Raw genomic sequence first — 72,089 nt, forward strand, 5'->3', positions numbered from 1 at the left:
AGGACCCAACTGACAAGTTAACTAGGGTCATGACAAAATTGAAAATATCAGAAAGTGAGTTGAAGAAGTTGCAGAAAGATCTGGATGACACCAAGGAGCAACTAAAACACAAGGAGAGGCAATTAAATATGGCAAGGGAGACTACAAATCAGAATAATACAAAATATCAGTCAGCATGTGATGAGGTCAAGGAATTAAAAGAGAAGCTTAAAGGAAACATGTCCTTGATCCAAGCAAGGGGAATTATATGGGGTGACATAATCCAACAAATTCGAGTAGTCTGGGATCATATGGTTATCATTGTTGAAGAAAAATCTATGATTAAGGCCTCTGAAGTGATTATCCACACAAATAAATACCAAGTACAAGAAGATGCACAGAGGTCAAAGAAAATTATTGATTATCTAAATGCTAAATCCTCCCAAGAACTCAAAGCAGTGGATATTTCAAACATGACAACTGTGGTATTAGAAATAAGCAAAATGGTCCAAAGAAACATGTATAGAAAGCAGGCAGAGAGCAGGTTAGAAGAAGTCAGAGAATCAGTTACATCTTTTAATTCTAACTTTGACAAAAGGATTAGAGCAGGGCTGCCAACATGTTGGGATCAGCAAGGGAACCTTCTCTCCTAGGAGTAGTATGAAACACTATTGGTGGAAGCTAAAATCAATATTAACTCCTCACATGAAAATACTACAGCATTAAAGGGATCAACAATTGTCAACTACCTGCAAAGAGATTTTCAATTGTTGTGGTTAGTTAAGACTTTATTCACTGATAAACCAAGCTACACCAAATTAACAAATTTGAGGATGGCCTACAGTAGGATGCTTCAGTGCCTAGTCCCTAATTTAGTGCTTTGGAAGAAGTGTCAAAATCTAGTCACACCATTGAATGTTCGAGTCGTTGAGCCTGGGACTTCATCAAATGAAGCATAAGCATTGAGAGCACAAGAGTCCCAAATTTCTAAATAGTCCATTTTTGGAAAAATAAAAAATATTTTGTAATTTTGTAAAAGTCTGGAATTATTTTAGTATTTAAATGTTTTAAAAGAACTGAGTAGTTTAAAGTAGTTAAGGCAGTTAACATTTTTCATAACTGCCTCTCAATGTAAACTTTCTTTAAAAGAAGACCAAGGGACTAGTTTTGGGGGTTCCGATTTTTGGCCTGGAGATCAAATTTTGTTGTGTAATGTGCAAATTTTCTTGGAGAATCAATAAAGATTTTTCAAATGATTCCATATGTGTTGGTTATAACATGTTTTTCTTATCTCTATAAGTCATTCATTGTGTTCATTCTTCTATTGAAATATGTGTAATGAAGTTGTTGGTTACTTTTCATCAACAGATTTACTAATGTTGTGATAATAGCAGAAAGTACCTATAGTTTTTATTTAAAGAAACCTTAAACTGCGCTCCACATTTTTCATTAGTTCATTTTCTTGCATTCCATTATTTTCAACTAAGGTTTTGTGTAAATGATTTTGTCTCAGCCCTCTACATTGAATATTTTCTTAGTATTCTTTCCTGCCATACTACAACTTCAGTGAGTTGTATCCACAGACATCTTGGCCATCTTGAAGGGTTTTGTCATTTTCTCCAAGAACAAAAATTACATTACACTTTAAGGAAATATCTCTGGGAAATAATGTTTACAATCATAAAAGAAATTTTATTTATTTATTTTGAATAGATGTCCTAGGCATTGGCCTCCTCTTAGCCAAAGGTTGTCCCTAGGGTTACAACACACCCTATGGTCCAAGTGGCACCTTATAACCCTTGATGGGATGGGAGGGTCCCACCTCCTTTGGCACCCACTCATTAGCTATGACAATGGGTAGGTACCACCCCACACCTTTATCCTTTGGGGCATAACTTTCCATGCTCACAATATTTGATAGTTGAGATCTATTATAAATCAACCACAATCATTTTTGGATTCCCAAGTGCTTGATCCATAACCAAGTAACTTACCTCCAAAGAATATGATTGTTATTATTGACATGATCCAATGACATTGATTTTAGATTTAGAAGTGCTCACCTGCTAATTTTTTTCCCCAAGTGCTCACCTGCTAATTAACTAACTTGTCTCTAAAAGATCTAATGATGGAGGATAATTGTGATCTACAATCCCATTCATTTTGGGTTTGGAAATTCTCGATTGATAACAAGTTCCTTCCACTCTGAATGAACCTCATGATTACATATATTCTCCTCAACATGTCAACTTAGCTACCACTTGACATCTCAACATTAGCGCTTGTGTCACCAATATGAAAATTCCAAATTTTTTAAATAAATCCCAATTTTCCAATTTTGTTAATAACACCCATTTTCTAGAAATTTTTCATCTATTGTAAAACTTGTAGCTCAACCCTATAATTAATCCAATGCTTTGTTAAGTTGAAATATGCAACTATCATTTCAACATATTATACTTGTCAATTTGTCATTTTTGAGTTAATTTCTCCTCTAGATCTTGCCCAAAATTAGGGATTTCACCCAACTTCACAATTTACTTCCATGAATAACTCTACAAATTCATAATTGTTCCAATACTACCAATTTGTATATACACATTTGAAAAATTCATGTTGTACTCATCTACCATTTAAATTCAACCACTTATGTGCAATTTCTAACCTATGATTTCTTAATTCAAAATTTCTCCCTAGTTCCTCTCCTTAATGAATTTTGTTGAACAATTAGTAGGAAACCTAAAACTTTTCTTTTGTATGCTCATTTATGTTCCATATAGTTCGAGTAATATATCCCTTGATCTAATACCACTCTATCATGTCCCCAACCACCCCAGGCTCATGTATTTTGTTGGGTAGTTGGCATTGCCTGGATGGCCAGTGACAGGAGTGCGTTGGCAATTATGTCAACCAGATTAGTATTAATGTTGGTGGCAATATATGTGTTGGAATTGATGTTAACCAGGTTGGAATTGATGTTAACCAGGTTATAATTGATGTCTAATGGGCTAACATTGATATGCATGGTGTGTCAAGCTCAAGGGGAGCCCTATGGTTGTTGTAGTCTTTGGTAGAGAACCATCATAGTAGCAGGATGAGGTAAGAAGCTAAAATATTGTACCTATGATGGTTAAGAAGTCTTTGAATTTGAATGAGTTTCTACATCATGAGTTTAACTTAAAGGCTCATGGAAGTGGCATGGTTGGTTTTTTCTTGGAAAGATATTTCCAATGGTATGTGGAAATCCACAAATGGCCTCCTGGAATAGAATTTATTGCCAATTAAAGTTAAGGTGCGCCAAAAGTCAAAGTTGTAGTGCTATATTGGTAAAGGACCCTTTAGTGGCATGTTAGTTTGGCATTTTTCCAAAAGTGACAAAGTAAGTTGGCGGACCTTTTTAGCGGAGCAATTAATAAAGGATTGGGTGAATGTGACCTGACAAAGTTGCAGCGGGAAGATTTTTTATTGGCATATGGTGGAGCCCACTACATAACACATCCCAACGAAGTTTACCCTAGAAGGTTCAAACCGAGCACAGTAGTGAGAAACAAGGATGATGTCAGGTCGGGGGGAGCCAGCAAGTGTCAGTGAGCAGTGATTGGTGCACAGGAGCAATGGGAGGTTGCCACAAAACACATCATCTTGACTGACTATTCCCCAGAAGATTAAAAGGTGCACACAAGGGAACCGCAGGGATGACGCAAGTCAAGGATGATGTTATCCTGGAGGGAGTACCCTAGAAGTTTCAAAGAGAATGCAAGGGCGAAGGACCAGGATGGAAGCATCAAGAAATGTGGTAGCAACGCAGCAATGGAGAGTGACGTAGTGTTAAATAGTTGGTCGGGACCCTTAGAAATTTAATAAAGGAATTTGTTGAAAAACATAAGGCCCTAAATTTTTTCTCTCTCCTCGTGGTATATGCGTGGCAACATTTAATTGGTTGAGGTGAAATTAGCATGACGTTAGTATGGAGGACAAGTGACATGCGAATTTAGCTTTTTTGGGTACCCAAGTGGGCAAAAAATGTGTGACATGTGGGACCAGTCCTATGGTGCACATGGAAACGTGATGTAAGCAACATCATCCTTGATGATGCATCTCAGTTAGTTATAAAGTGCAAAGGCAAAAACTATGAGATGACTAGGAATCGGGATCATTTGGAATACAACTGAACCTGACTTGTAGATGATTGGTCCATGATTTCAACAATGGTCCCACCGGGACACGTCATCCCTGAGGCCTTGATCCTAGGAAGTTTAAAAGGGGCACAAGCGGAAGCAGCAGGATAAAAAGGCATCGGGCCAATGCAACATAGCACAAAGCCAATGAAAAGGGCTTCAGGTAGACCCACGAGACACATCATCCCTGGGGCTTGACCCAAAAGGTTTTAAAAAGGCATAAGGGATAAAGTTGTGGATGTGTATGTGTATGTTTCTATTGGTGTGTGTGTTTATGTGTTGATTCATTCATTTGATACACATGTTTTGACAATGGTTTCTCACATTATGAATGCCAAGTTCGAATGATAATATAAATTGGCATAAAATTAAAATTATCATAAATAATGATTCACCTCCCCCTCTCAGTATTTAACATTGTTTCCAACATATTCTCACTCTAAATACTTGGAATTTTAAAATTATATTATTTCAGGCTCTTAATTCCATGAATAAGAACTCTTATACCAATTTCATCAAATATGCACTATAATATGAACAATGTATAGGCATACTACAATAACATATCTAAAATATGCATAACTAACAAAGACATAAAAGGTGACATACATGAAATCAACAACAACAATTATCACATAGAATTTCACATGATAAACACATGAGAGCAACATAAGCATAGAACACTTATATTGATGAATTCACCAACTGGTTGTTGATTAAGAACATTCCTCCCAACCTTATCCATTGTTATTCTATAACTCTTAATAATAGGCCACCCCCAAGTTGGGTCTATGACACAATAAGGGCAAACTATACCTCTAAAACTCAGTCGAAAATCCCACTAAATACTCAACTAAACACTCACATAGCCATCCCAATATCTAACTCTTTTTTTCTTTCATCCTACAAAACCCAAGAGGGGATCCCCTTCTCTGTAATGTAGTACCTTAGGCTATCTCACCTCTTACCAAGGCTACAATGCAAGTTGGGCAAGAAAATCTCGATGTTAGTGCTCAAGGATGTCCTAAATATTATTACCCATCATTTTCATATGCCTATCAACTACTCGTACATGCTCAAGTTCTTTCCTCTATCACACATACCTTATAGGTAGTTTTAATAGTGCACACAAGAATGATAGGAGATAATAATACTTCTTAACTCACAAAACCCAAACATGTATGGGAATGCTTCCTTCTTGCTACTTTGCATTCTAGGAACTCTTTTTGCAACCACTAAGACACCAATCCCAAACTTGAACCCGTTTACGTCATCTAAGGTAATGTTCTTAAGCTTGTACTTTGGCTTATGATAAAAATAATGATTGTTTTGACTTTAGCCCCTTTAGGCCCCATTATCCCCCCTCCTTCCCCTCTTATGAAATCATAACAAGCCCTATTTTAGTCCCTCTCTCATGTAGCAAACAATGCATTTTATTAATAATATTATGTACATTATTTACAATACATAGTTTTTTTCCTTGGCAATGTGATCTAGCTCACCAACCTATGTGGCATGTCTATACAATTACATTAAAATATAGGGGTTTTATATGGAACTCATAACTAAGTTCCCCTCCATTCTCGGTTCTATGACCCAAACATCATTCTTCAAGATGGAGGTGTACTCCTCCATAATGGCATACTGCCATACTCACTAATATGTTTCTTCTTGAAAACTAGAATGCTCAAAATATGGAATAATCAATACTATATATGCTAGAAATTTATTTAGAGGTTTTCTCTCTCTAAATGTGCTCCTAGGAGTCTCAACATGCTCCTAAGCATCCTTCAATGTTTTAGTGAACCATTAAGGTCTCTTTAAAAAAGTGGAAGGGGCTATTGTCTCCTCCTCTTCACCTGAAGTGTGTTGCACTACTCTATTAATATTTGGTGATCCAAGCTCAATATTTAAAGGTTCTTACTCCTCATCATTTTCCACTAAGTCTAAATCTACTTAGACCTATGCTCATTACTTAGGAAATAAGACTTGGCATGATTTCCAAGCACGAACCCTTTGCATACACCAGTATGCTCAATACTAAGCACTGGAAAAAAGTGCCTTATTCTCATGTGCCACAACTTGTAAAAGTTGTCACTATTGTGCACTAGGTCTCAAATTGGTTCACCCTTCAACCTATACAAATTACCTTCTCTAAACCCTATTTCCTGAGTTGTGTCTCAGATAGATTCCTTCCATATGATGACTTGTAGGTTCTTGATTTCAATTGTAAATCACGTGTTTTCCATAACTAATACTGAATCAAAATTCTTCTCAAATCCAAGAACAAACAAATCATCTTCAGAATACAAAGAATTATCTAACTCACTCTAGAAAGGAAGAGTACCGACTCCTACTACTAGGTGTCACATGCTTAGTTCCCTCAATGATTTATACAGGTGACAGGGTAGCCAAAATTTTATTTTTTCCTTTTACTAGCTTGATAATAAGCTTTGATACCACTTCATCACATAACCCTACTAAATTTATCCTAACCACACTTGCAAAAATATGATTTTCATCTCTCATACATTTTGTCAAACACATTACATGTAAACCTTTCCTCAAATACTTTGTATATAACCAATTAAGTAGTATTTTTCTTATAGAATTTGTCAAAAATTTTGTATGAAATCAAATAAGAAACATTTATTTGATTCCACTTGTAACATACTAATTCAAATATACCACTTAATCATGCAACTTTTGATTTATGTCTTTGAGGTATTTTATCAAATTATTTTTATGCAAATTGTAATAAAAAACCTTTAATGCATTTATTCAAATGCTTTGCATGCAAATAGGCATAGATAAACTACAATACTACTATCATACATCAATGTTAACATACAACAATACTATCCCCATCCAAAAAACAACGTTTTCATTGGGGAATTTCATCAAACAGTTCATATGCAATGAATCATTAAACCATTTAGACACTTCTTCAAACACTTCGCATGCAAATTAATATAGAAAATTCCTTAGGCCGTATCTCCTCAATTATAGCAGTCCAAGTTTTGAAAACAGAACCAGATGATTAGTGGGACTTCCCCTCACTATGGCCAAATTTCAGCCCCTGGAACCTCCCAGATCAAAATTTATAATAGAAATTCCAACATGACATGTTTGATGCATGATTTTAGGAGCATCTGGGAAGCTCGACTTCCTGTGATAACATGTCCTAAAATATCACGACCCAAGATATGAAAGTTGGACAAGATGATCAACATGATTTTACCTCACTATGATCTAAGTTTCATCTTATGAAACCTCCTAGAAGAAAAGTTTAGCAAAAATGCCAACATGACCTATTTGATGCATGATTTTAGGAGCATCGAGGAAGCTCAATCAGCTGGACCAGATGATCAAATGGATTTCCTATTATCATATCGCCTAAATATTGTGACCCAAGATATAAAAGTTGGACAAGCTCACTAATGATGTATGCAAATTGAAAGTAGAAGATTTCTGCATCAATGACCAAACTAGGCCACAATTATCCCTTAATGGAGTTTAATAACACAAAGATTAATTTAAGCCAATGTAAATCAACTCATTGGAAAATGGGAGGCCCTAGAGGCCTTATGGCAACCAAAAGAGATCTATGTCATGCAGGGAGGTCAAGAGCATCCAAATTAACCCCTCATTCCATTTGTGCAATTATGAAGGATAATGGTAATAAGATCTGACGAATATGTGGGGATTTTACATGGTGGTGGCCTGTCATCTAGAAGTCGCCACCCTCAGAGGCATACTTGCATGCCTGCAAATTATAGGTTCATTCTAATCTAAGAAAATAAATTGTGGTATTATTGAAGTGACGCTAAGTCTTGTCTTCTTTGGTCTGATTCCACATTTTGCAAGAACACAAAACTTCACCTCTTTGCATAGTGTCTGAGGGTAATCTAAATTTTCTATATACTCATAGTATGGATGTTGAAAGAGAGTTGGTTTACATTGGTTTTGTGAATGTTAATTTTTATTATATATGTCTGCAAGCTAACAGAGCTCTGTCGAAGAAGGATATTATGGTTGTAATTAAGGTGGCCAATTGTGTCTATCTTTGTGGTGTGCATTCTGAAAAGGAGACTGGCCTTGTTGTTTTTGTGACTGACACCACTATTGATTATGCAATTGATGTAAGTTTAAAGCTTTCGATGCATAATTCTCGTGGTAAGAACTCGGCTGAACCTCTTGGCCTCGAGTGGGCTCCTTCAATAGGAAGGGCACTCATTAGCAATTAGGTAGATGCAATCCAACTAGATATTTTCATTGTTCAGCTGAAACAGAATGATTAAGGAGTAACAATAAACAATGAGAAGGATAAAGTTCAATGCCTGAAAAGAAAAGTAGGTCGCCATGAGGATGAAATGGATGCCCCGCGACAAGAAATTGAGGAGCTAAAGGATCAACTCAAACATTTAACGACTATTTTCAATGAAGTAACAAGCTCAAGCTCATAACCAACTGTCAATGTCTGCCTTTAAATGAGCCTCCTCAGGACTACAACGCGTTCATAGCCATCAAGGACTTTATTATCAATCAATAGTTTTATGTTTTATAAATGTTGTGTTTTTTCGGGGCAATTATATAAGGTGTACACCTACAACAACCCCATTTTTGTCGCTCAGTAGTATGCTCCTTAAGAAATTTTTGTATATCCCTTGGATAAGAGAAAAATAATAGAATTTTTGAAGTTGTTATGCACTTCTTGATGTATTTGCCACGATCCAAGCACAAATTTATATAATATAAATATTCTCTCCCCTTTAAAAAACTAAAAAATTACGTATATATTTTTTTAATTCCTTTTTTAATATAAATATTTTAATCATGTAGTTTAACTAGTAGACGAAGTGGCTCTTTCCAAGCACTATTTTTGGTCAATTTTGTCCAAAATCTGGTAGAGATTTTAAGAATCATAGGTTTAAGTTGTTTAATCTACAAAGTTCAAGTGCTTCATGGGTTTTTTATGGCACTCGATCCATTTATGCATTTAACAATGCATTTTAAATAATAAGAAATATCAAGCTTGCTCAAAATTGTATTATTGATTGTGGCAAAAAAAGCCTTTTCGTCTATTAGTTAGATTGTGCATATTTTAATTAGCATTTAGTATTATTATTACCATCCTAGATCCATCTTAACTCGAGATCTACCAAACGTAGAGAGGGATCCAATCTCTTTTCACTCGAAAAGAGGTTTGTATCTCAAGATATTTGATCTTGCTCGGCTCTTGGTAAATATGGAGTTAAGATGGATCTATGCCGGTTTGATTATTAATTACAAATATAATTATTATTTTTCATTTTTATTTTATTTTATTTTCAGTTTTCGTTTTATGTAATTTGATAGAGTCAAAATATTTTATTGATAATTATAATTATAAATTTAATTATTTTATGTTTATTTTTATTTTTATGTAATTTGACTGAGTCAAAATGTTAAACAAAACATTACATTACAACATCTCTATCATACTGAGTTGGAGAGTGCCTCTAAGCGCAATTATATTATTTTTATATATGTATTTTAGTTTTTTTTTTTTTTAATTATATATTATTTTCCCAAATTACTCTAAAATTAAATTATGTTTTTTAATCATTTTGTATTGATTTTTTAAAATTCCATGAGAAAAGTGCTTTTTAAACCTATATAATTTGATTTTTTCCAAAATGAATAGAATTTTCATTTTTTTTTATTAATTGTGTATGCTCTATTTTTTATTTTTTTTTAAATAATGTTTTTTATGATTTTGTTTATACTAATAATGATTGTATACACCATAGTTTAAAAAAATGTTGCAGTTCTAATCTCTCATTGAAAAATGGGTCTAGTTATCTTATGTTGAGATTATAAATGAGCTATAATTTTAACCTTAAAAAAAAAAAAAAACTCGGTAGAATCACTCATTTAGGTGTTGAATTTTAAAGTTATTTGTAATCATGATATTGAGTCTTGAATGCCATGGTTGAAAAATGTCGAAATTTTAACCCCAAAAAGGGGTAATGCTGCATCCCATTTTTGCATTCCCTAATGCTTTTTCACGTTTTCTATAGTCATGATATTTTGTTTTTAATGCCATGGTTGGAAAATGTTGGAATTTAAACCATGAAATGAAAAAATGGTGTTGTTTCATCACAACTTTTACATTTTGATGTGTTTTTTCATGTTTTTGTATGCAAAAATATGGAATTTTAAGGCTAGAGTTCTTGATTTTATGTCACAATTCTCGTTAAGTTGATAACTTTGTTTAAATTTGACATGAAAGATCTTGATGCTACATATTTTATTTTGGCCATCAAAATTAAAAGAGCTCAGAGGAATAAGAAACCTTAGTTGAACCAAAGGAAATATGTTGGGGCAATATTGCAGAGGTTTAATATTGAGGAATGTAAACTAGTCAAGGTTCTTATTCATATGGGTGTAAAGTTATGTACAAATCAATGTCCTAAGCCACATGAAGAGGAAGAGGACATGTCATGTGTTCCTTATGCTAGTATTGTTGGTAGTTTGATGTATGCAATGGTCTATACTAAACCAAATATTGCACATGCAATGGGAGTCTTGAACACTAGAAATCTATAAAAAGGGTTTTAGGTATTTGTATAACACCACATATTATGGAAATTGATACCAAGGAAGACCTAGAGTATATAGAGTGTTGGATATACATGGATTTGTTGACACATACATGGCTTTTATAACTCAAACTGGGTTAGATATCTATATTTTAGAAAATCTACAAGTGGTTTGTGTTTAACCTATTTAGAGGAGCAATCAGTTGGATGACTAAGAGCTCATTTGTAGTTCCTCTCTTAACTACAAAAGTTGAATACATGGAAGCCACTCATGCAAGCAAGGAAGTTGTATGGTTATAAAGATTGTTTTATGGTATTAGGTTTGTATAGAAAGTTGTAAGGTATTAGGTTTCTGGAAAATAACCCATCTTATCACTCTAAGACAAAGCATATTGAATTTCAATATCACTTTGTGAGAGACATGGTTGAAAATAAGAAGGTATTTTTGTTGAAGATTGACACTTTAAATATTTTTTAGATTCATCAACAAAGTCTATGAGCAATGAGAATTTTTCTTGATGTAGATAAATAAGGGACTTTGTTTCACTCGATTGTTCATCATGTAATCTTGTGGCCCTTGTATGCAGAGAAAACAAGTGGGAGAGTGTTAGGTATATGTTATATCCTTTGCATGATTGGCCCCATGTGTTATACATTGATATGGGAACAAGGGGGATAGGGGCCTTGTTTAGGCTCCCATTGTTGAGAATTCTTTTTGGGTCTTATATGTTGGGCTAGTAATAGCCCATACAAAGAAGTTGATATGGGTGGTTTTAGCATTGAAGTGGTTGTCATAAATATCATGATGGGCATCACCAATGAGGTCAGTTGATTTAGTAAGATCAATGCATCATAACATAACAAAACAAACCCTCTTTTGAAGAGAAGTGCACCCATAAGGATGGAGTGGGTTACCCATACTACGAACTTTTATTTCTTGATCTATTTTTGTTATGTTTTTTGGCCTACTATAATTTAATTCTAGCCAAGGAATCTAATCTAGATCAATGGATTAGAGTTTTGGATGATGTGAGATTCATTATATTGTATTGTAAATGATGAAGAATATTAGATGTGCAACTCTAAATATTTTGTTGGTTTTCCTGATTTAGAGTTTCCAAAGTAAATATTTGAGAATTATGTATGATTGTCATTGTTTGCTTTTATGTTTATAAATAATATGTGTGTGTTTTGTTTATTAAAAAGGTTCAAAACTTACATCCAAGAACTATAGATTGCAATGTATGGAATTAGGCTCTTGGAAATTCACCCAATAAGGGTCATCCTGTTGAAGAATCAAGGGAAATTAGGTGTAGTTTGATTCTTATTAACTTGATAACAATTTGTGGAGTCTTTTATATTTTCCTTGTTAGCTTATTATTCTTCTTATTAATGCATGTGTGTGCTTCATCAAACTGCTACCAAAAACATAAGAATAAGACCACAAGATGTTGGCTCTCTGCCAGGGCCAAAACCTCTCTTCTCTTGAGAGGAAAACCCTTTAGTAAGTTTCTCTTATTGAAGCTTCTTATTGATCAATGCCAAATCCTAGACCCTTGACTAGAATGTCCTCCAAGCACAAGTCAAGTATTTTCTCCTTTCTGCACTTTGTTCCTTGGCACTTCCTTCTTCCGACACTTCGTTCTTCTTTCAATTGTTGGTAAATCTTGTTGCACTTGCTCTAGATGATATGATTCTCTTCTATACTTAGAGATATCCTTCACTTATGTAGACACCTTCCTTCAAATTAGATCCTTCTTGAGATGTAGGTGTAAACTGAAGTGACTATACAACAACCCTAGATTCTTGCACATGTGGGAGGTTTACTTGATGTTGTATACCCTTCTCTCCTTCGCTTGAGTACCCTTCTTCTACGCTTGAGTAGGAGGCCTTGTAGGCCTAGATTTAACCCCAAACAATGAGAGATAGTTGACTGTTTGTTGTTGTTTGTCATAACCGCAGAGACAACCTCCCTTTCCTTGCACGTGTGGCTATAACTAGCCCTAGAAAAGTCCTCTTAGGCTCAGTTATGTATCCTTCTTCTTCGCTGCACTTGCAGACCTCTTCTTTATCCTTCATTACCCTTTTCTTGCCTCTTTACTTCACAGATTTCATAGATGTGAATGTGTTATCTTTGGAGGAGTGGACAACCTCTATATATAGAGGACTATCCTTCCTTTAGGCTAACTTGAAGGCCGACTTGCTATATTTGCTTCAGATGGTGCTTGGAGGTGTCTTTGCTTTGGAGGAGACGTGACTTTGCTTGGAGGTGACTTCTTTGACTTTAATACATAATTATACCTATAGTAACATGCCCTTAAGGTGTTGAACATTTTGTTTTGATTATTTGACTCACCCATAACACTTTAACATGTGCTAGACCTATTTCAATGAGCAAGAAACTCATTGACATATATTATAAAAATAATATTTCTTTTCTTGAATAAATACAAATATCAAAAGTACATTTATGAAGACTGAACCTAGGTACATTTCCTTCAACGCTCCCTCTTAACTAGGGAGGTATTCATACAACATTACAGGGTGTTTCGCTATGTTTCAATCTTGAATAATTGACATAAGAGAAACCCAATTGGCAATCCATTTGTTATAGTATCATAGTAACCAACATTGTTTCCACAACAAGGCCATGACTGACAACTCTATCTCTCAATAGACCAGAGCACAATGTTGGCAAGACAAATGACTTATAGACACCTTAGTCATTGTCTATCAAGGTACATACCCACCCAAGTGTTCACTAAGTATGACCTTCTATGACTATTTTTATCCTGGGTTCCTAGCCCTCAAAGAATATTGATCCTCTTGCCTTCTCTTGTGTTGGATGACCTACACATCCTCAAAGAGAATCGGATGCCAGATGATTACCCAATCCTCCCATTCTTTCTTTCTACGTCAAGACAATAATATGGTGTCTATCACTTCCTCTCAATTGAGGAAGACATGTCCAAGTATCATTTGACAAGGTACTTATTCAAGTTCCTTTTTAATTGGGAACTTGTTATAACACCCTCTTAGCCAGGGACTTGTCCATTCATCAATGACATTTTCTATGTGGGTCCTTCGGCTACTTAATCTCCTTCCTTCCTTTGATGTCATGAAGTCTTTGTTTGAACTTCTTCTTGGTAGGGCACCATCCATCGATCACTTTCCTTCCTGGTTAGTCATGTCATTGCTTCCTTCGTAGAAAGTGGCCATTTTGTCACATATCAGGTTCTCTTGTCATCTTGTCTAAGCTTCAAACTACTCTTCACATGGATTCTTCTTTGTACTTGCTTGTTTCCATGCTTTGATCTAGTAGCCCTTCATGACTTCATCCTGATATTTCTTCAACATTAACTGGTGCTTTTTTGGATGGCTTCTTCATCATGACATCTTCGTAGAGTAGAATCATTTATCTACACCTTTCATATCTCCAATGCCTTCATAGGTGTCAAGGGTCCTTTGATCTTTTCCTTTCTTAGTCAGAGTTGTCCTTCCTTCTTTTGGGAGATGCTTCAATGGATCTTGTCAGATAGTGATTATTTGTGATCATGGTGTTCTTCACATGCTTGATCTCTTTCTTCATTTGCTTCTTCATGGATAGATTGATCAACCACCTGCTCCTTGTGATGTATTGATATGAGTCTTTGCAGTAGAAGCATATTGTTAGTAGAGATTAGATCTTTTGTGAGCTTCTTACATTGTAGTACTTGATTGAGATGTCATTGTCTTGTGACATTCTTATCCTTAGATGCATTTCATGATGAAATAGAGACTCCTACTTGATACATGTATGAGACATGACTCTGATGATACATATGATAACATGACTAAACTTGATGCATACATACCTCATCTTGATTCCCCTTTGATCATCTTAGATTCATTTGGTTGTCCTTGGTGTGGCCCTTCTTGCTTCATCTTAGCTTGCCTACATGTCATCCTTTTTCTTGAATCCCATGAATGGGATTCCCAATGAGACATCTGATTTTGTTTATGAATCTTATTTTCAAGATTCCATCATAGGATCTTGAAGACCCTTACCCTGCAAATGTTTTTTTTCTTTTGATGATGGAGGTCTCCTAAGATTCTTAATCATGATCAATTTTCTTTCATTGTGGATGAGGTCCTATACTAGGTATGCTCCTTCTACATGAATATCTTGAGCTATATCTACCATGCTCCTATATTCTAGAATATATTTCTAACCATGCATTTTGTTCTATTTATAAATGCTCCTTCTACATGAGTATTTTGAACTCTATGTATATCATGCTTATGGATGCTAGAAGATGTTTCTAGCCATGCAATTTTATTATATTCCTACCTGCTCCTATACTACTCAAAACTTTGAAAGAAGACTTTAAGTAAAGAGTTTGACTTAGTCATAGTAGAGATTCAGAGGATCTTCCTTCTTTTGCTTCTTGTCTTCTTCTTTCATTTCTTGAGTCATATGAGCTTCTTCCATTTTTTTTTTTTTGTTGTTGTCCTTCTTTAGTTTAGGACAACTCCTTTTGTAGTGTCCATATTCTTGGCATCATAGCATTGGATTTTGGACATATCTTTGTTGTTTGTTCTTCGTGGACCAAATTTTCCAAATTTTCCCTTTCTCTTGGCCATGGTAGCAAATTCTTGCTCCTTTGATCCCACATCTTCCTTTGCTTTGAGTCTTGTTTCCTCTATCTTGCATAAAGACCACATTTCACTTAGTGGGGTGGATTCCTTCTTTGCATATATGCTTGATGTGAAGTTGTCCCAATCCTCAGGTAGAGCATTAAGTACTACAATTGTCATTTCTCTATTGAACATGACTTCCCCTAGCTCTTGAAGTTGATCCCTCATCTCAGAGATCTTCATGAAGTAGGGAAATATTCCTTCCTTTGATATCTTCATCTTGTACAATTTATTTCGTAGAGATATCACTTCTCCAGTTGTGGTTACCGAGAATAGCTCTACTAGTTTATCATAGATTGCTTTTGATGTTTCAAGTTTGGAGACATAAGGAATGAGAAAGTATTTGATGTATTCTATTAGAATCCTTTGAGCTCTTGTCTCATCCTTATTGTACTTGGCTAAGGCTTGAGTTTGTTCCTTAGCAGGGATAGTGATATTCCCTTTGATGTGTTCTAGGATTTAATTCTCCTTGAGAAGTAAATCAATCCTCTTCTTCCATGCAAGAAAGTTATTGGTACCTACCAACTTGTTGCTTTCCTTGCAAAAAGACATTTATGTATATTCAGAAGGGGACATATACTTGATAGATTTTAAGATGCAATAGACTTGCTTTCTCCTTGAAGACTTGATGGCTTGCCTTCCTTAGATCTTGATGTTCTTCAAGTTGCTTTCTCCAAGTGAACTTGCTTGATGATGATATTTTCTCGTTGACTTGTAGCTTGATGTAGATCCTTCTTTGATTTTCTCTTCTTGTAGGTGCCTTTGTGTAAGGCTCTTTTTCTTGCTTTATAGTCTTCCTTGATGAATGATAGATGATAGACCTTATTGTCCTTGAAGTGATTGAGACTTATTGGCTTGATGCTTCAACTTTTGTAGATGTTCTTCCTTGATGAGTGTTCTTGAGATGCCCTTTCCTTGATGTGTAACCTTAGCTCCAATACCATGTTGAAGAATCAAGGGCAATTAACTCTAGTGTGATTCTTCTTGACTTGATAACAATTTTTGGAGTCTTTTTTATTTTTCCTTGTTAGCTTATTCTTCTTCTTATTAATGCATGTGTGTGTGCTTCATGAAAATACTACCAAAACATAAGATCAAGAACACAAGATGTTGGCTCTCTGTCAGGGCCAAAACCTCTCTTCTTCTGAGAGGAAAAACTTTTAGTAAGTTTCTCTTATTGAAGCTTCTTATTGATCAATGCCAAACCCTAGACCCTTCGCTAGAATGTCCTCCAAGCACAAGTAAAGTATTTTCTCCTTTCTGCACTTTGTTCCCCAACACTTCCTTCTTTCGGCACTTCGTCCTCCTCCTTCTGGCACTTCATTCTTCTTTCAATTGTTGGTAAACCTTGTTGCACTTGCTCTAGATGAGATGCTTCTCTTCTATACTTAGAGATATCCTTCACTTATGTAGACACCTTCCTTCAAATGAGATCCTTCTTGAGATGTAGGTGTAGACTGAAGTGACTGTACAACAACCCTAGATTCTCGCACGTGTGGGAGGTTTACTTGATGTTGTATACCCTTCTCTCCTTTGCTTGAGTACCCTTCTTCTACGCTTGAGTAGGAGGCCTTGTAGGCCTAGATTTAACCCCAAACAATGAGAGATAGTTGATTGTTTGTTGCTGTTGTCATAATCGTAGAGACAACCTTCCTTTCCTCGCACGTGTGGCTGTAACTAGCCCTATAACAATCCTCTTAGGCTTGGTTATGTATCCTTCTTATTTGCTACACTTGGAGACCTCTTCTTCATCCTTCGTTACCCTTTACTTGCCTCTTTACTTCACATATTTCAGAGATGTGAATGCGTTGTATTTAGAGGAGTGGACAACCTCTATATATAGAGGACTATCCTTCCTTTCAGCCAACTTGAAGGCCAACTTGCTGTTTGTAAGACGACTTGCTATCTTTGCTTTGGAGGAGACTTGACTTTGCTTGGAGGTGACTTCTTTCACTTTAATACATAAGTATACCTATAGTAACATGCCCTTAAGGTCTTCAACATTTTCTTTTGACTATTTGACTCACCTATAGCACTTTAACATGTGCTAGACCTATTTCAATGAGAAAGAAACTCATTGACATATATTATAAAAATAATATTTATTTTCTTGAATAAATACAAATATCAAAAGTACATTTATGAAGACCAAACCTAGTTACATTTCCTTCAACACATCCAACCACCAATGGTCTCAGTTAATTTATTTTTTTTATGTTCTTTGTAGTCAAACTTAGAAACCCCACTAAAAAATGCAACATTCAATTCATGACAACTACAAATCTCTCATCACAGAGTAAATAAGATGATGGTTAGTAATATACTTGCAAGAACAAGTAGGATGTAATAAATTTAGACATGTGCAAACTCTCTTTTATGACTCATGAGAGTTTCCAATTTTGCATGATACTCTATAACAATACTACTTGTATGCTTGTTATCTAGCTATGCTATATTTTTCTTCTTAGTATAATATTTCCCAATTTTGGTTTTAAAAAGAAAAGAAAAAAATATGACACTTTCCTAAGCAATTTATGTTACATCCATCTTTTATTATCACTTAAAATTTTGGTGCCAATTATGTAAAAGCAATTAAGAAATTTAGCTAATTTGTAGTTAATAAAGTTATGGGTAATATGAAAATTGGTCAACATTATTATGCTTTTTTTATATCCTTCTATCTTGAGAGTTTCAAAAGTACTAATGCCAGCTAAAGAATGATAGGATATGGTTAGAGAAATCTCTTTTTTTGAGAGGTTTCCACTTCTTGTTCTTCTTCCACTTCACAATCTTTGTAAAATAGTCTTCTCACTATGTTTATGCTCTTTATTGTGCTTGTTACCATAATTGAAACATTGTCCTTTGCTCTTCTTTCATACAATTGCTAAGGTGTCAACCTTATAGGTTGATTGAGGTTAGGAGTGGTAATGTGGAACTCACTATAGGTGTTAGGAAAAACCCTTTTCGTGGCCATATTTTTACTTTTAATGTTCCTTGTCATGGCAAAACACATTTCCAATGATTCAGGCTTAAAATTTGCACCTCAAGTTGAATGCTTTTCATTAATTTCTCTATAAAGACATCCAACAAATTATCCTCCGAAAATTCTCTTTTGACTCCAAGATCAAATTTTGAAAAACATTAAATGTGCTTTATAATTAGACCTTCTAATATTTTCATCAATTGGCTAAAGAAGGTGTTGCTCTTAATTATCTCCATAATGTGCAATTAATTCATCGATAAAAATAGACCATGAGACAACAAAGTCCTATTTATGTTCATAAAGCTATTGGTACCACACAATTTGATCATGTTCTAAATGAAAGGATGCATTAATTACCTTTTGTAAAGTTGGAGCTAAGTTAGCGTAGATCTAAGAATTGCCCCTCTTGGAATATCCATATTATTGGATCATTACCACCAAACTTTCTCATATCAATGTCGTGAATGAAGCATTTCCTCTTTCCCAAGTTGAACCCATGATGATGTGGATGAAGTAACACAAGAACACTATTTATTTGGCTCCTTTTCTAGGTCTTCTTTATTTCTAGGTTTTCCCATACGAGCCAATTTTCAAGTACAACCAAAACAACTTATACATTGCTAACATAAAATTAACCCATCATCCTACATTTGACCAACAAAAACAATAGTACTCACAACTCTAGCAACAAGAACCAAACATAACTAAAAACTTCATATTTTTACAAGATTGCTAAAAGGAGCGAGGCTTATTCGTTTCTCATAACAATTGAATGCTTCTTTTGGCTTACTGATCTTGATGTGTTATTTTTCTTGCCCTTCCTTTCAAGCACTAATCACTATCTAGCCACCCATGACTTACGTCAGTACCCTTCAAGTCATTTTTCTCCATGCCAATTCCTGGGATGTACATTGGTCTACCAAAGTTGAGATCTATTATTCTATCGAAAAAGTTGTCATTGTTTATGTTGATCTTCTTTGTGTCACATCTTTTTTTATTACTTGTTTGACATGTCTATGATGTTGTTCAAACCTTGTATGACTACTTTTGCATGTGTTGTTGCCTTTACATCTCATCAAAAGGAAAGGACCAACAATAAAATTAGAGGTAAAGGTTATAGACATTGTGCTTTCCTTAGTTTGGATCCTCACTTTGCCTTTTCTCTTGGTCCTTTAGAATTCCTTATATCAGAGGCCCATAGTCTCTCTCATTAACATAGATTATCATTGTTGGCTAGCTAAATGAAAAAACCACAAGCTTTGAATAAGGCCCCAAATTAGTTCAAAAAGAACATTGATGAAATGAAAAAAACATTATCTAAAGGCCTCAATAATATTGAAAGAATGATAACATAGATTAAGTGTAATACAACACAAAACATAAGTGAAGGCATACCATGAAACCTTCTAAGAAAAATTCTTGAATTTCAAGGAAAAGCTACACAAATTGCAAGTCTAAATCATCACTTATTGCTCTCACCTTATGCATGTGAATAATGACTTTTCAAAGGTGTTTGCCAAAGAAAAGTTCAACATAACCATACCAATGTTAAAAGGATCATGCTCAAATTTCCTATCAATTATAACTTGACAAATACTTATTGGAAGAGAATTTGAATTTGTCCATTTGAAACTACTTCTTGTCCTCTCTCACCGAAAGGTCCCCTCACCAAAAGAGTAGTTGTAGTAAACTCAAAGTCAATAATAAACCACTTTAGTTATTATTATAATTTTAAATTAAATTATTGTTATAATTATAATAAAATAATATAAATAAACTTAAAAAAATCATGTTGGGTCCTATAATACTAGTGATTACCCCATTACTATTGTAGTTATACCCCTTATTTATATTGTTCTGCCCCTATTACCCCCATATTGTTATTTCTGTGCCTCATAGAATCCCTCTATTGTTATTTTTGTGGCTTTATATTATTATTGTTAGGTCGGCTGGATTATATTGTGACTCCTTAGACTCCTATATATAGAAAGGAGGTTTGTCATTTGAATCATCCAAGAATTGTTCATTCATGTAATGCAAAGGAGGTTGCCCCCTCGAAGAGGCTGAATTCTAAGGCGTTGATCTATCTTTTCTATCTTTTCTTGAGCTGGTTTCATAATGTTTGGTATCAGAGCTTTGGATTCTAGGGTTTCGCTACTCCAAACAGGTCATTGTGGCATTTTCGCTATAACTTTTTTTCTGTGACGTTTCAGAAGTCGCAAAAAAAACCCATTTGAGAAGAAATCGCGCTGAACCTTGGGTCCGAATTTCAGAGCTTTTCGCGCGATATTTGCGGAGATATGATCTGAGGAAGTTGGTCTTTTTGCAGACTCCTGAATAACATTCAAAATAGGTGACCTGGGAAAAATCGTCATAACTTTTCTCTTGGGAATCAGATTGAAATTTCGTAAGAAGGTACAGAAAGAGGACAGACTGTAGTTTCTTGTATATCTTTTTCAGAACCAAATATCGAAAATTGTACACGTGGCACTTCATACAACTTTGCTCTTCTAGAAAGGTCTATAATCAGGTCATCTTGGGAGATTGTGCATAACTCTTCCTTGGAGAATCCAATTTGGATCAGAGGAAAGAGGACATAGAGAGCTACTACAGGTCACAAATTCAGAACTAGATGATTAGAAAGTACAGAGATACATCAGAGGCAATATCGAGCTCCTACAAAGTGAAAAAAGGTGTGTAGATTTTTTTAAATTTTTGCTTAAGCTTGGTTTGAAAATTTATTTTGAAGGAATTCAAAGGGCATAGTAGAGAATTATTATCAGTAACTGATGCCCCGAGGAAAGAAAATCCAAACACTTAGTAAGGAACCTGAAAGCTCTAGCATGACTCATGAAGAAGAGGAAGAAATGCTACATGATATATCAAAATTACAAGAACAAGTGCAACAAATGTCACACTCACAAAAGTTAACAGAAGCTAAGATAAATGGCGTGGAAGCTAAGATGAATGGCATGGAAGCTAAGATGGACAATTTGAAGATAGATTTGAACACAAATTTGAAGACAGGCATGGCAGATTTGAAGACAGATTTGACAAATTTTCTACAAGAAATACTTACTAATGGTGAAAAGGTAGTAAAGAAAACTCATGATGAGAACAAAAGAAATGTTAATCATGATTCCATAGACGCTAATGTTGGATCGAAGAATCACCATATTCCAAAAATCGATATGAGGAAGTTTGATGGCAAGGATCCCGCCACATGGATATTACAGATGGAGCAATTCTTCGATCTCAATAATGTGAAAAACGCACAAAAGGTACGTATGGCAACTGTATATTTGGAACCAAATCAGTTTGTATGGTATCAATGGCTTTGTTCTCGTAAACAATTTATCACTTGGGCAATTTTTACGGAAGAATTGATAGCACATTATGAGGATACAAAAAGCAACACTTTTTTAGCCAATTGATAAGTCTCAAACAAAAGGGTTCAGTAATGGAGCACATTGAGGAGTTCCAAAAATTGAACATAAGGGTAAAAGATATTCCAGAGGAGCATATGATTGATGTGTTCATAGGGTCTTTAAAGGATAATATCCAACATGATGTTCGCCTTCGGGAACCCGATTCATTAGAGAAGGCATTCAGGTTAGTAAGAAAAATAGAAAGAAAAATTATGGCAACTAGGAAGCATACCACTCACAACTATAAAGACGGAAGTGTTGTTGCCCCTAGTCTTCCACAACCTACAAGGTTGACACCACAACAATTGGAAGAAAAAAGAGCAAAAGGGCTTTGTTACAGTTGTGATAGCAAATACACAAAAGGTCATAAGTGTGCTGAGAAGAAATTATTCTACATAGATTGTGAAGAGGAAGAAGAAAAGGAGCAAGAAAGGTCAAAAGAAGAGGATATACTCCAGGAACAAAGCCTAGATGAAGAACAAATAAATCCGACCATATCTTGTAATGCATTGGCGGGAATTACCACTCCTCAAACCATCAAGATAGAAGGACAAATCAAGAAGAAAAAGGTAATAGTGTTGATTGATTTAGGAAGCACCCACAATTTTATTCATTGTAGGGTAGCAAAAGAATTGAATTGCTGCCTATATCCAGCACCAGAGTGTCAAGTGATGATTGCAAATGGAGGAACAATAAATTGCTCTGGAAGGTGCCATAATATCAAGCTATCCATGGGAGAATATATATTGACTAGCCCAATGCTTTCCATTCCAATGGGAGGTGCTGATGTTGTACTAGGAGTCCAATGGCTACAATCCTTGGTACAATAGCTTTTAATTTTCAAGAACTTTTCATCAAATTTTCTACGGAAGGAAAGGAAGTTGAATTAAGGGGTATTGCAGGGAAACCAGGAAAGATAATCAGCTCTAATGGTATGACTAAGCTTCTAAAAAAGGAGCAAAGAGGTGTAATTGCACAATTATGTTCGCTAGATGTTTCCACATTGGAATCATCTATTTCTCTAGATCTCCAAAAAGTCCTGGACAATCATTCCAAGGTATTTGAGACTCCCAAAGGTCTCCCACCTATGCGTGATCATGATCATGCTATTCATCTGATTCCAGGAAGTGTTCCTCCAAACATTAGGCCGTACAGATATCCCTATGTCCAAAAAAGTGAAATTGAACGTATGGTTGCAGAAATGCTAGAGGCTGGTATAATTCAACCGAGTCAAAGTTCTTTCTCAGCTCCAGTAGTATTGGTGCACAAGAAGGATGGATCATGGCGCATGTGTCCGGATTATAGGGAGCTCAACAAGCTCACTATTAAAGATAAGTTCCCCATTCCTGTCATTGATGAATTACTGGATGAATTGCATGGATCAATTTACTTCACCAAGTTGGATCTTCGTTCGGGATATCATCAAATCAAAATGAAGATTGAAGACATTCCAAAAATGGCATTTAGAACTCATGAGGGTCATTATGAATTTTTGGTCATGCCTTTTGGCCTCACCAATGCACCTTCAACATTTCAAGGTTTGATGAATTCAATTTCAAACCATTCCTTAGAAAATTTGTGTTAGTATTTTTTGATGATATACTAATCTACAGCAAGTCTTGGAAGGATCATGTTGAACATGTTGACAGGGTGCTACAACTATTGGAGGAGAAACAATTATATGCAAAAAGATCCAAATGTTTCTTTGGAGTCCAAGAGGTGGAATATTTAGGTCATATTGTATCTCATGAAGGAGTTAAGGTAGACCCTAGCAAAATTAAAGCCATTAAGGAATGGAAAATCCCCACATCCATAAAGCATCTGCAAGGATTTCTTGGGTTGACAGGGTATTATCGCAAGTTTGTTAAGAATTATGGGAGAATAGCAGCACCTCTAACAACATTATTGAAGAAAGATTCATTTTCAAGGACTACGGAAGCAACAAAGGCCTTTGAACATCTTAAAGAGGCAATGTGCCAAGCACCGGTCTTAGCTACACCGGACTTCACAAAAACCTTTATTGTGGAATGTGATGCTTCAGGAAATGGAATTGGTGCTGTTCTAATGCAAGATGAAAGACCCATTGCTTTTGAAAGTCGTCCAATCAAGGAAAGTTTTTAAGCAAAGCTATTTATGAGAAGGAAATGTTGGCAATACTCCATGCACTTAAGAAATGGCGACCCTACCTAATGGGAAGACACTTCAAGGTAAAAATGGATCATGATAGCCTTAAATACTTTTTAGAACAAAGATTATCCTCTGAAGAGCAACAAAAGTGGTCACAAAGATGTTGGGTTATGACTTTGAAATCATCTACAAAAAAGGGAAGCAAAATGTGGTGGTAGATGTACTCTCAAGAAAGGATGAGGATGTGGAAGCATTGTTGTGTGCCATTTCTATTATCCAACCACATTGGATAAACGAAGCAAGGGAGGAATGGAAGAATGACGAAGAAGTGTGGGCACTTATTCGAAAGCTACAACAAGATTCCAGTACTTTTGATACATTTAGCTGGCAAAATGATTCGTTATGGTACAAAGATCGCTTATACCTCTGTAAGAATTCCCAGCTAAAACAAAATATTCTTATGGAATTGCACACTTCTCCCTTAGGAGGGCACTCAGGAATTTTAAAAACTTACCACAGGTTAAGAAGGAATTTTTTTTGGATGGCCTTAAATCAGATTCAAAAGTTTGTGGCGGAATGTTTGGTTTGCCACAAAATAAAGTTGAAACAATTAAGACACCGGGTCTATTACAACCTTTATCCATTCCAAGCCAACGTTGGGAGGAGTTTTCAATGGATTTTATCATAGGTTTACCCAAGTCTGAGGGAAAGAGTGTCATCATGGTGGTAGTTGACAGACTTACCAAGTATGCACACTTTTGTGCATTATCACATCCATTTAAAGCCAGTACAGTTTCTACTGCATTTATGGAAACAGTTCAAAAGGTACATGGAAACCCAAAGATTATTGTAAGTGACAGAGATCCCATTTTCACTGGAAATTTTTGGACAAAACTATTTTCTTGTCTTGGTACTCAGTTAGCTCATAGCTCATCTTATCATCCTCAATCTGATGGGCAAACTGAGATAGTAAACAAATGTTTGGAAGGATATCTTCGTTGCTTTGTATCTGATAAACAGACACAATGGGTCAAATGGTTGCCTCTGGCTGAATGGTGGTATAACACTTCCTTCCATACAGCAACAAAAATGACCCCATTTATGGCACTTTATGGGTATCAACCACCATCCATCACATCATATTTAAGAGAAAATTCTAAGGTTCAGGCAGTGGAACATCACATCGAACATCAACAACAAGTCCTCCAACTCTTAAAGGATAACCTCGTGTTGGCACAAAATAGAATGAAACAACAGGCAGATCAACATCGCAGTGAAAGAAGTTTTGATGTAGGTGATTGGGTATTCCTACGGCTACAACCATATAAGCAAATGTCCCTAAAGCAAGCTAAGAAGGATAATAAATTATCACCAAAGTATTATGGTCCGTAGAAGGTGTTGCAAAAGATTGGTACTATGGCATACAAATTGGAGCTTCCTGCAGCTTCTCGATTGCACCCAGTTTTCCATGTTTCATGTTTAAAGAAGGTTATAGGCGACAAGCTCCCAATTCAAACAATATTGACAGAACTTGACAAAGAAGGAAAAATTATATTGGAACCGGAAGTAGTCACAGAAACAAGAACTTGACAGCTACGAAATCGATCAATTTCAGAGTATCTTATTAAGTGGAAGAACTTATCCGCTGAAGATTCCACATGGGAGGATGAGAATTTTATGCAGAAGTATCCAGAACTACTCAAGCGTTGAGGACAACACTTTTTTGAAGGAGAGGGGTATGTTGGGTCCCTATAATACTAGTGATTACCCCATTACTATTGTAGTTATACCCCTTATTTATATTGTTGTGCCCCTATTACCCCCATATTGTTATTTCTGTGCCCCATAGAATCCCTCTATTGTTATTTTTGTGGCTTTATATTATTATTGTTAGGTCGGCTGGATTATATTGTGACTCCTTAGACTCCTATATATAGAAAGGAGGTTTTGTCATTTGAATCATCCAAGAATTGTTCATTCATGTAATGCAAAGGAGGTTGCCCTCTCGAAGAGGCTGAATTCTAAGGCGTTGATCTATCTTTTCTATCTTTTCTTGAGTTGGTTTCATAACAAGCCCATAGTCTCTCTCATTAACATAGATTATCATTGTTGGCTAGCTAAATGAAAAAACCACAAGCTTTGAATAAGGCCCCAAATTAGTTCAAAAAGAACATTGATGAAATGAAAAAAACATTATCTAAAGGCCTCAATAATATTGAAAGAATGATAACATAGATTAAGTGCAATACAACACAAAGAAAACATAAGTGAAAGCATACCATGAAACCTTTTAAGAAAAATTCTTGAATTTTAAGGAAAAGCTACACAAATTGCAAGTCTAAATCATCACTTATTGCTCTCACCTTATGCATGTGAATAATGACTTTTCAAAGGTGTTTGCCAAAGAAAAGTTCAACATAACCATACCAATGTTAAAAGGATCATGCTCAAATTTCCCATCAATTATAACTTGACAAATACTTATTGGAAGAGAATTTGAATTTGTCCATTTGAAACTACTTCTTGTCCTCTCTCACCAAAAGGTCCCCTCACTAATCTCACCAAAAGGTCCCCTCACCAAAAGAGTAGTTGTAGTAAACTCAAAGTCAATAATAAACCACTTTAGTTATTATTATAATTTTAAATTAAATTATTGTTATAATTATAATAAAATAATATAAATAAACTTAAAAAAGTCATGTGTTTGCTGAAAAAAATGGCAACGGAAGGTTTTTTGGAATGATTTGTTAAACAACTCAAAGTCAATAATAAACCACTTTAGTTATTATTGTAATTTTAAATTAAATTAGTGTTATGATTATAATAAAATAATATAAATAAACTTTAAAAAGTCATGCGTTTGTTGAAAACAAAAGGGCAACTGTTTTTTTTTGGGAATGATTTATTAAACATAAATTTGGCGATTTTAATTGGGATGATTTATTAAACATAAATATGGCGATTTTAACTTAAATCATAATCATAATTATAATTATAATAAAATAATATAAATTAACTTAAAAAAGTCAAGCGTTCGTTGAAAACAAGGCAACGGAGGTTTTTTTGGAATGGGTTATTAAACATAAAATTCTGTGGTTCCATTAATATGGACCAGAAAAGGTTTCCCATTCCTAATGGACTCTCATTCTAAACCTTTTCCACGCATAAAATAATAATAATAAGTGCCCTTATCCTAACACCTTTTCCACGTGGAGAGTAATAAAAAGTGAAATAGCTTATCCTTATCACAAGAGTCATTAACCAAATCAAATCACTTTATTTTATTTTATTATAGAAAAAAATAATAGTAATAATTATATCTAACACTAAATTAAATTATCATTTTTGTTTTTTTTGAATTATTGTTTGGGCAATTTCTCTACTTCAGTAAGCGATGTTATTAGCAATGTCGTAGAGGTTTTTGATGGTGCTGAATTTTTTTATTTTTTTTTCGCTGGATTCCGACCATTTTTGATCGTCGAAGCAATTCCTCCGTCTCCGCCCACTTTTGATTGTCCAAACAATTCCTCTGTCTCCGTAGACGATTTACCACTTTTGATTGTCCAAGCAATTCCTCCGTCTCCGCCCACTTTTGATCGTCCAAACAATTCCTCTGTCTCCGTAGACGATTTACCACTTTTGATCGTCCAAGCAATTCCTCCGTCTCCGCCCACTTTTGATCATCCAAACAATTCCTCTGTCTCCGTAGACGATTTTTTGATGGTGCTGAATCTTTTTGAAATTTTTTTCGCTGGATCCTGGCTACTTTTGATCGTCCAAGCAATTCCTCCGCCTCAGACCACTTTTTATCGTCCAAACAATTCCTCACCTCCCTAGACGATTTTTGATGGTGCTGAATCTTTTTGAAATTTTTTTAGTTGGATTCCGACCACTTTTGATCATCCAGACAATTTCTCGGCTTCTGACCACTTTTGATTGTCCAGACAATTCCTCCACACCCATTAAAAAAGTCTTATTCAAATAATACAACAATGTATCAATAAATATATTATATTTATTTTTAATACTTTTAATGATTAAAAGTATGTGTTTTTTTAAAATCATAAATTTAAAATTAGAATATATATGTTTTTACTAGTCTTTTAATAATGAAATTTTGTGGAAATTATGTTGGTCAAAAATTTGTAGCCACATCATCCTGATTTTAAAATTAAATTATTATTATCTAATGTTACCACAAGCTTATTTAATTTTATTATAATAAAAAAATAAAAATTATATAGTAAATGTCAATATACATGTGCATGTGCCAAGTTGGACCAATGAGGGTCATGAGGTGTAGAATTGTAGGGTCAGTTTCTCAACATAAATTTGGTGGTCCCTCAATTTTTGTGTCAGTTACGGGGACGGGTGGTCGGCCAATGGGGACAGTGAAGGACGACAGGTGTTCGGTGGAAAAGAAAACAGGAAGGACACGTGTCAAAATAGCCTGCATTGAAAAGATGTCAGGGCACGGGGCCCACTTTTCCAGTGGAAATCGTGTAACAAGCAACTCAGGCCGTCCGATCTGTACCATTTTTGTCGGATCGCCTTGCATCTGACGTCACGCGCGGCGAGCCGGTTCGGCCCTTTTTATTCTTTACTACAAATTCTCAGCTTCACTATTTCGCGGCCTTCTGTCACGGTAGCCAGTTGGGAAACGCCCCTAAATTGCACAAATAAAGTAGCGGTTTTAGCGGCAGAGCTATTTTAGAGACACATTTCTCGCCAGGTGAGCTCCGGCCTTTAAAGAGTCCATTGCCCGGCCTTCAAAGAGTCCATATTTTTTTTGGAGTTGTCTGAGGGATAGGGATTGAGGTTGGGATTTGGGATTCGGGATTTAGCAGCCGTTCGGCCTTTTGGAGGTGTTCATGAGACCATAGATTCAAAGAATCTGCAAGATTTCTTGCTTTTGTTGAGTTCAGAGAGAGAGAGGGCCTTGAGAGAGACTGGTTTCAGCAATTTCCTTTGCTTCCATGCCTTTTTTTACGCTTGCCGATTCAACGAATTGCAAGGAGTAGCTCGATCAACCTCAAGCGCTTCTGCGACGGTATGTGCTCTTGAATGATTATACACTGCTTTGTTATTAATGGTAAATTCTTTTCTTGGAGGAATTTGGAGATGGTATAAAACTTTAGATTTCATTTGGTAAAATTTGGTTGGAAAATGGGTCATTTCACCCTCAATTTGTTACTGGAGATCGTTTGAGCCAAAGATTTAGCCTCTCTACAGCGAATTTTGGTTATAGATGGCTTATTAGAGCTCGGCGTGTCTGTGACTTATTCAATAGCGTCCGGGACAAATTAATTTAGCATTTCAACGATGAAATCTGGCTGGAAAATGGCGGCTTTTGCTATGCAGATCAGATCAGGCTATTTTTGAAGGATTTTAGACACTTACTGCTGTTATATTTCTCGGCTGCTATATTTTGTTAAGTGCTTTAAAGGATAGGCTATCGAGCTTATGCTCGAACAGCGCAGCACTCAGCAGAAAGGAACTTAGGGCCAAGTGCTGTATTTTCTTAGTTGAATATATCCTTTCCAACTTGTGTTCAAACTTTATAATACAAATATTTATCTGTGCAGGGTTTTAACTGCAAGGGTCCATTTTGTGTAAAACGTTTTGTTATGCCTTTGAATGGCATACATCCTGATTGGAGCAATTTGCTGACGTTTCTGTACTTATTCTCTCATCCACCCACCACACTAAGTACGGACCAAAACTAAAGGTTATAGCAGCGGTGCGTCGCAGGATTCGAGTTTAGCGCATTTTGCGAAAATGACGATGGGATTATTGCCAGGGAGTTCGGGATCATCTGGGCCTATAGTAGGCAAGAGGGTGACATTCTTTGGTAACTCATACGTACTCGGTATCACCATGGTTGCTGGTATTGGTGGATTGTTGTTCGGTTACGACACGGGTATGCGCTCTTTCTGACGATTCTCAACTTTATCTGTATTTTAGTGAATGCTTTGATTCCTCTTTTATGTGTTTTTGATGGACATGAACGACTTTTAGAGCTTTTGGAGTCTCACCTTGTGTTGTCCAATTACCCAAGGGTCGAAGCCTTTGTAGATTTTATCTCAAAATAAAGGTTGCCTCTGTAGATATTATCCGAAGCTATCAGTTCGAATTGACTCCTAGATGGTATTAGATCGAAGTGACACCTAGATGATATTCGATCGATTCATGCTTATTAAAATTTGTTAATGAAGGACACCATATGAAACCCACAAATAATGTATGAAGTAGGAATTTCACTTACCTTCATTTCTATGGTAGTGACAAGCACTTGATTTTGGGGCTCACCTCACACTCCTTGCCAAACAGGAGTGGATCATATATCGTATACCTGACAGACCTGACGCCATAGAAGGGTATATGTCAAATTTAATTAAAACTTATTGTTCTTAACAGAATTTCTTAATATATTGATTGCTAATTTAATTGAACTTAATTTGTATACCACTTCTGATATTGCTAAAACTTACATTTTCAGCAATATAAGACTTAAAACAGATTGAAGTAATCAGTTGATATATATCTTAACGTGTCTGCCTAGTCGGAAAAGGCTGATTATGACTTTACTGGGACTTCAGGAAAAGTCAACTAGCTTTCCAGGTGCACACTGCAATGTAATAATAGTTGGTATGTATGGATAACATATAATATTTCTTGTGAATGGTACTGATCCCTAGCCTGCAAAGTTGCAAACTGTCATATAAAGTAATTCCCTTGCTTCCAAACAGTTGAAGTCACAAAAGTAGTGTTCCCCTGGCATGTCTGAATCAAAGATCTAAGCAATATCTCTGCTTCATAAATTAGATGAGAATTTCAATTACATGCAGTAAGGTCTAGGTAAATCTTGGCAGCATCTAGATTTTGACTGACATTGTAAAACTGAAAATGGACTGCTGCTTTTTAAATGCGATGTTACTGCTCTATTTATCACCCAGAAAAAAAGTGCAAGGTGAAACTGTTATTCCCAGCCTTTTTTCCTGAAGGTTTTGTAAAAGGTCTTCTTTTGAAATTTTTCTACAAGCTGAAGAACATGAATCAAATCGGCAAGAACATCAGATGGAAAATAAGTCCCAGAGTTCACTAAATGTCTTTTCAAGCAAACATCCTCTAAGAAAATACAGTAGAGGTTGCTATCCTTTGAATTTAGAGGTTATTCAATTTACATATTAAAAAATTATAGGGATGAAAATCTACATATCAATCAGCCAGCTTGGATGTGCTTTTTATCCCTACACAGAAGAAAATCTTGATTGAGGGAAAGTGAGGGATGCAGGACTTGAGAGGAGAAAAACCACAAGGATTTTAAATCATCCCTTCGAAGGACACAAAATGAGCTGTATATAAATCCTACCTTTGTTGAGCAAATAATTGGAATTTGTTTGGAAAATTTAAAGTTGAATGAATTCTATTATCTAAAAGAAATACAACTGGAAATGGCCACAAACACGTTGAGGTTCTTTGCAGCAATTCAAATACCTCCAGCTTGGTTGAGCAAGGATTGGAACTTTTTGGAGGATATAAAGTGGAATGAACACAAGCATCTAAAAGAAATGCAACTAGAACTGGCCACAAATAATTTTTTTCTCAGGTTACACTGCCTGTGGAAAACCACTGAGGGCTTCCCCTCATTTTGAGGATGGTACCCAGGGTGAACTCTAAGGAACAAGGCCGATCAACATCAGGGCTCAAAGCCATTACAACAATATAAGATCCCAACATGTAACTAATAGTAATAGACCCTGGGTGGGGTGGATAATAGTATAATACTCCATCCCACAACCACTTGGGCTAGACCCATTGACGGATCTGGCGACAAACATGTAAAGGTTTTTTTGTAAACATTTAAAGTTTTTTTGCGAACATGTAAAATTTATTTTGCAGCAATTCAACTCCTGCTACCTTAGTTGAGAAAATAATTGGAGGATTTAAAGTGGAATGAATGCTGCTAGCATTTAAATGAAATATAACAGTATGTGTTATAAGGGTCGGCGATTCTCTAGGTCCAGGCAAGGGTATTGGTTATCTCTTAGCATTATCATAATAATGTGTGGTGAGGATTTGTGATACTTTTAGGACATCATGGTTAATATATTAGCTTGTAATTTGCAAGGGCATTATGTTTGGTTTGTTAAGACTACTTAAACTAGATAAGAACTACAAAAACTAAAATGAAATGCAGTCCACCAATTCATACTGAGATCTCTCTTATCAAACAAAAGGAGCATGGATAGTGTGAGACAGTTTATCTCATCTATAGGTGGGGGTCAGCCCTAGCAATAATTTAGGAGTGACCTGGAAATTAGGAAGCTTTAAGTTTTTAACCTGTATCTGAACTCGGGTCCCTCACTCATATTGTTCAGATAACTTTCTCTTATATCTGTCAGAGTTTCTTCTGAGCTGCTATTATCTTTTGCTGCAATGCATGCTGGCTTATGGCTATTGTCTACACTCAAGCATCCCCTTTGTCTGCATTCAAGCATCAAACCTTTGATGAGAAGATTGTATTACTATAGGTCTTCCATATTGTACAAGTCATATCCAGTTTATGAGAGCATGAAGATTTTAATTCATTAAGTTGATGTACTTTATCATAATGTAGGTTGAAAATTTGTGCTTCCTTCCTTTAGATATGAGCAAATCTAACCAAGCATTCATTTTGTTTTGTTTTTTTTTTCCCTCAGAAAAAACTGTATAATGCTATAATTGCTATTCATATTTCATAAGATCAAATCATACAAAAAATGTCTGAGAGCTAAAACCTGTTCTGGAATTACAGTCAGGATCTATAGCTGACCATTTCGAGTCTATACATATCAAAAAACAAAAACCAGAACCGGTTCACTCTTCATAACGTGATCTTACATTTCTAGTCTTGGAATTACCACAATAGATTTATCTCAAAGTCCTAATTATACCATGGATGATCTCAGTACATCATCCCAAACACCTCTGGTAGAGATTCCCCATCGAGAATTTCTGAAATAACCAAAAATCCATCAACTGAGCATTCAAATTTATTCTCAAGATGTTCCATATTGACAAAAATAACATCACTTCTATGATAGATAATTAAGTAGTATATTTGCTTAAATTTGAAGTATGTAAATAGAAGTAAGAACCTCTTAATGAAAATGGAGAAGATATGGGTTAAATAGTTGAATCTGATTACCAGTGAACTTAGCTTGGTGGATGGGCCATAAACAAAGGGAGCTGTTTCTTAAACTTTGATCACTAGCATGAAATATTTTGCAACAAAATGACACCCATCTGTCAACTCCAGTCTTGGGAGGAATCCTTTTGGTACTATTTTAGTAATCTTCCATCAATAGTCTCTTTGTTTCAAAGTTGGCTCTCTAAGTAATGATCGTAAAAGATGACTGGCAAATTTTATGTTCTATTTAAATCTTTTATTGAAATAACCTGCGTCACTCTTCAAGGAAGGTTATGGCTGTTGGCTTCCAGGGACCAGAACTGCCTAAAAGAAATAGACAATTTTTGAGATGCGAAATTCTGTGCTTTTAAAGGGGTTTGGTGTTTAACATTTAACTTAATCTCATCTGTGATCACATGCAAGCCATCTGCCGAAAGATGAATGGGGTCTCAGGTATTCAACCTTTCAGTATTCTTTTTTTTAATAATATTATATTCCCAATATTTTGTGGTACTAGATAGCTGTGTAAATCACCGTGGTGCTTAGCATAATATAGCATTATACATGGAAATTCTCTCGCAAGTTAGTTAGGATTAGTGTCTCTATTCTTGAATGTAAAAGCCAGAACATTTTGAGTAATGAAAACACCTAATATTTTGGAAATGAATTTACCCTAGCCTAATGGATTGAGTTGATGGTAGAAAGGTCCTTGCATGCCTTGTGCTTGAAGCTGCAGAGTTGGCTACAAACTTCTACAGTGATGATATGGTAAAAAACCACTTTGCCTTTCTCAGGTTTTGCTAACAATTTTTCTTGTTTTAATTAGTTTTATAGTCACTTATTAACTTCTGTCTATTTTGTGCCATGCAAGTTGTTGACAATCAAAAAAGAGTTTTCTCATGTCATCTTTGCTGTCCAGGCAAACATTATTGCAGAATGGGGCCTACGCCTTGATGGAGAGGCAGTCCCATAATCATGTCTGCTGGTAACATCTCCGAGTAGGTTTGGCTGAATTGCTACAGGGATTAACTGCTAGTAAATATTTTAGGTTCTAGCCTATGATATGAATGTCTAGGTTATGTCTATGATAAAGAGCAATATGTAATAGTTGATGTAATCATCTGTTTGAAATTTAAAACTTGCAATACAGCTTAAAACTAGAAAGTGAATATCTATGTAAATTTAAGTGTGTGTGAGTCTATGAAGGGTATGAAAAATTGCCTACATTCTGTGTACATTGTAGAATGAATTACAGAGCTGTCATCTGGATTGTTTGGTTTTTGTATAGCTTGATGTTTTGATGATTGATCCCTGTAGACCAGATCATCACCAGGAGGAAGGTGTTTTGCTGATATTTGAAATTTGAACCTTGCAATCCAGCTTAAAACAAGAAAGTGAATATTAAGTAAATTTAAGTGTGTGTGAGCCTATGAAGGGTATAAAAGATTACCTACATTCTGTGTTGTAGAATGAATTACAGAGCTGTCATTGGGTTGCTTGGTTTTTGTATAGCTTGATGCGTTGGTCTCTGTAAACCAGATCATCACCAGAAGGAAGATGTTTTGCTGTAATGGATTTTGTTCCTTGTATGTTTAATTTGATTGTATGAACAAATACCTGCTGAAGGATAGGAAGAGTATTCTAGCTACATTGAGGATTAATACAGTTGCAGTAAAAACAATGAAGGTAAATATGATAAACGACTTAGCTTTGTGGTAAAAAAAATTGACCGTGTCAATGTTCATATGTAGAAAGCGAATAGATTTAAGATTTAACTAATTCCAAGTTTTTATCTTGAGGTTTACTGGTAAATTTCTTCCCTAAAATGAGTGAAAGGCCTTTGAGTGTTGGCTATTTTTTATAGTACCTTCCGGCAAAGTTGTTGCTTTCCATCCCATTCAATAACTATCCTTTCACTTATTTATATAATTGTATGCATGATTGTCGGGAATTAAAAATGCCCTTGCAAGTAAAGCTTCTGCTAATAGCCATGCATGACATGGACCAAAGCCAAAGTGTAAGGAGTATAACTTGGAAATGGGAGAACCTTGGGAAAAGTCCAGCACAATTAAATATCATTTTAAATAATTAGGCAGGCCTCCTTTTAAAAATTAAATATTAAATAGATATTGAAAAACAAAAATGTCTCGGAGAAATAACAGAGGACTTCCAAAAAGACATGTCAATGGGGGCTTGATTGGTTCATAAAATGGGGGTGGTAATATTTTCCACACCAATGTTCAAATCTCCCAACTCATATGTTCAGCCCTTGTGGGTGGTGTTACTAACTTACTGTGCAAGAGGGCTGTTTATTTCCTTTGGGGCATCTTAGACAAAGTATGCCAAGTTGAATGTAGTAAGCTGGTTTAGCTTCATTGAATGTTCTCCTAGATTGGGGAGGTGCATGCTTGTTGAATTGTGATACGAGAAGCATCTGTCAAACAAAATGCTTTTATGAGATCAAATATCATTGTTGAGTATGTTAAACAACTGATGTTTGTAAATCCTACATTGTAGGCCTTTATTGATAAGAGACGAGGATAACACGTTCTTGGGCTTTGGTTTTTATTTTATGTATATTTGCGCTAAATAATATCCAGAATGAAGGTTTTATTTGCAAATTTTTTTATGAAGTGCCTTCTCTTCACTGTTTACTTCTCAGCAAGGGTCGTATGTTTCTATGTCTGTTTTGTACAGAAATAGTTTTTATGCTTTACCTTTGTAACATAAAATTGTGTGTAAAAACCTAAGTCACTGCGTTCGTGTTCGTGTTCGAGTTCGGCAACCTTGAAATTTGAATAAAGTTCGGCAGCTAAAATTTTGCTGATAAAATTCAGCATAAAATTCAACATATAAAATTTGAATTATTCTATATAAAATTTAAATATAAGCAGGCTGAAAAATACATTTAGCCACAGTTTTTCACAAATAAATCATGTAGATTACCCCATAAAAAGCAAAAATCACCATTAACTTTCACTAAATCCATACAGACAATTACAAATTATTCCGTCGACAATGCATCACAGTAAAATTATATGCTGATTAACAGAACTATAAATTGACAAAAATATAATTGTTGTTTTAGTTAGTGAATTCTATTAACTGAACTAGACAAAAATTCATTATTCATCCCAATGATTCAACCCTCTCAATGGGTTGGTTGACAGAAACATTACTTGAAGAAGATTTATTATTGTTCCCATTAGAAAAGTCTGTCAATCAGATCAAAAACCTTTCTCGTTTTTTCAATAATTCCAAATGCCCCAGTGGCCCAGTGGCCTAGTTATCCAACTTCCCGGTGGCTAGTTATCCAACTCCCAAAGGCCCGATTATCTCACCGGTTGGTGGTGGAGTGAGCGAGTGTGACTGTGAGTGAGGTAGATTTTTTCGTGTCGCCAAGTTTTAGCCTCAAGTTCACTAGGGTTACCAAACATACCATTTTTTTTAAATTATAAATGATGGAAAAATGTCGAACAACAAAACCCTGAAATGAACTTCAATGAATTTTTGGCGAATTTCATCACAAATTTGTTCGTGTTCGTGTTCGGCATAAAGTTCGGCGAACATAAACGAATTTGTTCGAATTGTTTTGAGGTTCGGCAAATTTCGAATTCGAAGGATTAAATTTGTCGAACCCAGTGGATTAGGTAAAAACCCACAGGAAAATAGTTAGGCAACCCAGAGTATAAAAACCCCCAGGAAAATAAATTAGTCAATACAGAAGCTATTTGCAAAACAGACATGGTATACTTTATTAATTATTATCCTGTTTTACTTTTATAACAGCCATGGTATAATTTATTAATTAATATTATTATCCTGTTTTACATTTATAACAGACATTTTTATAATTTATTAATTATTATCCTGTTTTACATTTATTACAGACACTTTATTAATTATTATCCTGGTATCAACAGTTGCAGATTGTATTCTTTTCAAAGTTTTCAATAATGTTAGAATTGCTTCCTTTAGGTATTTGTATTATTGATTTTTGTAACTCCATCCTTAGTTGTCTTGTCATCAGGCAGATTTGCAACCTAGATTGGCATTTAGAACTGAATATAAATATTATAATTGATTGTCTGATTTATAGTCTCTGGTCTGCTAGTTAGTTTTACTTAATCATTCATTTCAAGATTCTACAATGTTATATTGTAGATCCTGCTAGTCCCCACTTTAGTTAGGCTCTGTTTATGCTATCTTGGTATTGTCAAGTGTATCTGTGCTTGGGTGTCGCAGTCAGGCTGAGACAAGGTGGCTAATAGTGGGAATGACATATATGCAGGTGTCATATCAGGTGCTCTTCTCTACATTCGTGATGACTTTCCTTCTGTGCAAAAGAGCACCTTTTTACAGGTATCTTCAAACTCAATTTCAGCTTTCATATGGGATTTTATAGTTAATAATTCCTCTTTCTTTCTCATCTTTGAACATTTCTTTTCTTCTCATCTGGCTGTTGACAACCCATTGCCTTGGATTTCAACAGGAAACTATTGTTAGCATGGCAATTGTTGGTGCTATAATTGGAGCAGCAATAAGTGGATGGATTAGTGATTCCTGTGGACGCAAGCTGGCAATAGTTATAGCTGATTTATTTTTTATTGTTGGAGCAATTGCCATGGCTTCTGCTCCAGATCCATATATTCTCATAGTTGGCAGGCTGTTGGTGGGGCTAGGTGTTGGTATTGCATCAATTACTTCTCCTATTTATATTGCAGAAGCTTCACCTTCTGAAATAAGGGGAGCACTAGTGAGCACAAATACACTCATGACTACTGGGGGTCAGTTCCTATCATATCTTGTGAATCTAGCATTTACTGAGGTAAGAAGCCTTGTTATTGTTTGTCAACTTGTCTACTGATTTGTCATTGGCTGCACAAAGTAGAATGAAACGAGTGCCTTGAGAATTAGTGGGTATCCCTGTTATATATCCAACAAATTCTGTATCAAATATTCAGCTCATAGTCTGCATTTCTCTGCTGGCTGCTGAAATATTTCTATACCACATAATCTGCCTAGCCTGAATTCTATGCAAAGTTGCTGCATTTTCTCAGTTTTCATTTAAAGGATACGTTGTTGCTTGCATGTTTTTCGGAGTAAAAGTGGTGTTTATCGGAGGATACTTTAATCACTTGAATATGCTTTTTTGCTTTGTAGGTGCCAGGGACATGGCGCTGGATGCTAGGTGCAGCAGGGTTACCAGCCCTATTGCAACTTGTATTGATGTTGTTCTTGCCAGAATCTCCACGTTGGCTCTTTATGCAGGTTTAGCTAGTCTACATACAATTTCCGTTTTTAATCAAATGTAAAGACATTTCTTTAGAATGGGCCTGCAACTGATTCATGTTTTCTTTCAACACAGAACAATCAAGTTGAGGGTGTTGCAGTTCTAGAAAAGATATATGACATTGATCGTCTGGGGAGTGAGGTCGAACAGCTATCAGCTGCTGTTGAAGAAGATCTTAACAGTAGGGATTCCAGTGGAAATTTATCATACCTAGACCTGTTCAAGTCCAAAGAAGTGAGACGTGCTTTATTTACTGGAGTGGGTCTTCAGGTATACAGCTACAAAGTCCTTGTATCTTATTCTTCAAGAATAATTGATGTGCCTTGTAGTTTTATTTATTTATTATTTTTGATCATGGCATGCATCATTAATGGATGCTGAGTCACTGTTATTCTTTTTATTCTAACAGTGACAAGTGTTGTATTCACAGCAGGAAAAATCATGTAGGTACCCCACCTCCCCCCAGGGCTTATACCCATAGGCCGTCTTCTTGCTATGCTCATAATAAACAATACACTGAACTGGATTCAGAATATTTAAAGCAGCCGAGTCCTTAGTGCGAAGTACAAGATGGGAATCATAACCCATTTCTACTTGACTATCATTCCTGTAGATGAAGATATAGACAAACTGAAGGCAGAGCCTTGTACAAAATCCCAGCATTTGCTAAAATAGAAAGCAACTTAGCTGTCAGAAATGACCGGCTTGTTGATTTGTCTGATGATTAACCATCATGCTTTCTTGGCTGGTGGCTTTTCCATTTGCTGCTCACTCTACTCTCTCTGTTCTGTGGGGGGTGATCATGGCCCTCTTTGATCTTGCTAATCTGGTCTCTCAGGGATTGGTTCAACTCCTCAACAGCCCAATTTCTCCTTGGCTGCAGCTATCCTGTTTTTCTGCTACTCACTTTGTGAACGGAGGCTGATATTCTCCACGATTTCTACTGCCCTCACCTTCTCCTTCAGGTACCCCATGGATCTGGATAACATTTTAGTGGTTTCCTCCAGTTTTCGAGTCTTCTCTTTGCATTTTGAGACATCAGATTGCACCCACCCAACTCCTCTGTCTGTAGCTGAGCAATTGGGGCAGTTGGTGCTCATTCTGGAGTACTTGGGCGACTCCCAGATAGTCTTGAGGCTGATAAAATTCGAGGATGTTTCTATTGACCTTGCTGCATCTGTGAGTGATTTGCTTGAGAATCTCAGGAATCTGACCATAGGATATGAAGTGATTCCCTTCTTTCCCATGACTGGCTATCTATCTTTTTCAGTCTGTTCCTTGTAGTTCAGGTCTTGCACACTTTCTAGGCCCTTGCTGGTAGCGATCTCTCTGATCCTGCTGCCTTCTCTTTCCCCTTTTTTCAGAAGCTGATGTGTCATTTGGGAGTGTGTCATCTATCCATCCTGATTTCTTCCCTCTGCTTTTATTTCTCTGTCGATCTTATTCTAGCAACCTTGGACTAGTATTGCCATGAAGGAAGCATCCATCCAATCCTTTCTCTGTTGTTTCTTATATTTTTTAACGAGGATATGTGATGGTCACCTCAGCACCTCAAAATCTTCTTCCAGGACCCTCAGTTCACCCATACCCAATAATTTCGGAATTTTTAACCCTTGAAGCACTGCTAATACTTCTGCTTTGTTGTTGGTAGCTGTTCGCAAATCCCATGAGGATTCTTTAACTTTTTTACCCCTTGGGTCATAATGACACCTCCTACCACTCCCTGCTTCTCTTTTGCCACACCATTGAAGAATAAAAAGGTGTTTCTTTGCAAATAATAATGTTGCAATTTGCGGGTCCCAGCCTCAAGCTTCTTGGGGAATTTCATGCATTTTTGATTTAGAGTTGGCTGCAGAACATTTGTCCAATCTTCTAACACCCTCAGTTCTTCCATATCCAATGCTGATTCCAGATTTGCTGCAGCATCCACTTCTGTGCTATGGGTTCTCAGGACTTGTAGGTGACTAAATAGTTTCAAAGTGTATCTGAGCTTGTCTTGCCAGTATTAAGAATATCATATTTGACTATCCTATGGAGGTAATATTTCCTGGGGCTTAGTGTGCCCAGAAATACTAGCAATTAAATGCTGCTAATGCTTCTGCTTTGTTGTTTGTAGCTGTTCCTGAAACCTATGAGAATTCTACACTCCTATGGAGGTAATCTTTCCTGTGGTTAGTGTGCTCAGAATTCTTAGCCCTTGAAGTGCTGCCAATGCTTCTGCTTTGTTGTTCGTAGCTGTTCCTAAATCCCATGAGAATTCTCTCTTTTTTTCTAATGGTTTAGCCTCCTGGGTCACGACGGCACAACCTGCTCCTGCAGCTCATGTATTCCCCTTTGTTATATTGAAGAATAAAATGAAGTGTTTTCATGCATATTCAGTTTCTAGTTTCTCCATCTGTGGGTGCCAGCCTCCTCGTTTGGGCATTTCTGGGGCTGGCTTCTGAACATTACTCCGATCCCAAAGGTTCAACGAATGTAGCCAGTTTTCTTTCCTAACCTCCAAGGGAGTTGCCAACTTTTTCTCTCTACAGTCTGTATTGAGACTATAGTACTGCCATAGCTGTTGATGCTATTTTAGCTGGACAGATTTGCTTCTCTTGGAAGATATTTCTGTTTTTAGCCAACCATTTTTTCCACAACAGCATTTGGGAAATTCTTTCTGCAATGAATCCTGGGCCAATTCTTGTGCTGTTCCAGGTGAATTTCCTGTTTGCAGGTTTGACATAAAACAGGTCCAGATTAGGTCTTTTACTTATACTCTGCAGGGTATCTTATATATAACATCATTTTTCTCTTTGTGGTCCTGTTGGAGTCACTTGCCAAGGTATGATTTTCTGGGGGATGGATTCCTTTGAGATCTGGAATGATTCCTAGCAGCTTCTCTTTTACCCCAATTGTTTGGGGCGTAAATGTTGGTTAACTGGAATTTTTGACCCAAGGAAAATTTTTAAAGGATGTGATCCAGTGAGAACCTTTCAGCCTTCAGCCCTATTTTGCAGGATATCAGAATCCCCTGTAGGGTGGCTACTCTCTCTAGAGCACCCTCTTGGTTTGATGCAGAATCCGTGTCTTCCCTTCCACAGAAATTTATTTAGTTCTGAGAATACAGTTTCTTCATTTTATATCTCTTGAAGGAATACTTATACCGTTTTTTTTTTGTCCCTGACCTCCATATTGCTAGGATATTAGCTTCGTATTTTGTTTTTTGATTTAGATCTAGCTCCAAAGGCTTGCAGCAATGTTTACCGTGAGCCATTCACCTTGTTCTGCGCTGTTTCTTCATTTTCCTATTCTTTGTGACTTATATTTTTACCGTAATTCACTTGCAGGCATTTCAACAGTTTACGGGTATTAATACTGTAATGTATTACAGTCCTACTATTGTGGAGCTGGCGGGCTTTGTTTCAAATCAAATAACTTTATTACTTTCCTTGTTTGTTGTGGCAATGAATGCACTTGGCACAATTCTTGGCATATACCTAATAGATTGGTGTGGAAGAAGACTGCTACTCCTAATGAGCTTAATCGGCATTTTTTTGTCACTAGCCATTCTATCTGGATCATTTTACTTGACTTCTGTTGATGTGCCCACTGTTGACATACAACAGACACTAAAAGCAGGTTATGCTTGTCCAACACTCCTCAACTTTAGTCGACCTCTTTGGAACTGCAATGGTTTCTTAACTGCTGGGTGTGGCTTTTGTGCAGCCTCTGGAAACAAGGTAAGGACACACCCCATGTTCCTTTCTCAATGTGATATGCATTCCCGATGGAAATGGATTTGATTCACTCTGTAACTCTGTTAACAGACAACAAAACTAAGCACCTGAAAAGGTTTTGTGATCAGAATTTTGTCTGAGATAAACTTACTGAAAGATTGATGTCATTGACTTGGATTGCCTAGCTTAGCATGTAAACTTTTATTAATCCATTACAATATTTTATCATTGATTGTGCAGATGCTTCCTGGAAGTTGCTTTCTTGCAAACACAACATCCGAGCAGTACTGTTCCCAGCATTCTGGCACTTGGTACAGTGATGTGTGTCCAAGTAGCTATGGTTGGCTTGCTGTTCTTGGCTTGGTTTTGTATATAGCTTTCTTTGCTCCTGGCATGGGACCAGTTCCATGGACGATCAATTCCGAAATTTATCCTTCAAAATATAGAAGTATGTGTGGAGGAATTGCTGCAACAGTATGCTGGATATCTAATCTGATTGTTTCAGAGAGCTTCCTATCTTTGATTGATGTGTTGGGAACATCCAAAACATTTTTAGTATTCTCTGCTATTGCTGTGGCTGCGTTCCTTTTTGTCCTTGCTTTTGTTCCTGAGACGAAAGGCCTGAGCTTCGAGGAGGTTGATAAATTATGGCAAGGGAAATCATATAGCGGTAGTGTAGACGAGGAAGGTTCATATAACAAACCCCTTCTTCTAGATGATGATCATCATAAAACCTGAAGTGGCAAATCAGATGCTGAAATCTCTCGTGAGAGAGGGCAGTCAAATCAACTGCTGCAAATCTGTGGATGACATTTTCGAGGCATTATAGGAGAATGTACAGCTTACATGGCATATCACCAATCATATCGGCAAGTTTTGCGTGGTGGCGGTGCCTTAATTTGCACTATTTCTTGATAAGATACTGTTTAAATTTTTTGAAAATTCCATTGGATATGTTGGATAACGGATGCTTCTACATACATCATTCATCAGCATCCCATTTGAAAAGCTTCTGCATTGCTGCCACTCCCCAAATATAGGAATTTTAATTTAGCAGTGCATTTGGGTATGCAAAGGATATATCTTTTATGATTTCCCTGATTTGGGTTGATGCCTCAAGGCCATTGACATCTTATGGATGAAGCCACTGACAGCGGCTGATTATTCTACATGTTATAAATGTCCAAGCTGTATGTTTATATGTAACTGCATGTGCGTGGCCTTAAAGTCACTTTGAAGTCATTCAATCAATTTACGTTTTAAACAATTATGAATTTTGTGGAGCATTATTGTGAAGCCAGAGTAGCTTTCGTTTATTGAGTTGGCTATTTGCCTGTGATCTATTTTACAGATTTTTGCTGGTTGTAGGCTCAGGTTAAATCCATTTGAAAGTAGTTAATGTAGTTTATCTGGAGGCAAGGATAAAGTAGGTCCGATCTCTCACGTCTGTAAACGTGCATTGGACAGCTGCTAATCAATAACACCTTTCATTTTCCAGTCTAGGCAGGCGTAGTAAATGCTACAAGACTATTCTATGTATAAAAAGATTATATCACTACTACCGAGTATATAAAATGGAGAGTGGGAAATTTGAGACTTACAGCTCAGAAAGAGACCGTGTTGGAATTCTCTCTTTTTCCTTGAGCTGATAAAAACTGTGATCTTTGCTTACATGGTTTTAATTGTATCCTTGGGATCTCTAGACTACTTAAAAAAGCTTATTTGTCTTGGCATCACTAGAAATCGGATTATATCGGATTATTTAAACTGTCAAGTTTTATAGTTGTATTGAGGTTTATAATATTGGAATAGCCAGCATGAACATCTTGACAAACTTTATTGACATGATACCTGTTTTTATTTAATATGTTGTCAAAAATTGAATAAGAAAAAAGTCAACATGGATTCCAATATTGGAAGGACAAGATTTTGAGAAGTTTTCTTATTTGAATTAAATGTTTTGATTTCTAATTGTGGTTGGATCACCCAACTACCAGCAGTTATTGGAAATGAATGGAGAGTAGTGGTATCGAATTGCTCTAGAGGTATGGGTTATGTGTACCTGGAATCTTCTAAGTTGATCACTTCCCATGATGAGGGACACTTGAATTCTCGTGCTAGGAGCGCAAGCATGCGAGTAGTGAGAGAGACTGGTGTTATGCAACTTACAGAGTAGTATTGTGCATGTGAATTGAGTAACTTGTTTAATGAATCAGAACCACATATGTATTCTAAAACTGCGAATTTGAGCAAATGCGAGAGAAAAATCCTTCTGAGATGTTACAACTTTGTGGAGTAATGGACTACTTGATAGGTGTGGGAGGTCAAATGTTGAAGCGTTTAATTTGAGCTAGAGATTGTTGCCTCAAAATCTAGCAAGCCTTGTGAGGTCTTGTGAGATGCCTCACAAGGCGAAACCTAGATCAAGATAACAATGAGATGTATACCACTCTCACCTCATCGATCCACCACCTGCTCTTTAGTGGAGTTTCAGTACAAGTGAGGCTTCCCAATTTAGGTCAACTAAGAATATTCTTGCTATAGGGTTCAAAGGTGACAATTGAATAGGCAAGCTACTTAGGCTGTGGACAAGGTTCAATTTTACTAGACAAGGAATAACATACCTAAGAAGTAGCCTATAAACGACTTGTAGTCTAGGGTTTTTGGTATATGATCCAAAAGTAGCACAACTAGGAATATAAGGAGAGAGAAAATGTTTGTTATAAGGATATAAAGGATCCATAAATCTTCAATTGACCATAAGTTGTTGCCTTATTACAAAATTTGGGTTTTTCCACACTTAGAATTGCCTAGAATCGATGACATCAACCTTGAGGAGGGACTTCCAACCATGCAAATTGCTAGATTTTGGTGTTTTGAGGCTTAGCAAAGTAGAATGACTTCTAACAACCCTGACACTCTTGCCCTAGTTGAATTTAGAACCCTAACCCTAGCAACTTGCCTTGAAAGGTCAAAATTTTAGGAAGGTAAAAGATAAGATTTTGTGATGTTTGACCATCAATATTTATGCTAGTGCCTTCTATCTACTTGGGTGATGGAGTCTTAAGGGAACTAAACCACAAAATTATCAAATCCTTGAAAGGAGTAAGGGGAAAGCCCTAGGTTTTCATTTGCTAACCCTAGATATCATTTAAGTAAGGACAAATTAACTAGGTTTTCATTTGCTAACCCGAGCTATCATTTAAGTAGGGACAAATTAACTAGAGAAAAGCTCTCTAGGAGATTCCCTAGGGAAGATCAAGGATACAAATTAAAGCATGCAAAATTAACGAAGTATTCCATATAAACATAAACGTAACCAAGTATTGCATCTCCGTATACATTTTACCTTAAGGGTGGATCGACATGGGATGTGTGATTTTCAAAACTAGAAACAACCAACTATGCATCTTTGTATATATTTTACCTTAAGGTTGGATTGACATGGGATGTATGTTTCAAAACTAGAAACAACCAAGTACTGCATCTTCATATACATTTTACCTTAAGGGTGGATCGACATGGGATGTGTGATTTTCAAAACTAGAAACAAAGAATCTTGGTATATAAGGATTCCGAAAACCATTTGCATTTGTGATTTTACATTTGTGGATTAAATACTTATTATTATGCAATATTAAATTAAGTGTCTTTTTAATGCGTGTAAAATAGTGTTGTTCGAGAGAGTGGGTGTGCGGAGTAAGGAACATAAACGTTAATTCATAATGTTTTGTATTTACATCTACATTTCCTCTTAAGAGCAAATCATAGTGGGTTTGTTTTATTAGTTCATACTAGTTATTATAATGCAATATCAAATTAAGTGTTTTTTAACGAGTGAAAAGTAGTATTGCACGGGAGAACGAGTGTGTGGAGAAAGGAACAAAAACCTTCTTCTGCAGTGTTTCGATCCTCCTTCCTCACAACTCTCTCCTGCACGATAATATATATGAATCAATTAATAACGAGAAAGGAGGGTGTAGAGGGAACCTTATTCCAAAGACATGAAATTATTTAAACTTTAAACATAAACTTAGCATCCAAAAGTAAATGATACGAAGCAAGGAACAAAAACATTTTTCCACAATGTTTTGGTCTTCTTTTCGCACACCTCTATACCGCACGACAATACATATGAATCAAATAATAATGAGCAATGGGAGTGCACATGGAACCTTATTCTGCAGACATAAAATTATTTAAACTTTATCCAAAAGCTTAGTATCCAATATTAAATGAAAGAAGTGTTGTGCGGAAGAACGGTGTGTGGAGCAAGGAATATAAACTTTAATTCATAATGTTTTACATTTCCCACTATATTTCTTCTCAAGGGCGGATTGATGCAGGCTCGTTTTAGCACTCGCTTCATAGTCAAAGTGCATGTAATCTCTTTTATTTTTCTGGGTTTTTAATTTAAGTGTATTTTTAATGAATGCGATAGTGTTGCACTAGAGAATGGGTGTGTAGAGCAACGAATAAAAACTTTTTTCCGCAATGTTTACGTCCTCCTCCTGCACACCTCTCTCCCGCATGACAATACGTATGAATAAATTAATAATGAGCTATGGGTTTGTAGAGGGAATCTTATTCGACATACATGAAATTATTTCAATTTAAGCAGAAACTTAGTATCCAATATTAAATGAAAGGAGTGTTGTGTGGGAGAACATGTGTGCCGCGCAAGGAATATAAACTTCAATTCATAAGGTTTTGCATTTCCAACTACATTCTTTGTAAGGGTGGATCAACGTGGGCTTGTTTTGTTAGCCCTTGCCCCACCAAGGATGATAACACTTGTTTCACGGTCAAAGTGCGTTAACTGTATTATTTTGTTGATTTTTTGCAATTTTAATCGAAGTTTCGGGAAAATGTCGAATATTTTTATTTTTTGATATTAGGATGATTTGATGTGCAGTGTTCAAAACTTTGTCCAACGCCTTTGATCATTTAAAAACTAAAAACACCTAATGTTGGTATTCAAGGTTCTCAAATACTTATTATGCAATATGAGATATATTTGTGAAATAAATATTTGTCAAGTGTTTTTTTAATACGAACAATGTAAACTTTGAAACAGGAACTATAAACTCAAAACAGGAACTCTGGCAAGAAAAACCCTGAAAAAACATGAAAAACATTGTTAAAAATGAAAAGTGTGTATACTGAAACAATGATTTTTTTAGGGTCAATTTTGAACATGTTTTAAAAATGGCAGTGAAAACGAATTTTTTGTGCAAAAAACACCCTGAAATTGAAAAGTGTTGACACTGGAATGATGGTCTTTTAAAAAACAAAAACATGAAAAACATTGTTAAAAATGAAAAATGTGTATACTGAAACAATGATTTTTTTAGGGTCAATTTTGAACATGTTTTAAAAATGGCAGTGAAAACGAATTTTTTGTGCAAAAAACACCCTGAAAATGAAAAGTGTTGACATTGGAATGATGGTCTTTTAAAAAAACAAAATTTAAAAAAACTAAAAAATTAAGTAAAAATATGTTTTTTTTAGTAAGTAAGCACTCACAAGGGATTTGAACCAGTGACTTATCGCAAGGAGTGCCTTAACAGTGCACCCATTCACCATCAATCCAAAGTGACCTATCGTAAGGAGTGCCTTAACAGTGCAACCATTTACCGTCAATCCAAAGCCCCGTAGGCAAAAATATGAAAATTTTAAAAAGCATTAACAAAAACTAAACAAAAAAAGCAAACTAGATTAAAAAAAATAGAAAATTAACCAAAACCAATGTGGAGAAAACCAATGGAGAAACCAATCATCATGTCTGTATTGTGGAGGCTACGCATTTCCATCACTGGAAATTTAGGGAGGCCCTTGAGATTGAAAAAAGACCGAGCATTCTCAATAGAAAGGATGGCTGGAAGATCAGTGCTTGCTGGATCCCAACCCTCCCTTTCTAGTCATTCTGTTCCCTTCCCCCCTCTGCCTCCTCGCCCCTAGGTTATAGCTTGTTCTTGTTTTCTTCTTAGTACATTTCCCCTTGTTTCCTGTATCCGTAGCCTTTGTTTTTTGATGAGTAGTTGATTTAGTTTGAGGTTTTAATAACATTTTGTTCATGCGATTAGTTATATTCTAATAATTTTAATTTAATTAAAAAAGAAAAATAATCATGAAATCTATCTATGATAATTTGCTAAATAAATAATAATAATAATAATAATAATTTCTTTCTAGCCCTTAAATCACTGCTTTACTTATATATTTAATAACTTTTATTTAATATTATTTTATTTTAACATATATTTATAATTGAAAGTTTATAGAATAGTTAAAACTTTTATATTCATATGGCCCTTTAACTTTTAACTTAATAAAAATATTATTAACTATCAATTTAATAATCAAGTTAAATTAATTTTATTTATTTTAATTTTGAAATCGATCTATGATAATATGCTAAATAATATTTAAATTATTTAAAATATTCTTTATAACCCTTAAATCACTCTAATATTTATATATTTAGTTAACAACCTTTATAATTAACTTTTAATTTATAATTTATTTTAATATATATTTAAAAGTATAATATATATGGTTAAAACTTCTATATTTATATGTCCCTTTAATTCTTAATTTAATAAGAATATAACTAACTATCAATTTTAAAATTAACTTAATAAGGGTATGCCTCTAGTCCGATCCGACTAACGGTTTCCCAGTCAAATTTAGCCGTTAGTCAATATAGCCGTTACCTGGTCTAGAATTTAGTCGTTGGATGTTCTGCTCTGACTATTTAACATGTATAGCTAGATTTGATTCTTCAATTTGTCCTGACAATGAACCACACTAGTTGGTTCGAAACGCGTCGACAAATGAAATATCATGTGATTTATGCCGAAAAATCTCTCATAAACTTGATATGGATCACAGAAGCCTCAATTCAACAAATAAAAAACTACTAAAATTAAGACTAAAAACATTTAAAAAAATCATAAAAAAACAAATATATTCTAAAATAAAAAAAAAACCCAAAAAACAATTAAAATCTTAAAAAATATACATATTTTCAAATTAAAAATAAATAAATAAATAAATATTTAAAATTAAAAAAATATATATATTTTTGATTTAAAAAAAAAAAACCATTTCAAATTTTATATTAAAAAAATTTGAAATTTGAAATTTAGTTTTGAGATTGATTTAAAATTTGGATTTAAAAAAAAAGAAAACATTTCAAATTTTATATTAAAAAATTTAAAATTTAAAATTTGGATTTGACATTGATTTAAAATTTCGATTTAAAAAAAATAAAAAATAAAAAAAATATTTAAAATTTATTTTTAATTCTTATTAAAATACAATTAACATACTTAATAAAATTTATTTTTTTATATTAAAAAAAACAATTTTATTGGCCACCACCCTGCCGACCATGTGGTTGCGGCCCTAGGCGGGTGGGCGGTGGCTATCTGATTCCGAGAATCGGATATCCACCGCCCGACCACTCGTGGGGGCGACCGAGCGGTGGCTATCCGATTATGAGAATCAGATATCCACCGCTCGACCACCGGTGGGGGCGACTGGGTGATGGATATCAGATTCTCGGAATCGGATAGCCACCACCCATCCACCGGTGGGGATAGCGGGGCGGTGGCTATCAGATCTCGGAATCAGATAGCCACCACCCAACCGCCCGTGGGGGTGGCTATCTGATTCTCGAAATTAGATAACCACCGCCGGCCACCCCCACAGGCGAACGGGCGGTGGCTATCTGATTCCGAGAATCGGATAGCCACCCCACGGGTGGCCTTGCTGTGGCTATCTAATTCTGAGAATTGGATAGCAACCCATGGGCAGCCAAGCAGTGGCTATCCGATTCGGCCACCCCCACGGGCGGGCGGGTGGTGGCTATTCGATCCAGCAACCCCCACGGGTGGCCGGGCGGTGTCTATTCGATTTCAAGAATTGGACAACCACCGCTCAGCCGCCTGTGGGGGCGCGACTAGGCAGTCACTGTATGATTCTTGGAATCAGATAACCACCACTCGACCGCCCGTGGGGGTGATTAGCCGATTCTCGGAATCGGATAGACACCGCCCGACTGCCTGTGAGGGTGCAACCCTGGGCGGCGGAGCTGCGTGCATATATGTTTTTTAAAGTTTTAAATGTTTTTTATTTTTTAAAAATCGAAAATATATATGTGTTTTTTTTTTTTTTTAATATATATATGTTTTTTTAAATTTTAGTTATTTTATTATTATTATTGTTTTTTTTTTTTAATTTGAGTATATTTTGGTTTTTTTAGGTTTTTATTTATTTATTTATGTTTTTAATTTTGATCTTAATATATATATATATATTTTTTTTCAAATTTTTTTTCATGGTTTACGAGATAATTTTTTTTTGATATATATATATATATATATGTAAATAAAAATTGACATAAAAAATTTTAAAGTGTAAAAAAAGTTATATTTAAAAAAAATATCCACACTTAATACATTAAGAAATCTAAAGTGTCAAAATTGTTAAATTTAGAAAATAATTATTTACATTTCATACATTAGAAAATGTAAAGTTAAAAAATAGTTCTTTTAAAAAAAAGGCTTGATGTAGAATCACCACTTTTTAAAATCAGCATGCAAATCACTAACATTCTAAAACATAATATACATAAAAAATTTAAAGTGCAAAAAATTATGCTCTAAAAAAAATATGTGCGTTCTGCATCGCCCCTTTTCAAAATCATGTCACTTTTTTGCTATCTCTATGAAAGGGGTAACAATATCAATTCCCGTTTCAAAGTTTAGTGTTTGCGTGTGAAGAAGAATTGTTGTGCAAGACAACAAGGATGTGGAGCAAGGAGCGAAAAATTCATTCCCCAATATTTTAGTCATTCGTATAAATTTTCTGTCTGCAAATTTCTTCTGCACAACTCCTCCTTGCACGAAAACACAATATTCGCGGCTTTCGAATACTTTGTGCATTTGTGATCTTACATTTGTAAATTAAACACTTATTATCAAATATTAAATAAACTGTCTTTCTAACGCATGTAAATAAGGGGTATTGTGCGAGAGAATGAGTGTGCAAAGCAAGTAACAACATTTTTTTCTTGTATTGTTCTGTACTTTTGTATGCATTTTTGCAAATCTTCGTCTCACACAACAATGCATATTAATGAATTAATTGATGTTTTTAATTTTAGTTAGTGTTTAAGTTCAAACTAGTATTATTATTGAATTTCATAGCAAAATGATGTCGTTATAGGTTAATATGAGAAAACTGGAAGCATTGCCATTTTTAACAAATTTGTAAACATTTTATATGATGCATTTCACTTGTATAGCTAGTTTACAACTACAATACTTATTAATAGTTTCATAGAACAACCATCATTTCATAACATTCCAAAGTAAATGCAATTTAATACTGATACAATCTAAACGATATGCAAGGAAATGACCTACGCAAGTGTGTATTCAGTGAATTAAATGTCGAAAACACTGATATTTACTCACAATGTTGTTTTCTATTAATCATATATACTAGTTAACTTTAGTCATGGGTTATTGACAATGTCTCTGTGACATTTTGTGAATGTGTCATGGCGGGACACGAATTATATTTAGCAATGAACACAAAATTTGGTGATATGAACTTATTAGCACAAAGTGTACAAGTGGCGAGGACACAAATATATCCAAGCTGGCACAAAAGTGGTCAATGAAGACATATAGTGGGACGATAAAAAATCTTGATGCCAAATTTCTATCTAATACAAAGATTTTGTAACATGCTTCACACGCAAAATAGTAGCGGGTGGTGATTATATAATGAAACAAAAAATCTACAGTTAAACGACATTGAGAACATCACTAATTAAGCAAGCATTTCTAGGTACAAAGTGGAAATGGCTAGTAGAATGAGGAAATAAGCTATTTGTAGTGATACTATTAATTCATTTTCTCAAATCGATAGGAACTTTCATTGATCAAGTGTGTATTTGGAATAAAAGAGTGTGGAATGTTTGCTCTTTGCAGAATGTTTAGAAGGTAGGAGTTTTGTTGGAGCTTTTGTTGCCTTACATAGACTATTATATCCAAAGTTGACATCACATAGGATCACATTGCCGACTTTCAATTGTGTCTAAATGGCATGTCTAACTATTGTATGAAAAATATAAAATTCTAAACATAAGGCATTTGGGATATAGTATTAAATTCACTATTGATGACAAATCATGGTTTATGAAGTGGTGTGTGATGGCTATTATGTTCATTGTTATCAATAGCTAATACAGGTTGGAAATGCCATTTAGGCTCAATTGGAAATGGAAGTGATCTTATGCGATCTTTGCAAGGAATCACAACAGTGTGAAACATAAACGACAATTCAACAATCATGATTCTTGCTTTCGTATGCTGTGAGCATTTTTAAATTTTGAAGCATTTTCCATGAGTTAAGTTGATTCTTGGTTGCAATTTATCAAATGTGAAACATCTTCCATGTTATGCCAGTGGAAGATGCGAGAAATGTAGGAGTGTTTTGCAAAAGGTGTGGAAATATAGATTGATACATGTAAACAACCAATTATTTGATTAGTATGTACTGTTGTGTGGGAGGGAGTTGTGCCGAAGAAGAATGCAGAAGGGAAATTTCCGTATAGTTACATTTCATGTGACATTTTTCTTGTATATTCATGAATTCTTTTTAAATGGGGTTAATATTTCAACTTTCGTAAGTTTCTTATGCAGACTTCCATTTCGCATGACACTTTTCCCATATATTTATTTAAAGATGAGTAGGAGTTCACAAGTTTCTTTTGTACACTTCCATTTTGCATAACACTTTTTCCATATATTCATGAATTCTTTTTAAATGGGATTAATTTCACAACTAAACTTTATTTAGTGGCAAGTAGCATCGAGTAGGTCGATAATAAATTGCGCAAGTCTGAGCAAAAATGAAGTACGATTCATAGATAAGTGAGTGAAGCAATTTCTAATGCCATGACATATGTTGTATTTGTTTATGAGGTTTTTGATTTTGAATGAACTGCAATGTTTATTTCTCTTTGCATGGAAACTTCTAGCTTTTGTAGCGTGTGCAATTTTAGCATTTATGTTACCAAAATCATCCGACTTGAATGTATTGAACATAAAATCACTGGAATAAACTATTAATTCATGGTTGGTTGCATTAGTCAGGGAATACTTTAATGTATTGCGATAAATTTTTGTCCAATATTTCTTATTATGATCGGAGCCAATCCTTTCTATGTTCAAGGATTTGGGTTTTTGGATACATTGTATATGATGGATAACTAATTGTCTAATATGTATTGTTGTGCCAGAGGGAGGTGTTTGGAAGAAATGTGCGGGGAATGTGTGTGGAGTCACAAAATATTTCGAAAGAAAGTTTATGTCCCTTGCTCCGTGCAGTCAGCGTGAACGTGTTGTGACCATTAGCTTTGCACCGTAGTCTTCAAAATCACGTGTTAGGTCATTCGTAAATCAAATTTGGTTCATATTTTTTTGCACTCTGATATCAAATCAAATGAATTGACATCGACATAATCGTGGGGACCAACTCAACCATGAAGTCGATTCTTAGTAGAGGTAGCTGAGCATGTATGTGCAAAATATTTATTTAAGGTTTTCTTTGCTCAATTTTCTATTTACAATTATCATTAACAATGTCTAAGCTAATTGTCATGAACACAAGTAATTCATATTTATTTTATATTGTAACTTTTTGTCTCTTGTGAATTGGTTCAACTTTTTTTGCAGTCTGATATAAAATAAAATGAATCAACATCGACATAGTGGTGGGGACCAACTCAGTCATCAAGTCAATTTGTGGTAGAGGTAGTTGAACACGTCTCCTCATAATATTTATTTGCAAGTCCTTGCACAATTTTCCATTTACAGTTATTATTGTTTTTTTTTAATGAAAACGATTATAATTTGTATTAAAAGATTAGCAAAACCAGCTGGCAGATTACATTCAGATAGCCCAAGGACCGGCTGTCCTCAACAGATAAATAAACTATTACCATAGTCCTAATGTTCTGGATCTTCTTAATACCGTCAGACGAGTCGATTTCCAGAATTTTCCCAAGCTTGTGGATACAGACAAACTGCTGAAGTAAAAGACAGTGGAACATGAGAAAGAAAATTAAGGGATCGGATCTCAATCTTCAACCCTGTCTCTTATTCAAGTGCCAACAGGGAGGAGGACAACTTTATTAGCTTCCACATCTGCTTCCTTGTTATTCTGTCGAAGAACGTGAAAAAAGTTCACCTGAAGGAAGGAGCCTACTAGCTTTCTTATTCTGGTAACCACTCTTGCTAGCCAGAAATCACGAGGGGACATGTTATCCACGAGGATTCTAATCAAGGATTGGGAGTCACCAAGAATAATGACTTTCTCAATGCCAAGATCCTGTAAGTGCTTAAGGCCTTGCAACAGGGCCATAGCCTCTGCTTGCATGTTGGTACTATGACCCAAGCCCCAGGCATACCTGTGCTCAATGTTGCCATCCGCATTCCTGATGACACCTCCAGCCCCAGCAATCCCCGGATTGCCTTTGGCAGCCCCGTCAAAAAAAAGAGAGGAGCTAGCACACTTTTGGAGCCACATGTGGAATTTGTCCTCAACGAGCCTAATCTGCTAGTCTTTCCAAGTGATGTTCTGTCTCTCGCCATCAGAATACTGGAGACCATGCACACTCCCCCATGCCAAGTCTTGTGGACTTAGATTTTTATTCTCCATCTTCCCAAACTTCTCACTAAGACACTCCTTGAGCAGGTCGTTGGATTTTATCAAAACTAGCTTATAACTCTGTGCCTTCTCTTGAAAAATTTCGTGATTGCGCTCAATCCAGATGTGCCAGAAGATGAATTTCGGATAGGCCAGCCAAGCTGCCTTGAACCATTTGTTCTTGGGGAACTTCCTAGGATAGAGGTGAGCCCAATCGGTAAAGAAGCCAGAAATAGTGTTGGGCAGAGTAACTGTAGATCCCCATGGGGAAATCACCTCTTCCCATATACTTTTGGCGAACCTGCATTCGATCAATAAGTGAGAGGCATTTTCCTCGTTTTCCAAGCAAAGGGTGCATCTAGAAGGGCCAAGGAAGCCTTTCTTCTTAAGTCTGTCATCTGTTAGAATGCTGTTGTGACACAATAACCAGTTGAAGAAGTCAATTTTCGGCACACACTTCTGCCTCCAAAGACCTCTCCAAATCGCAGGGCAGCAAGGAACATGAGGAATTTTTTTGAGTTGTGCATAGCCTTGCGAAACTATGTAAAAACCAGTTTGAGAGCCCCAACCTCTCTTATATTGTTTCTTGGTATTTATTGGGGCCATTCCTTTTAGCTTAGTCAACAGGAAGGACCATGCTTGATCAAGAGCGATCAGAATTTGAGGCTTCTTCCAGCCTGCCCACGCATTGCCCTTCTAAATAGAAATATCCCACAAAGTTTTAATGTCATTATTCAACATCCATATTCAAAGCTCAGCGAGCTCTTGGACACCATATAATGGTTCTTTGTTCATAATTTTATCATTCCAAATATTGATGAGCTCGCCATTACCCGGGATCCAATAGGAAAGCTTTTGTATCAGAGGTGAGGCCTGCATGCATAGCCTGTGAATTTGAGATCCTTTAATGGTGGGAGTAGGATCATCCAAACTCCGTAACCTATGATACCTGAAATATTTCTTCCATAGTGCCTTTTGAGCCCACCCAGGTTTCGAGGCTATTTGTCTCCACAAAATCTTAGCCCCCATAGCGATATTATGAATCTGTAGGTCCTTGAAGTTCAGACCTCCTTCTAGTAAAGATTTAGAAAATTTATCCCAAATGACTAGGGGGATCTTCCTGTCATTTTGCTTGTCACCCTTACAGAAAAACCTACGAATCCACTCCTCCATCTTCTTGAGAATGCTGATGGGTGCCAACATGACTGAGAATTGGAAAATAGGTAGGCTGGTTAGAACAGATTTAATAAGCACGATCTTCCCAGTAAGATTTAGGCACGAGAAACCCCATGACTGGATTTTATTCTTGAATTTCTTAACCATTGGGAGCCAATATTTGCTAGAGGGAATCCTTTGGAAGATAGGAAGGCCCAAATAGTTGAAAGAATTCCAATTAGCAGATCCAACAAATCCTAGACATCTGGATATTGAGAGAAGATCACTGTTAGAGATATTCTAGCCATAGAAGTGGCATTTCTCCTCATTTAATTTACTGCCCGAAGTCCAACAGAAGTCATCCAAAAATTTTCTGAACCTGGAGGCAGAGTGAACAAAGGCAACACCCAGCAGAAGAGAGTCATTGGAAAACAATGCATGATTAATATCCTTGACACCTCTAGCAATCCTAAGGCCCATAATCTCTTGATCCACTTGACATTTTTCTAAATAAAAGCTCAAAACTGAAGCTTATAAAATGAAAAGGAGAGGGGAAAGAGGGTAGCCCTGGCACAACCCTCTAGAGGCTTTAAAAAACTCCGTTTCTCTTCCACTCACCAGAGGGGCAATCCAGGGCTTAGAAATGCAAGCCCGGATCCATCTAATAAACTCCTGACCAAAACCAAACTAATGCATCACATTAAAGAGGAAATTGTGACGAACACGATCAAACGCGTTAGCTAGGTCTAGCTTGACCACCATACCTTTTTATTTGCGTTGCAAACTAGAATGAATGGCCTCTTGCACAAGGATTATATTGCCCACGATTTGCCTACCCTGAACAAAGCCCCCTTGATTTTTAGGAATGAGAGAGGGCAAGAAGACCTTCAATCTGTTGGAAATCACCTTTGTTATGAGCTTGTAACCAATGTTTCAAAGAGAAATCGAACGAAACCTATTGAAGGTGCTGGCACCCTTCTCCTTTGGGATGAGGGCGAGGGATGCAGAATTCATGCTGCCTCCAATTTTCTGGCAATTTTGAGATTTTAAAACCATTCTATGCAAGTCCTTCTTCACTATTTGCCAGCAGACTTGGATGAATCTGGCTGTAAAGCCATCTGGACCGGGAGATTTGTCCGGTTCCATTTCATACAGCTCAGACTTTATTTCCTGTGTAGTAACTTTAGCTTCCAGCTGGTGATTCATGCTTAAAGAGATCTTGGAGGGGACAACATCCAAGAACCTTGTTCCCTGGCTCATAACCTTGACTTCCTTGTAGAGTTTCTCAAAATGGGAGAAGGCAACCCCTTTGATGCTTGTGAAGTCCTTATGGGTAACGAGGTCTTCCTTTATTTTAGATATAGAGTTAAAGGACCTTCTAGCTCAATGGGCTTGCTTGTGGAAGAAGGAGGTATTCCTGTCTCCTGCTTTCAACCATAGACTACGGGATTTCTGTCTCCAATATTCTTCCTCTTGCAAGCAAGCTTTATGGAAGCTTTGCTGCAGATTTTCTTCTTTGGATATAGAGTCCTTCGAGGGGTCCTCCTCTTCCATTTGCAGTTGGTGCTTCTCAAGGGAGGCATGGGCCATCTTCCTTTCATCAGCTGGATTGGGAAGAGATTTAGCCCAGCTCTTCAGGACAACCTTTACTCTTCTCAATTTTTCCTCCCACACAAAAAAGGCAGACCCTGTGACGGGCTATTTCCAACTTTCTTTAACCTTATCCATGAAGTCTGAGTGCTTAATCCATAAACGACTGAATCAAAAAGGGATGGGCCCAAGGTTTCTGTGAGCTTAAAGCTCCAACCTTATGGGTTTATGATCTGAAGTATTGCATGGTAGAATGAGCATCCTAGCTTCTAAACCAAGGAGAAGATAGGAATTTTGAACAAGAAATCTATCTAATCTTGCAGCAATATGGTCAGGACCAATTCTTTTATTTGACCAATTATACTTGCCTTTCAAGGGCTTGATGTCGAGCAGATCCCAATCTTGCATGATGTCCTCCACCCATTCCCTCACTGGATCCCTTACAGAGATGCCACCTCACTTCTTGGAAGGGTCTAAATTTATATTGAGGTCACCTGCAATGATAATACTTCCTAGAATTTCTTCCTTAGCCATGAGTTTGATTTAATCCCAACACTGCTTCTTCCCCCCTGCATTTACCGACACATAAACATTGAAAAGACTAAAGGTCTCCCTTGTTTCTCGTCTTATGAATTGCATGAGCTGCTTGTGAGTGTTTTGTTTTCCATTGACCAATTCCAACTTGACTTCATTCCAGAGAGCTCCTAGCCCTCTCGATGCTCCTCGTGCTGAGACAGCCTTCCATCCACTTTTCCTCCAAAGATTCTTGCTTATGCGGAGGAAGATATTCTCCTCCAATTTGGTCTCCTGGATCAGTAGGATATCTGGGGTTTCTATCCTAATCAAGCTTCGCACAACTTCTTATTTTTTCTTGCTCCCCAACCCCTTGCAATTCCAGGAGACAATATTCATTATTTATCTTTCCGAGATTGGGTAGCCCATTTGGGGCCCTATCCCTGACTTCTTGTAACCTTTGGTGTTCTTGCTAGAAGCTTCTCCAATGTTGATTGACTGCCTTGGAGCTTGTCTTTATATGTTTCTTGCTCTCTTTTTTCGTGGTCAGATTTCCTTCCTCTTGTCAATCTACGGGACAATGTTTGAGAGTTGCCTATTTCTCCTTCCTCCTCAGATACTTCTGAATCTTGTTCTTCCTCTTCCATCTTTGTAGCCTTTCCCTTAGGGCTTACTGCTACACTCTTGCCTTGCCTGGATTTTTCAGGGACCTCTTTCTCATTTGCCTCCTTCTGCTGCTGTCTTGTTTCTTGCACTTCAACTGAGGCTGAAGAAAGAGGCTTGAATGCATTCTCTTGGGCCTTTGGATGTGTATTCTGCTATCTTTGGCTACTAGAAGGAAATTGTTTCCCTTTTCCCTTTGCTGCTCCAGGAGAGTTTGAGGGCTTGGGGTTAGTCCTTGTTCTTTTGACCTGCTTCCAACCTTCTTCCTTACCTTGCACCGCCTCTTCATTTTTGGTATAGTTCTTGGTGAAATGTCCATATTCCTAACACTTGTGGCACTTGAATGGAAGCTTCTTATAGTCAAGTTTTTGCACATGAGTCCAACTCCCTACATTTATCTTTATGGCCTCTAGTAGCCCCACTTCTAGATCCACTTCGACATAGACCCTAGCGCAGTCGTATTGGTCCGTAGTACTTGAATGATCTATGAATTTGCCCAACGCGTTGCCTATATGTTTGAGGGAATCCTAGTTCCAGCAGTGCACAAGAAGGTTCAGAAGCCTTACCCACACTAGAACTGTCGACGGAAAGTCTTCAGCGGGGTCAAAGTCGGGAGTCCATCTATTCAAATAGATACCTTGAGGGCCCATAAAATATGGTCCATTCCTGAAGATTAGATCCTTGTCTTCTTTTGAAATAAACTCGAACAGAAAATAGACTCACCCTAGAAAGTATGAGGTGACACTTTGCTTGATTAACGGCCTCCAGTTCCTGTAGATCCAGGCTTCCGTAGCTTTGGGAGAAGGCCAAAGTCCAGTGAACTGTCCTACTAGGGCCCTCTCCGCCAGTGACAATGCTACCTTAATCGGCCCCTCCAGAGGAAGGGAAACCACCGAAATATTTTCCAATTTTTTTGACAAACTTAGAAGCATTCAATTTTTTCTTGACTGGCAGCTACCAAACTTACATGCATGGCGTAGCTGCCATTTTGAAGAAGAAAAGAAGGGATGCATGGCCAAGTACACCCATCAACATAGGGAAGCCAGGAGGGTCTTGAACGCAACATCTTCAGCAGAAAGGGAGGACGATTAGAAGATGGGACGAGCCTGGGACGAGCCCAGCTCATCCATGGTGAAGGAGGCGCAGCCCTAACACGGCCAAAGGCAGCCCGTGAGAGCATGCAGTCAAAAAATCCAAAATGAAAAAATCACATTCTACCATTTACAGTTATTATTAACAATGCCTAAGCTAATTGTCATGATCACAAGTAATTCATATTTATTTTATATTGTAAATTTCTTAGTATGATATCAAATAAAACAAATCGATATTGACATTGTGGCGAGGATTAGCTCAGCCGTCAAGTTGACTCGTGGTAGAGGTAGTTGAGCACTTCTTTGCATAATATTTATTAGTCCCTATCCTTGCACAATTTTCCATTTATAGATATTATTGACAGTGTCTAAGCCAATTGCCAAGATCACAAATTCATATTTATTTTATATCATAATTTTTTGCCTCTTATGACATGTATATCAATGATATTAAAGTAGGAGCAAAGTGTGAAGTAAAAGAACAAGATGATTTTGGAATTTTGAAGTTTATTTCCATTACTTTCCGTAAACATTGACTTTGGTATCTTCAATTGCTATTTATTGAGAGTGTCATGTGTGACAATTTTCACATGAGAAATAGTAATAGCTAGTGATTGTGAAGAGAACCAAGAATTGTAAAGTTAAACAAGATTGAGAACGTTATTGATTGACACAATAATTTTTAGTACAAAGCGGAAATGGGTAGTAGAGGAAGAAAAAATACTATTTGAATTGATACGATTAACTCACTTATATCGATTATAACTTTCATTGTTCGACTACGTATGAGCAATATGTGAAAACTATCAACAAAAGAGAAAAGAAGCAACAAGGTTTAGACTAGCAAATTGGAAAATGTTGCATGTGTACAAGAAGTCTTTGATTTCAGAGATTATTTATCTGTGTGCAAAAAAAATTGATTCAAGAAGAAGAACAATTATGTTGGTAGTGAAGAAGATTCATCTAAATCCTAAGGTATTCAGATGGATACTCAAGCTACTAGAATCAAGTAAGTGTTTAAAATTGTCTGAAGAAGATATTTTCTTGAAGTCAGAAGTAGGGGAGGTTAACATTATTCGAGAATTCATTTCCACAACTTCTCAGGGTCCTTCTGATATTTCTCTACTAGATATTTCTTTGTTTTTCAGTCGTTTAGGGACTTTTGTTGGATCTATGCCCGCATGATGGGATGAGAAACTACAACGAATGCCCCAAAATGTATTTTCTATCTGATTTATCACTCATACAAAGAAAATTGTATATTCAACTGGGTTGATGTAATTTCCAATGAATCAAGTTTTCAGTTAGTCATTTGTCCAATAGCAATATATTCTTTATGATGGTGTATTTGATAAAAACCATCATGTCAAGCCATGTATTTGACGACTTACCTTGTAATCCTAAATCCAATTTTAACAAATAAACAATGTAGTTCTAGCATCTCATACTGTGGAAAGACAACTTTTTAATTTTTTGTTTAATTCAGGATGTCTTTCTAAAGCAAGTCAATCACATGATAACTAGAAAAGATCCTTCTCGAATATCTACATAGGCTCAAGTTTTCCTCTTTGGAAAAGTGATGCATGAAGAGAGAGAAAGTAATACAGTAATTCAAATTTATGGTTTTGAAGATAAGTCATTTATGTTGCCAATTTTTTTTCTAGACTAGTATTTTATTATCGAAGTCTACAGACAATACCATCTCTGGCTAGTTAAATTTGAATAGAACAATAAAAAAAACTTTATTTATTTGTTGTTTACTGTTGGAAAAGTCATTGTCAAGAATGCGACTCATGATATGGATCTTGCACAATCTTTAGATGCTTTTAACTTGAGTAAAATTGAATTCGTTAAAGCCTTTGATCCAGAAGGTCTATTTGGCGCACACCTAGACTCTGATAGATATGTGAACTTGCTTCCAAGATCTAGAGAGAAAAATGAGGAAAGTCACAGTGCACCAACAAAAATTAAAGAGTTACTAGTAGATACTAAAGAAATCACTGAAGAAGACAACAACAGTATGGGGGGAAGATACAAACAAAGAGGCACAAATCCTACACAACAATCTCAATCTTGCACACTCGGTACTGGTCTGAGTTGATCTATCAATCAAAGAACAATAAGCTATCAGGTGGTGGATATATCCTTGCACAATTTTCCATTTACAGATATTATTGACAGTGTCTAAGCCAATTGCCAAGATCACAAATTCATATTTATTTTATATCATAATTTTTCCTCTTATGACGTGTACATCAATGATATTAAAGTAGGAGCAAGTGTGAAGTAAATGAACAAGATGATTTTGGAATTTTGAAGTTTATTTCCATTACTTTCCGTAAACATTGACTTTGGTATCTTCAATTGCTATTTATTGAGAGTGTCATGTGTGACAGTTTTCACATGAGAAATAGTAATAGCTAGTGATTGTGAAGAGAACCAAGAATTGTAAATTTAAACAAGATTGAGAACGTTATTGATTGACACAATAATTTTTAGTACAAAGCGGAAATGGGTAGTAGAGGAAGCGAAAAGACTATTTGAATTGATATGATTAACTCACTTATATCGATTATAACTTTCATTGGTCGACTACATATGAGCAATATGTGAAAATCTATCAACAAAAGAGAAAAGAAGCAACAAGGTTTAGACTAGCGAATTAGCGAATGTTGCATGTGTACAAGAAGTCTTTGATTTCAGAGATTATTTATCTGTGTGCAAAAAGAATTGATTCAAGAAGAAGAACACTTATGTTGGTAGTGAAGAAGATTCATCTAAATCCTAAGGTATTCAGATGGATGCTCAAGCTACTAGAATCAAGTAAGTGTTTAAAATTGTCTGAAGAAGATAGTTTCTTGAAGTCAAAAGTAGGGGAGGTTAACATTATTCGAGAATTCATTTCCCCAACTTCTCAGGGTCCTTCTGATATTTCTCTACTAGACATTTCTTTATTTTTGCAGTCGTTTAGGGACTTTTGTTGGATCTATGCCCGCGTGATGGGCTGAGAAACTACAACGAATGTCCCAAAATGTATTTTCTATCTGCTTTATCACTCATACAAAGAAAATTGTATATTCGACTGGGTTGATGTAATTTCCAATTAATCAAGTTTTTAGTTAGTCATTTGTCCAATAGCAATATATTCTTTATGATGGTGTATCTGATAAAAACCATTGTGTCAAGCCATGTATTTGACGACTTACCCTGTAATCCTAAATTCGATTTTAACAAATAAACAATGTAGTTCTAACATCTCATACTGTGGAAAGACAACTTTTTAATTTTTTGTTTAATTCAGGATGTCTTTCCAAAGCAATTCAATCACATGATAACTAGAAAAGATCCTTCTCGAATATCTACATAGGCTCAAGTTTTCCTCTTTGGAAAAGTGATGCATGAAGAGAGAAAAAGTAATACGGTAATTCAAATTTATGGTTTTGAAGATAAGTCATTTATGTTGCCAATTTTTTTTCTAGACTAGTATTTTATATCGAAGTCTATAGACAATACTATCTCTGGCTAGTTACATTTGAATAGAACAATGAAAAACAATTTATTTATTTGTTGTTTACTGTTGGAAAAGTCATTGTCAAGAATGCGACTCATGATATGGATCTTGCACAATCTTTAGATGCTTTTAACTTGAGTAAAATTGAATTCGTTAAAACCTTTGATCCAGAAGGTCTATTTGGCACACACCTAGACTCTGTTAGATATGTGAACTTGTTTCCAAGAGCTAGAGAGCAAAACAAGGAAAGTCATAGTGCACCAAAAAAAAGTAAAGAGTTACTAATAGATACTAAAGAAATCACTGAAGAAGACAACAACAGTATGGGCAGAAGATACAAACAAAGAGGCACAAATCCTACACAACAATCTCAATCTTGCACACTCAGTACTGGTATGAGTTGATCTGTCAATCAAAGAAAAATAAAAAAATACTATAAGTGAAAGACTAGTTCACAATAAGCTATCAGGTGGTGGATATAACGAAGAGCCTCCTCAGAGATTCACTCCAGAAAGAATGCATTCGGTTGAATCAAGCAAATCCAGTAGTCCATGCAAAACAAGGAGCATTGAAGAGGCTATGGATGTGGAAATTAACAACATTATATTATCTGATTGGGTTAGTAATTGTTTGTCTCAAAATTAGAAAATGATGGAGAAAATTTCTAAAGAAGTCACTACTTTTGATGACTGCCCTATCGCATTGCAAAATGAAAATTATGACAGGGGTGGTAAAAGATTGAAAACTGAAAGAGTAAAGGTTCACAACAAAAGGTTATTGAATGAGAAAAAATGGATGTTGATGTGTCTGGTTTGGAGTGACAGAGCTCATGAAATTGCATCAAGCTATTAGTGAGGTGATTGCAGAGTCTATTAACAAATGAGAAGTAGAAAATCTAAGGTTGAGAGCAAGAATAAAAAATTTGGAAATTCTCTAAAATTGGGTCATTTGTAATGAATACAATGGAAAGACGTACACCACCATTGAAAATTTATACCCCTATTACACCCCATATATTTGATAAACCCATCAACCTCCTTAATGTAGTGAAATCATTTATTATCAATAATATATATGAAAGATTGCAAATTGGTGAATATGCATGGCAAGCAACTTCCGATTTGTGGCATTTATTCTAGAGAATTAAGTCATCTTTCGAGTGGGTCAAAAGTGATCTCGAGGGAGACAGGTAATTCGTTGACAATGACTTAATTTTAGTTCGAATCTTGATTTAATGTTTGATCTAGAGAAAGAAAAACAAATACTCTTGGATGTTGATCAAATGAAGCAAATGAAAGTTGGATGGTTTGAGAGAATCAAAACATTAGCGAACATTATTTTTGAATGTGGAAGCATATAAAGTAGAAGATTAAATGACTATGTCAAGGTGGTATCGATTGTTTGGGATTGAAATGGTCTGCACATTACATGTGAGTCTAGATTAATTTCAAAGGACAAGCTAAAATAATCAAAGGCAACAAAGTTCTATAGTATAATTTATTTCACTACAGAGGGAATTAGCAAATGGCTAGTTACTTTTGTTAGTGTTACTCTACCTTGGTTGCACAATTTCAAGAAGCTAGGAACAATAAGGAGGAGATATTCAATGAACGTGTCAAATAGGAGATTATTGTCGCTTCGATGAAAAATTTCATTCTAGCTAGAGTGAAAAAATTCCTTGAAGAAATCGCGAATCAAAAAGATAGCTTGCAGTCAAACAATCTTGGTCTATGTTTTCACATATTGTAAGTGTTTTAAATCTTGGAACATTCATTTTTCTATTTATAGTGTTTAATTATTCAATTTTGTTGGATATGTTATTGTGAACTAATCTAATTCTTGGATGCAATTATTGAATTTAGGCTTCTGTGATCCATATCAAGTTTTTGAGACAAGTTTTCAGTGATAATCACATCAAAATTTATTTGTTGATGTGTTTCGAACCAACCAGTGCGGTTCCTCGTCAGGACAATATGAATAATCAAATCATGGAAACAAGTTAATGATCTTCATCTTGTCCTGACGATGAAGCACACTAGTTGGTTCAAAACACGTTGACAAATGAATTTTGATGTGAGTATCACAAAATTCTTGGATGTAGTTTCTTGTTTTTCATTGTAGATACATTTTTGACATTACAGTTCATGGGATCCCGATCCTAGTCCCCATTGGGGCGAATACATTTACTTTTACAATTTATGTATTAGGATTTTGATAAGTTCTTTACACAAAAAATATTATTCTTTGGACCATGAACATTAATTGAAGATATGTTTTCAAGAAATTTCCTTGATCTTTTCTATATAATCTAATGTTCAGTAATTGATCATAATGAAAATTATGGTTCACAAGAGCCCAATCCCAATCCTCGTTGGGAAAAATGTATTTACTTTTTATATTTAAGTATCAGGACCATGACTTTGTATTCAATACCTGTTTCAATTATGATTACTCTATGTTCTAATTATGAGTTTGTTTACCAATTGTGTAAGGAATTCTGAGATAATATTTTGCATGAGATGTTGTGTAGGTCTGAATTTTGTCGCGTTATGAAAAAACACTAATTGAACATATGTTTTCGAGAATTTTCTTTGAGATTTTATATATTACCTAATGTTCTGTAATTGATCATAATGAAAATGAATTTTTGATTATTTTGTTCTAATACTAAAACTATTTACCAATTTTGTGAACAATTCTCATATAATGTTTTGCATATGAGCTTGTATAGGTTTTGGTTATGTAGCATTTCCCAACAACGTTGATTGAACATACGTTTATTGTTGGCATTATGGCTAATGTGTTGTACTTAATGAACACCTATTTGATAAAAATGTCAACATTGTGATAACATGATATTTATACATAATAATACAGATGCCACAACTGGTATGAATAGAGAAAGGACAATTTAGTGATAGATGGATGGAAAAGACAAAGTTTGAGAAAGTATATGCGGGTCCTGTGACGCGAGGTCACATACATACACAGGTATTAAGAAGAAAAGTCACATACATAATATGCACCATGGTAATTTGAATACTAGGGGTATTTACCACGGTATTTGCCCATAGTAAATAAGTGCGCCAACAATTATTTCATCTCGTCAAAAAATATTTATGAAATAACCAAGGTATTTACCTAAGGTATTGGCTAAGGATATTACTATATAAAGAGATGGAGATCAAGCTGTTGGGTGTGCAAGTATTGGGCTGTCTATGAATGATTTGATATGAAACAAGTTTGCATCAACGAGCAAGGAGAAGACTCAAATATGAAAGATATGAAATATGTTGACATATATACTCGATTGATTTACTTGTTGCAAATATATAAGTAACTAACATTGATAAAATTATGATACTATGATCTAAATAAGTTATATATAAGTCTGACAGTAAAGGTTGTGGAAATTGAAATTGTGTTTGCAGCGAAAGTTTTACAGATTTGTACGCAGGTGTGTTTGGGAATAGTCACATACATACGTGGATCCGTCTCTGTAGGGTCGTGTATATTTTCTGTGAAATAATTTGTGAAAATTTGTAAGAGGGTGTGGTGAATTATAAGAACACACACACACACACATATCAACTGCAGGGAAGTCACGTATGTATTCCAGGGTTGTGCAATATGACTTGTTGATGATATTTGATCATTTCTATTTTGTTTTCTACTATCTGTCGATGATGTCTCTATCTTGATAATATGTGTTTGACAGTATTGGTTGGGTTGATTTGGCTATGAATGTTGATTAGTGATGATGCTACAATATGGTGATCTGTGTTTGATTCAGTAATCTATGATTGGTTCAAGTGATTCGTGGTTGATATATATATATATATATATATATATATATATATATATATATATATATATATATATATATGTATATATATATATATAATTTAGTGATTGATGATTCAATATTCATTTTTTTGAGATTTGTACATAGATCTTATATAGAGGAAACATGTATATACGCTAGTACTATTCAATACAATCGCATATAGAATTTAATATTTGTTATTTCTGGTTGGGTTCTGCATTCAATGATTTAATACTTTAGGATTTCAGTTGATTTGCAGTGTGACAATATCTTAGATTTAGTGCTTCAGTTTGTTTGGGTTTATGATTGATATGGGTCTAGTTTGAAAATTTGATAAAAGGTGGCCTACAAGTTATATAATGATTGATAGGTAGATCCAATCTGAAATATTCTGAAAAGTGGTCCACAAGAAGCTGAAGGTTGCAACCTTTAGAAAGGGGGTAGGAGCTTCCTTTCGGTAGAAGCTGGTAAACGATATCAGGGGGTTGGAGCTCCCTTCCAGTAGGTGTTGGATAACAAGAGAAGATTGTAGCTTTCTGCAGGTGGGTTCTCTCGTACTGAAAAGAGACTGCATCAATACAAATGTAATAATTTTTCTTTATATCATAAGAAAGAAGATAAAGACAACAAAAACGATGGTTTTTCTCCCACATTGGGTTTCCACCTAAAAATCCTAGTGTTTTATGTGTGTTTGATGTGATTTCTTTATGTTATTTACTGCAAACTAAAAAGTAATTAATTTACAGATGCACTGAGTAAGAATAATCATTTGATGAAATACATAAAAAATCAGTAAACTAGGTATACACAGGTTTCCTTCTCTAAAGTAGCGTACATACACAGATTGTCTTAATAATAATAACATATATTTATTAGAATATAAAATTAGAAGTTTGAGTTTTAAAATATTGATTCACCCCCCCCCCCTCCCAGTATTTTTCCCAACAATTGGATTCAGAGCAAGTCCTTCAGAAAAAGCTCGATCGCTTAAAGGGAGATCCATCAAGATGAGAAATTAAGAGGGAGTATCTTCTATCTGACCACCCTTGTTTAATGGTACTAACTTGGTTTTCTAGAAAGTCAAAATGAGAGCATATTTGCAATTTCTTGGAGTTCATGTTTGGGAAATCGTTGAAGGAGGCTATCAATATCCATCCTCCATCCCCACAAATGATGCAAGGAAGAAACAATATGAGACCAATGCAAAGGTAGTCAACACTCTCTTAGGAAGCTTGGCAGAATCAGAATTTGTCAAGGTTATGCAATTGAATAATAAAAAATATATGGGATAAGATTATCCAGAGCTATGAAGGTGACACTAAGGTAAAGAGCGCTAAACTTCAAACATTTAGAATTCAATACGAGACTCTCAGAATGCATAATGATGAAAGTATTGCAAGTTTTTTCCTTAGGGTAGATGAGATCGTTAACTCAATGAGAAATATTTGTGATGAAGTAAAAGATTCAATGGTTGTTGAGAAAATTATAAGATCTCTAACCCCAAATTTTGATTCAAAAGTCTCTTCCATTGAAGAAATGCATAATTTGAAGAAACTTATTGTTGAACAGCTCCATGGGATCTTAACAGCTTATGAAATGAGAAAATGGGGTCCATCAGAAATTAGAGAAGCAATAGTCAAAATTGCATATAAAGGAAAAGAAAAGGAGGAGCTTAAGGAAACATGTTACATATTAGACGAAGAAGAATGAAATTTCGTAAAGAAACTCCAAGTAGGAACTGGCAAGTTTAAAGGTAAGCTTCCTTGCAAATGTTTTTCCCATTGAAGAGTTGGTCACTAAGCTGCTAAATGTCCTTATAAATAAAATCATGAGAAAGGGAAGAAATCTTCAAAATGGAATGTTAGAGGAAGGTTTGATAACAAGAAATTTTTTTATACACATGAAGATAATGAATGTTCTTCCAATAATGAGGATGTTGAATCTGATTAAGAATATCAATTACTTATGACATTTAAAGAAAAATGTGTGGATGAATCTAATGACGTTTTTATGGATGCTCTAGAAGAAAAGGATATTCTTGTTTAAGAAATAACTCAGATAAAAGTCTGACTGGAAGAAGCTAAATTAGTTGAAGAAGTATTAAAGAAACTAATTCTAGAAAAGGAAAGGCACAGTGAAATCTTAGAACTTGAAATAGTGGGTATAAGAAAGGAACTTGAAAAAGCAAAGGCTCTAAATCTTAGATTTTCTAAAGGATATGAGACTTTAGAAAAAATCATCAAAGTAAAATGCTCTCTTCTAATTAAGATAGGTGTTGGATACAATGGTGAATCATAAAAAACTATAAAAACAGGTACAGGAAGCTATCTCAATGCAGTGAAAGGTAATTCCAGCTCTCAGCAATGGAATGAAGGATTAAATATCTCTCAAGTAAAATAACCTTACCACAACTGAAGGGGAAACTACTCTATTATACTCCCAGGTGTTCCTACTTCAATGGTCAATGCTTCACTGATCATAATTTTTTGTCATAAAGCTGCTCAGCGTGTCGCCTATAAAACTATTATGACTAGAGAAGAAAGAAAACAAAAGAATGAGATTGGGGCAAAGAAATATTATTACAATGTCTTCTCACCTCTTCAAGATGAAATTAAATGTTCTCATTAAAATAAATTTTGTTATAAAAAAACTAAATTTAGAAGCAGAATAGGACCATCATATCAACATGAACATAATATAATAACTCCTAAGTTATGGAAAAAGAAAACCATAGACTCTGAAAATTGTGGTCTAGATTTATATGAAAGAGATAAGGAAAATATATGGCACATTTACAATGGATGTTCAAAGCATATGATAGGTGACAAAGATAAGTTTATATCTTTTAATGAAATAAAGAAAGAAATGAATGTAACTTTTGGAAATAATTCACTTGCCACTATCAAAGGGAAAGGAACTGTGCTATTAAAGAACAAGGTCAAGGATATAAATGTTTTATTTTTTTATGGATTAAGACATAACTTGTTGAGTGTTATTCAAATGTGTGACCAAGGGCATGAAGTTGTTTTCAGATAAAAAAACTACGTCATAAGAAATCTGGACACAGGGAAAATCATAATAAAGGGAATAAGAACTCTAGGCAATGTCTATGTCTTGGAAGGCGACCAAGAACATTTTTACTTAAGAAAATATGAATATTGGGGCACCTTATCTTTTCTCAATTATTGGCACAAAAGATTAAGACACCTTAGATTTTCTCAATTAGACAAATCAAACATAATGGGAGCAATTCATGACTTTCCCAACATCTCTTCACCGGAAAATAACATCTACAAATCATGCTAATTTGATAAGAAAACCAAAGTTCAGTTTAAATTTGATAAAGAAGGTACTTCAAGTAAGCCACTTGAACTTATTCACACTGATTTGTGTGGTCCTATGAGAAAGAAGTATCCTCAGGTTGAACAATACTTCATATTATTCATTGATGATTTTACAAGAATGTGTTGGATTGGATTAATTAAAATAAAGATGAAGCATTGATAAATTTAAAGTATTCAAGGCTCTGGTAGAAAATGAGTTAGATTTGAAAATCAAATATCTTAGATCTGATAGAGAAAGAGAGTTTATATCAGATGAATTTTTCAATTTCTATTAACAACATGGCATCAAAAGACAATTTTCTATATCTAAGACTCCTCAACAAAGTGGAGTGGCATAAAGAATGAACAAAACAATCCAACAAATGGCACATGCCATTCTTGATGAATTACGAACTCCACATACCTTCTAAGGAAGAGCAACACATATAGTCGTGAATATACTTAACAAAGTACATGTTCGAGTAAACAATGATAAAACTCCTTATGAATTATGGTTTGGTAAGCCTCCAATTGTCAAACATTTTAGAATTTTTGGAAGCAAATGTTACATAAAGAAAAATGATGATAAGATTGGAAAGTTTGAATCTAGAGATGATGAATGAATCCTCCTTGGATACTCTTCTAGAAGCAAGGGATATTAATGCTATAATAAAAGGCTTCAAAATATTGTTGAAAGCATTGATGTTGTGATTGATGAAGCATCCATAGGTACCAAAAATGAAGCTCCAATAGATGAAAAACCGGTTCCTACTAGAAGTCAAAAGGTTGTAGAAGAAGGAAATAGAGAAGCATCAGAAGAAAGAAATGAAGATACAGGTACATCAAAAAGACACCTTCAAGGTATGTTAAGAAAAATCATCATGAATATCAAAGTATAGGTGAAAAGGACACAGGAATACAAACTAGAAGAACTCTTGTTGGAACTTCTAGTTATCTAGCCTTACTATCCACAATTGAACCTCAAAATGTGAATCAAGCAAGCAAAGATGAATGTTGGGTTAAGGAAATGAATGAAGAACTTGATCAGATAGAAAATAATTATACATGGGAATTAGTACCAAGGCCTCATGATAAAAATGTTACTAGGACAAAATAGATGTTCAAAAACAAAGTGAATGAAATTGGAGATGTAGTTCACAACAAAGTGAGACTTGTATTTAAAGGATATGCTCAACCGAAATGGATAGACTTTGAAGAAACATTTGCACCTATAGCTAGACTTGAAGCCATAAGAATGTTTCTTGCATTTTCAAGTTTTCATAGCTTTTAAGTATATCAAATGGATGTCAAATCGGAATTATTAAATGGGGATTTAGAAGAAGAGGTCTATATAGAACAACCTGAAAGGTTCATTCTTGGGAATGATAAAAAACTTGTGTGCAAACTTAGGAAAGCATTGTATGGATTGAAAAAATTTCCTTGTGCATGGTATTATCATCTTGACATGTACCTTCAACAATAAGGACTCAAAAAAGGGGTCTGCAGATATCGATTTATAAATCAAGATGGATAAAGATAAACTTT

General features: G+C 35.5%; 1 protein-coding gene across 5 annotated transcripts; it reads left to right on the forward strand.

Moving 5' to 3' along the window:
• Positions 1–28,598: 28,598 nt before the first annotated feature.
• On the forward strand, positions 28,599–43,414 carry LOC149153422 (inositol transporter 1-like). Of its 5 annotated transcripts, none has more exons than XM_089441214.1 (9): positions 29,743–29,876; positions 33,834–33,896; positions 34,048–34,113; positions 37,420–37,490; positions 37,621–37,956; positions 38,292–38,399; positions 38,497–38,691; positions 41,751–42,143; positions 42,381–43,414. In XM_089441214.1, the coding sequence occupies exons 3-9, from the start codon at positions 34,104–34,106 to the stop codon at positions 42,876–42,878; spliced, it is 1,611 nt and encodes a 536-aa protein (XP_089297340.1). In that variant the 5' UTR covers positions 29,743–29,876; positions 33,834–33,896; positions 34,048–34,103; the 3' UTR covers positions 42,879–43,414. The 5 variants fall into 5 exon arrangements, with proteins under 5 accessions (XP_089297337.1, XP_089297340.1, XP_089297338.1 ...); XM_089441213.1 differs by lacking the exon at positions 29,743–29,876 and adding an exon at positions 29,887–33,581; XM_089441211.1 differs by lacking the exons at positions 33,834–33,896; positions 34,048–34,113 and adding an exon at positions 28,599–29,006 and having other exon boundaries at positions 29,542–29,876.
• The last annotated feature ends 28,675 nt before the right edge of the window (positions 43,415–72,089 follow it).

Source organism: Pinus tabuliformis, chromosome 9, assembly GCF_031772625.1.
Source record: "Pinus tabuliformis cultivar Carrire ecotype Pingquan chromosome 9, CPIR1, whole genome shotgun sequence".
NCBI classification, from domain to species: Eukaryota; Viridiplantae; Streptophyta; class Pinopsida; order Pinales; family Pinaceae; genus Pinus; species Pinus tabuliformis.

Bases quoted from the DNA above. Each gene is read 5' to 3' on its own strand.
- LOC149153422 (XM_089441211.1), top strand. From the start codon at position 29,735: ATGACGATGGGATTATTGCCAGGGAGTTCGGGATCATCTGGGCCTATA. The intron at 29,877-37,419 runs GTATGCGCTCTT...ACATATATGCAG, and splicing joins GTTGTTCGGTTACGACACGG to GTGTCATATCAGGTGCTCTT. The intron at 38,400-38,496 runs GTTTAGCTAGTC...CTTTCAACACAG, and splicing joins CACGTTGGCTCTTTATGCAG to AACAATCAAGTTGAGGGTGT.